Genomic DNA, 72,089 nt, shown 5'->3' with positions numbered 1-72,089 from the left:
TCCTTGCAACTTGGAGATCATACGTTTCTTTTGATGACGTTAGCCTGGTCGGCGTCTGTAGGAGCACTGTCTTCATTCTGCTTAAAGTATCAATTCGAATAGAAGCAATTTTCAAATCGGGCCATAACCTTGCCTCCCTGTCTGGAGAATCGTTCGGGAACAATACTTGTTCACAGCACATGACCTTCCTAGTCACGGTTATGAGATAAGGTATTCCGGGCAGCAAACTACAACATCTGCGATCTACAATTAGAATGTAACTCCCGTTCGAGAGTCTCCTAAAGAATGGTTCTATTTGTGTTGCAGGTGTGCCTAGCTGGTAACATGAAAGGTTATTTGAAGTCCCTTCACAGGCTCCATGCAAGCTAATACCCTGACACAGAAGTGTACCGCTTAGTGATCTTGCACAATTATTGCCACTAAGAAACACTTTCTGGCCTTTATTACTGACACATTCGTGTGTATAGGGCAAGTTCCATGTTGACTTAATGTACTCTTTACCCAACCTTTCATACTGGCCTGCCTGTATATATTTTTGGCAGTATTGAAACTGGAAAGTAGTTATTGGAATATTTATTATTCCATGTATTATCCATTCAATGACAGGTCGTTCTGACATTGTCAATGGTAATCTCTCAAGTTTTTCAATGCTCAGAATTGTATAGTCAGCACCCTTCTGTGCCAAACTGATTTGTTTATCAGTAAGGTTAAAGATATAAAATAATGATGTTGTGTTGATTAAACGCCAAGGCACATAGCCTGAACGCAGATTTTGTAACGTCCAGCCAAGCTGTACAATAGAACGCAATTGGGACTGACCGTGTTGTAACATCAGTCATTAACCCATTGTCCACCACAGAAAGTGTTTTTTCCAAATTAATACGGTCAATTTCCCGTATTTTCTCTGCTGTCTCAATTTGAGTTTCTTTCCAGGCTTCGTTATAAGCTGCATATATAGAGGCCGCTATGAAATGTTTTTGACGCTGTTTGCGTGGTCCCATAATGAAATCACGCAAGTCAGCACCTTCTGTAAGTAAAGTTAGGTGTTGCTTAATTTCTGCCAGTGTGGACGTTTGTAGCCATTGAAGGCAGAGCTTGTCCACGCTGTAAGTGGTTACTATCCCTGGATGTTGTCTTTGGGAATATCTAGGGTCTGGCCTGGTCAATGTGAACCCCTGTATTTTTTTCAGGAATCTGTCTTGACAGTTATTTGTATCTGTGGGCCAGATCAACCATTCTTTCCATTCAGGATGTGTTCTGTTTTGGTTTAATATATGGTTTACGTCTATCTCAACATCTATAGAGCTATTATCATTCACTGTTGGCTCTGGAATAGACGGTTTGTTTAAATCTTTGATTTTGGCTAAGCCAAGACAGGTAGTTTGTTGAATAGTGTCATTCAAAAATATAATTTGTTCTGGGATCATGCAGGCTCTAAACAATGATTCTATACCTTGTACTTGCCAATCTCCTGTACCCCAAACAGTTTTTGCTTCAATATTATTGTTCCAGAAATCAAAACCAAATGTATTCATTTGCTCAAAAAATGAATCTGAATATATCAATTTTGTGTTTGTAAGCATGGTCTTCATACCTGTCTTATTTGACAATTTGAAATAAAATGTTTCTGCATTACTTGTGTTAAACCCTGAAAAGTATGAATATTTATCATAAAATGTTTTCGAGCTACCTTTTGGAGGAGTAGCACAATGTTCCCATTGGTTATAATTTAAAACATTTCTAGGTTGTGCAGACTTATGTAGATAATGGTTACCATAGTGGTTGTAGCAGAACATCTGATCATAATTAGACGAACCCTGCAAATAATCATGCTCTGTAAATTTAGCAGACATCACAAGATCAGACATCATATCATTAATACTTTCAAAGTCCCAATCATCAGCAAATGTACTTGGTTTTACAAAGTCACTCAATGAGATCTTGAATTGGTGTGGATACTTCAGGATTTCAACCGGACCATAGATTTCATAATCAGTTTTGTCCCATGCTACACCGCCTGGTATAGGATTGGCTGTGAAGTTCACTGAAGAAAGTTCTCTTTTCTCGATGTGTGAAGATGTGTGTGGTTTAAGGACCAAGTTGATTTTCTGGCTTGCTGTGTCCATTTTAGCATATTTTCCTTCAACGAAATGTCCCAAGCATAGTACCATGATGAGCCAAAGTATGAGGATAAATGCACCTAAGGCCACCCAAAATTCAATCCATGGAGAAATCAGATAGGTGTCTTTCAGCTGTTGAAAAAGTTCCTTAGCTTTATCTTTAAAATTTTTTGTTGATGGCTGTTTCTTAGATTCACTCAGATCTTCAGATGAATCATTGAAGTTGATGAAGTAGCCGGATGCTGTTCTGTCAATTGTTCCAATGGCTTCTGGATTACTTTTTGTGCTAGAAGTTTCCTTTGTTTTATCAGCATACTCATATGTTACTTCATTGTAGGTTGGTGTGTCTCGACTTAATATTTTTATTTGGGTTTTTAGAGGTTCAAGTTCCATTGCTTTGTTGCATACTCCTTGTTGATGTTCTGTGGGCATTTCAAATGTGATTAGCCTCTTAGTTTGAACCTCTGGATTTGTAGCAAACATCGGTGTTCTGCTACTTCTTGGGAGTCCACTTGGCCTACTGTTTGTTATCGGCCACATGATTGTGGTTTTACCAGGTCGATGGATACAACTCTGTTCTCCTTTTTACCAGCAAGGGGCGGTAGTACTACTGATCTTGTCCCGTTGATAGACAAGACAGGAACTGCTTTCCTGTAAGAAGGCCCAAATTCCTTCTTTACCGCGATCTTCTCTCTGACTAGATTCCCGACTTTTGGAATCCAGACAGGTCTTGCTGGGACAGGTGGTTTCTCTTCAGTGGTTGTTGGCTGTTGTTTCAACTTTATGTTGCTCAGGTCTTTTCTTTTTTCATTTAAGTCCTGTAAAATAGCCAAACGATCTTTGATATCAAAGCATTTATCTTTAACCACTGAAGTCTGACTATCAAGATCTTGGATCATCATTCTAGTCCCGAACAATAGTTCGTACGGACTGAATCCCCTCAGAGAATCTCTTGGCAGGTTATTTAGACTACGTTGGACACTTATTAGATGTTTGACCCACCCAGCTCCCGAACCTAATACCGTTGCTGTTCTAGATTGCTTTATGTCACGGTTTTTTCTTTCTACGATTCCGTTTCCCTCAGGATGAAATGGACAAGAGTACCTCTATGCAATGCCCATGCTGGTCATGGCCTCCTTATAAGCTCGAGAGCTAAAAGCAGGACCCTGGTCAGAATGTAGCATGCCAATTGCGTATGTGCCGATAAAGACTCGCAAATCTTTTATAACAGTTCTGGCGTCAGCCGATCGCTGGGGCCACATCCATATGAATCTCGTACATGAATCCACTGCGACCAAGATATATTTATAGTTACCATCCCTTTGTAAGGGACCACAGTGGTCCAGATAAACACAGGCTAATGGTTTATCTGAGATTAGAAGGGGCGTCTGTGCTGGTCGCCTCACTGTTGATACCTTCATTCTTTGTCATATTTCACATTCTAGAACATAGTTCCTTGTCTGTCTTCTCATTTGTGGCCACCAGTATCTCTGCTTTAATAATGATACTGTGGCTGAAACGCCAGCATGTACAGAAGCAAGCCCTTCGTGTGCCGCTATGATGAGTCCTAACCTATGTTCCATGTTTGGAATTGCCCTATCCCCCACTCCAGGGACTCGAGCAAACGGAACATTATTTGCATCAGTTATGTATGAGTACTTTACTGGAAAGCCTTTCGGGAGTGTTTCTATAGCTTCTTTTACTGTAGCGCTGACAGCCTGTAATATTTCGCTGTCTATTTTTGTTTTTGACCGGGTGATGGCAGCTACGGAAGCCGTTTGCACAGCTGCCTTCGCGGCCTCATCAGCCAATGAATTCCCTGCAACGTGAACGCCATCACGTTGATGACTCAGTGTATGTATCACGTGAGTCTTTGGTAGTTCCTTTTGTAAAAGAACTACTTGTTCCCAAAGCATCTTATGCTTGATTGTGCCACCTTTTGCGTCTTTAAAACCATTCTGAACCCAGATCTGCAAGTATTCATTGTATGATGGAACGCAATAATACGAATCACACACTATGAGTGTGGGGAATTCTCGATCGGTATTTTCAAGCGCCATCTTGAATGCCAGTAGTTCTGCTCGCTGAGCTGTACAATCTCCTAGAGATTGCGTTTTAGTGACCAGTGGTTTAAATTTTCCTTCGTGCCAGCGACCTTTAACAATCGCGCACGCAGCACTGTAAGCTTGTTTACCCCCACTGCGGGTTGTGCTGATCCGTCTGTATATATTATACAGCCGTAATGTTCTAGAGGCAGAATTTCGGTTGGCGGAGGACATTCAAATTCATATTGGAGAAATTCTTGTGTTTTTAAGTTGGGATCAAATTCGTATACCACGTCTGTTGCAGCAAGAGAGTTAGCCCACTGTATCCACCTTGGATGGAGTGCTTTAGCATTCATAATGCTTGCCTTTGTTACCGCCTCCAGGGCTGGTATCGGTGTCACGATGATTATTCGTTTACCTTGTGCTAGGGCCCGTTCCTTTGCCACAGCAGTCTGTACCGCGGTCAGAATTTTTTCCGTTGGGCTAAATTTCATTTCAGCTTTTGTGTACAAGTGTGATTTGTATGCAATTGGTACCTTTTCTCCCTCATTAGAGGTCAGGTATGTGAATCCGCATCTTCCTGGGATGACTCAAATCACATGGTTGCGTGTGTTATCACGTGTTTGTAATTTTGTTTTAACTAACATGTTTTTGAGTCCAGTTGATTCTTTTAAAATCTGGTTTTATTAGATCATAGAGAGGTTTAACTCTCTCTGCATAATTTATAATGTAAGTTCTTCCGAAATTCAGGAAGCCTAGAATTGATTGTAAGTTTTTTAATGTTTTAGGTGCTTGGATTACAGCACATTTCTCTAGGAAATTGTCAGCCAGGCTTTTGCCTTCACTTGATAGTTCATATCCTAAAAATAGGACTGTTAGATGGGCAATTCTTGACTTTTTAAAGTTGAATTTGTAACCCTCTGCTGCGAACCCAAGTATTATGGTGTTCACTCGCTTCAAGTGAGTATCCAAGTCATCATCTGTTAGATAGATGTCGTCGACATAAGATAATGCCTCGTCATCATATGTTTGTAGTAACTCTGTTACTCTCGCTGAGAATAACCCTGGGCTGTTCTTGCGCCTCTGGGGTAAACGACAGAAATTTTTTTTGCGAGCCATTTACTGAGAACGCCATCAAATATCTGCTCTCTGGTGCTATATTTTGACAAAAGAATCCATTAGAGATGTCTAATGTTGTTTTGTATTTTTGGCGCACTTAGTTATTCATTAGTGCAGCACTATGCGAGTTTTGTACTGCAAAGGTTTTGCAACATGAGTTAAGGTGTCTGTAGTCCAAAACAAGACGGTATGAATTGTCTGGTTTGGAGACAGGAAACAAAGGATTATTCATTTGTGAGGTGCAAGTTTCAATCACCCCCTGGTATTCAAGTTGATCTAGGATCTCTTTTAACTGTTTTTTAGCTTCTTGCTTAATTGGGTACTGCCTCTGTGCAGTAGGTTGTGATTTTAACTGGATTTTGTGAGGAGGAGAGTCCTCATCCCATCCCACATGATTTTTATATAAGGCAGGTGCTTGAGCTACTGCCCACTTTCTTGCAAGTGTATATTTTTTATGAATTGGAATATGATTTGAGAAGGCAGGCATAATTATTTCTTCGCCATGTGGGCACTCCCTGACAAACTCGGGTGGCCAGTCTCGTTCAGCTAGAAGGATGTCATAGCCCTCGGAGAGATTATCCCAAAATAGACCCCTTATTTTTCTAGTCTTATCCCCCTCTATACGCAATGTTATTTCATATATTTTATGAGGTTTGCTAACTCTGGTATCTGCAGTTTCCACTTGAATGTACTCATTCGTGTCCACTGTCTCCAGATGATTCATAAGGACTTTGCGAGCTATGCTCACTTCTGCTGCGCTGTCTAGCATTGTCTGAGCCCATTCTCCGTTTTTCAGCTGTGTCCTCAGTATTCTCGGCATTGTTGATTACTTTAATACTGGCTACCTTCTTTTTGGGAAATTGTAATTTTTTATTCAGATGAGCAGGTTTCTTGTCTTTGGACTTGACGTGCTCTTCCCTGTGTTCTGATCGTCCTCTTCTTTCCGATTTCTTCGAGGAAGTCTGAAAAGGTTGAGAGGGACGTGTATCAATATCTTGATATCTATCAGGTTTTTTTATATTATCCCTATTCCTAAGGTTGTATCTTTTCACAGAGGGCTCCCTCTGGGGAGACTTGCGTCCTTGGTCCGGAGATCTTTCTCTCCGCCGAGGAGACCTTCCTCTGGACTGGAATATTTTTTCTTTAGGATTGGATTGTTTATTTCCATCCCAGCTCTTTTTTGAGTGTTTAGATTATTTTTAATAAATATCTTTTCAGGACTTTCAATTAGTTGGGGTTTCACCGGTATTTCACCCAAGCTATCTCTTCCTAGTTCCTCATAGGATTTTTCTATGATTCTGGCAATTTCAGATGGTTGGTCTGCTATATTTGTCTCTTTTAACCTCTGGCGGATCGCCACATTTGCTGCTTCTCCCTTTATATTGGCTAATAGTATTGCCGGGACCTGCTTGAAGTCTTTTAGTAATTTCATACCAAGAGTTAAAGCAGGTTCTGGACCGTATTCATCTTGAATTTGTTTTAGCACATCTGGTATTACTGACATGGATGGAACACCATGTGTTTTTGTGTAAACAGAAGCAAAGACTGTACCCCAAGTGTCACAGTCCTCCAGATGTGGCTCCTGGTCTACCTAGTGGACCGAGCCTGGTGATGTGATTATTATGTTTTAGGGCGCCATTAAACAAGAGCAGGTGCTCTTGGTATTTGAGTGGTATTTCCACCTCCTCGAAAGGAGTGTACTCATTCGGAGGTTCCTCTATTTTGTAATAGCGGAAGTCCTTTGTTACAGCGTTTGCTGCTGGAAAGTTTATCCATGAATAGAATACCTCTGTCTGCCGATATTCATGTGCCTCAATTATGAATATGACTGTACCACCTCTCGGTGTCAGCCCATTTTCTATAAGTTTTAAAGTTATAGTTTTTCTTATGTTGACCGGGATTAGTATTGCGTCCGGGTCTTGCAGTAGGAGACTATTGTCAGCTGCTAGGAGTTCAGCTGCTACTCTAGCTGTCTCCCTTCCTTCTTCACTGTCTGACATTTTACTGACAGGAAGGTTATTTTGTTTATTTGCAGATCAGGTTTCTATGGAAACAAAGATTAGATGCACAATATTTTGGAACAGTGTTATCCTTCAACGTTGAATAAACCAAGAACCATACATAGGAGTCTCCTCCTACGAAGTTTGGCGGATATAACCTTTCACCCACTCCAGACGTCTTTGGAGTATTATGGGGAAAAGGGTCTGAGTGAAAAAGCACGACTGAGTTACTCTAATGTCTTACGTTAGATTTATCGCCTATCCAAACCGTTGGGCACCATGTAGTGTAGTTCCTATTATTATCCCAATAGGCTCTGCGCATTGGAATAATATCTTCAATAGTATAGACCTAGGGCAGAGGTTAACTTGGTCTTCTACCGACGATATTAGACTTAAAGTTTTGTGTTTGCCAGCTAGCTCAGAGTTCACTAGAAACTTTCTCGAATAGGCAAGGAGGATTTTAACCTCCCTGGATAGACAAGAAGGGATTTAGTTTCTGACAACCATAGAACATGACAACTTTGCTCTCCCCTAATCAAGAGTGTATCTCTAGAGTCGTGTGAAAACAAAAGACAACTTATTTTACTCAGTCAGTTCAGTGCATTCTTAGTTTCACCAGATTGTAGAGAAAAGGAAGAGACGGGCGTGTTCAATAAAAGATGGTATTTATTGATCAGTCTCTTTTCTCGTACAAGAGAAATGGATCGCTATTATTGCAATACTTATAGTTAAGTAAAGTGCATACAGTAAAGACAGAATTATAAAATAATACTGTAAAAGCATTGATATGGTTTCTAAGCCATATGATATTTAAAATGGATAAAATATATACATACATACATACATTGACTAATCGTATTCAACTGGTGCTTCTAACCACGCCTACCCCAGTGTACCTGACCTAAGCCTATACAAGGGCGGGAGTAGATAAGTAGCAGTTTAAGTTAAGTTTGTTTTGCCAAGGGACTGACTCAAGAATTCTCTGCAAGGGGTTATTCAGTTCTGTACCTGGGATCTAGAAGGTTTGAGGGCTGGTATCTCTTATCCCAGGTCTTGATATTCCAGCTGCCTGCGAGGGCTGCTTGGAAGCGCCGGAGCTGGATTTCTCGGCAGGAGAAAGGCAGCGTCTCGTTCTCAGCGCGTCAGGAAGGAGGGGCAGCGTCTGTGGGCTTCGCTCTCAGCTGGGCTCCTCGGCAAGTCTCGCTGCTCCAATCTCGTCACCACTGCGTGTGTTTGCTTAAGGCAATGTCGGTAATATTTATACCTGAAAGGTGCCGAGATTGACGTAAGGATGGACATATATACGTCAATAAGGATGTCATACGAACGGGTTCCTTCGCACATTCTTTTACTGAAGTTCTCGGTGAAATCAAAACAATGGCTACGGGAATTTCCCAGGTCGCTGTAGGTTTGATTTGTTTTGAGAACTCCGTATGCCTTATCAGGGGCTGGAGGAATATCGCTTGCCTAATTAGATGGCATGCGTTATGACCTAATCAGATAACGCGCTTCTGTGCCGTGGTGTGGCTTAATCAGATAACGGTTTTAGCACCGTTAGATGGCTGCTAGTTAATTATTAACCAAACCAGGGTCAGGAATAGGGGAATCGATACAGTACCTATAGAAATACATCACATTACCATATCAAAACATGCAGGGGTATTACGTTCTATCCGCGACGGGCTGCACAGGCTGGAGGCCGATATTGCGGATCTAGAGCGATCTCACAGGGAGAGTGAGTCCGAAGAACTATTGGCGCAAATAAGGGCCAAACTAGACGGGTATAACAAATTAGCGCAGAATGAGATAAAGCATCTGGGCAGATATGCCACTGCTAGAGTCTACACAGAGGGTAAGCGACCAAGTGCCACTCTGGCAGCTCTCATCCGGCCTAATTGCAAAGATTCCAAAATACTATCAGTCCTCGATGAGTATGGGATATCTATACATGGCGCGCGCAGGTGGCAGAAAGGTTATCTAACTATTATACTAAGCCGTATACATCTTGCATTAATTATAATGAACAGGCAACTACTGATTATTTGGTGCATATCTCTATGAAGTGGATTTTGGACGCATATAGAGAGTGGCTAATGGCGCCTCTCCATCCTCCTGAAATTGTGGCTGCATTAAAGGACATGCCTGGTGGCAAGGCACCAGGCTCTAATGGCCTCACAGTTGAAGCTGAAGCTGAAGTTGAAGCTGAAAGTATTTGTAAAGCGCTCTGTGACCAAGCGGTTTCCTGGCGCTGGAAGGGTAATAGCGTCCGAGTGGGGAGGCAGCCAGGGAATTAGAGGTTGGTAAAAGCTTGGCCATACAGATGGGTTTTAAGCGCCTTACGAAATTGCAGGTAAGCAGTGATGGACCTAATTGTGGGGGGGAGACTGTTCCAGAAACGGGGGGCAAGAATGGAAAATCTAGTGCCGCCAGTTCTGGATTTTCGAAAACGAGGAATGCAGAGGAGGGCCTGGCTGGAGGAGCGAAGGTTGCGGCAAGGGTGATAATGAGTGATCAAGGAGTTAATGAAAGCGGGGGCAGTTGCTTTTTACATGGCATATCAAGATAAGCTCATACCTCATATGAACAATCTTTTTGAGAAGATGGTGCGTGGTGACACCATGCCTCTGTCCATGCGTGACAAGTTATTGATTACGTTGCTTAAACCTGGCAAGCCGGCCGTTCGTTGTTTTTTTTAATTGGTCGTTGTCACTCTTAAATACGGACACACAATTGTTTGCAAAAGTATTAGCTTATAGACTGGCACCTTTGCTCCCCGGTATTGTGGGCCTTGAACAAGCCGGGTTTATACCTGACAGATCTCTTATATATATATATATATGTTCCATTTTTGGTACAATTTCATATATTGACCCTAATGTGCATGCTGTGGCTGTTTTTAGATGCTGAAAAGGCATTTGACTCTGTTGAGTGGGAATGTATGATTTCTGTGTTGCGACGAGTGGGTTATCGGTGATGTCTTTTTGAAACTGTTACAGGTCCTATATAAGAACCCAAGAGCCTGTGTGAGAGTCAATGGTTTGGTATCTGACCCAATACATATTATAAGGGGCACATGGCAAGGATGCCCCCTGTACCCCTATGCTATACCCTCTGGGGGCAGAGACTCTGGCCTGTGTTCTGTGGGAGTATCACGCTCATCAAGGTCTATGATTCTTGAAATACAACCTAATGTTTTCTGCATATGCAGATGATACACTCTTATATGTCGGTGATCCCGACCGGAACTTATCTCCAGGTCTCGGAGAGGTGGTGAGGTTTGGTGGCCACTTTGGGTTACAGATACATTTGGACAAATCTCTTATGTTTCCTCTTAATGGTAATACAGTTCCAGTAACAGCAGAGTTCTCCCTAAAATGGACTACGGATCTGGTAACCAGGCATAATGATACATGCTGATCCAGAAGTGGTACTACACGAGACTTATGGTAATACAATTCAGAGTCTCACTGAGCCAGTGGGCCAATGGATACATCTTACTCTTTCACTCATTGGCTGTATAGCCATTATGAAAATGGTAGTAACGGGTGCACTATTTCGGACTCTGGGCACTTTGATGCTTCATTTGGCTTGGGCCGGCAAACAGCCCTGTGTACAATGGTCCAGCCTTCCCCTTCCTTACTCGGCAGGGGGCCTCGATGCTCCTGTTTTCTAATTATATTATAGAGTAGCACAAATAATGTTGTTTTTTTGGCTACATGGTCGAATGGAATTACCACATGTTCGCTTAGAACGAGATGGGGTATCTCCTCTATCCCTCCCTTCTGCTTTACTAAGTCGACCTGTGCGCTGTTATAAAGTAATAGATCAAGTGAGTACCACGCAATACCTTTTAAAGGAACAGCAGATGTACAAAATGCGACCTCGCTTTATTCTAAGAAGTTGCCATTGGAATTTTGTGAAGATAAGATGCTTCTTGATTGGGATCAGGTTAAGTTGCAGACTGACACACCAAATTTGGTAACCCAATTTCATTATTATCATTCCCACCAAGCATGGAGAACATTGTTGAACGACGAATTAGTTGGGCCACCTGAGATTCCCTCTCTCAAGTACTTGCTGCAAACACAGACAATGTTGGGCAATATCAGTACTATACACATTTATAAAGGAGGCTGAGCGGCTCAAGACCTCTAAAGCTCCCACTGCATGGCAGGATGAACTAGACTTGAAAATCACTGATAAGCAATGGGCATACTGCTGGTCGTGATCCATACTGTATCCTTGAATGGACGCCATGGCCTAATACATTTTAAGTTTCTTAATTGGATATATTATAACCCTGCCTGCTCACATCGGAATGGTTTTAGGGAGGATTCCAGATGTCCTCGTTGGGACATGGCGGAAGTACACTTTGCGCATATGGCCTGGTTCTGTTCAGTGTGGAATCATGCAGCCTCTGCGCAAAATGTGGTAACCATGTTTAAATTGAAATAAAGGAATACAAAGGACAAACTGGAGTACATTGTACAAATCATTGTAAATGCTACAGCTTGTGTCTGGTTCTAGATGTTGCACCAGCAAGTTTATGATGGTCCTAATCAGTCATTTTTCAATTCTGGATGAGGTATTTAGAGTGTTGGGAGGGGAAACAGCATTTATAACGCTGTCGTTACCACGCGGGTAGGTAACAACGTGGACGTTACATAATCCGCTTTGTTACCACGCATGGCCTTACATCGCAAGTCGTTTCAATGACTTACGCTAGATGGCGCGCAACACCAAGGAATGTGTTGGATTTTAAATACAAGACATTCCCTACTGTTACGCTAACTGGAGTAGGAATAGTAATTTATACTATTCCTAAATCCATCTAGTGCAAGTCGTAGAAACGACTTGCGATGTAAAGCTATGCGTGGTAACAACGCGGACGATGTAACGTCCGCGTTGTAACCTACTGCGTGCTAATGTATGTCATAGTAACGTCATACATTCGTTGGGAGAAATCACTGGTGAACTATTGAGTTGCACTTCTTTGTTGGCCCTACTGGATATGATTGTGACATCTCAAAAACTCATAGGAAACTTGTGGCACTTGGCCTTTTGTTGGCAAGATGCAGGGTAGCAATGCTCTGGATGAAAGGTCCTCTACCGCCTATATCTGAATGGCAGACTGACATGACATATTGTAATACTTACTTTGATGACTACCATGCTCTTATGGCATCTTAATTTCGCCTGAAAGATATATGGGCTTTGTATCAGGCGTATTTGCTTCACACACATTTGAACTCAATGAAGAGGGGAGTCGAGGAGATGTCCCATAAATGTATTGCATTAGTTGTGATTCACCTCCCTTATTTTTTTTAACTATTGCATATCACTGGGGCAATGGGTGTTGCCTTTTGAGTGATGTGATATTATGTATAATCTTGAGTACCTCTGGCATGATATGTTGTACCACGTCAAATGCGTTATTTCTAGTGCTTGACGAAGTGCTTGACGGTCTGACAATAGTAACTTCTTTTCACTGTATGATTTTTGTTTATGCGGCCAATACGAAATGTATCTTCAACTGTTTACTTGACACCATGATGTGTCTGTTTACCACTCAACTTTTAATTACTGTATACTTTATTTAATGCCACCTTGTTAATAAGTATGAAATGAAAAAAAATGTTTTTTTTATAAAATCAAATATGTGTGCTTAATTTCTTTGCACAGAATTTCAGGCAAGCAGCTCACTATGCTACTGTTTCTTTCAGAAAGTGACTTCAGAACTGCTAATCAAGCCCTTGTTTGCTCTCATCTGGTGGTAATGGCTTACTCCTAGGCCTCCCGTACTACTCACTGGCAGCCCTGAGGGGCATCTTACACGCTACAGCACGCCTCACTCCAGGCCTGGAGAAATATGACCACCCCCATCCTGATGGAACTCCATTAGCTCCCCTTGCTCGTAGTTGGGTTAGGCTCGGTGGTATAGGTAATAGGTAGTAGGCGCCAATAGGTTATTGCACAAATTATTCTTACAAGCAAGCCTTATTCGTGACGGTGCTCAAAGGCAGTGGCATAACAAAACTTGAGGGGGCCCCCCTGCAAAGCAGATGGAGGGCCCCCCCCGGCGGCCCGACCCACCACCTACCACTTTGCCCTACCACCCAGAAATCTAGTATATTTTGATTTGAAACCTTCAACATTTACATGAAATTCCTCTATATTGTCTTTCTCTAAGTGCTAATGAGAAAGTGGGAAACACTCTTAACAAACAAGCTATGCCATTTCTAACAATACTATCAAAAGCAGATTATTTAACTGAGGCAGCAATCAGAACAATGCCATGGAGTGACCCTTTTGTCTCAGGAACTGCCTATGGCTGAAGAACAAAGAACAACTATGAAGGGTCTGAAATAGAATTGACAATACTTTGAAACTTTGAAAGACAAACCTGCAATTCCATAAAAACTCGACTGACAATATACATGAGAAGTACACAAGCTATACCTCCGTATCCTGCAAAAGTTAAGATAAATAAACTGGTGAATTATCTGCATGCCACACACTAGTGACTGTCAAGGGTTGTGCATGATAATAAAGTGAACTGAGGCGTGTGAGGTCATCAGCTCGGCAAAGACAATAGCCTCAAGGCCCAGTCTCCACCCACTGATGGCCTGGAGATACAGTTAACCCCGGGCGTTTCAGACTGAAGCGCTGAGGTGCTGGGGCTTCACGTCAATCAGGGAGTGGAGGCATTGTCATCCCACCCCTTCCCCAAACTGTTCACAGGGTGGGGTGTGGCCCCACCCTGTGACCTGTTGAGAAAGGGTGGGGTAGAGGCTGCAGGCAGGAAGCAGAGAAATAGAGTCTGAGCAGTTTTTAATCATGACATTTGAACACACTGCACTGACTCGAGGTATCTGCTTGCTTCCCGCGCTGTATTTGGTGTTAGTCGCCATTCTGCCACGGAGTTTCGGTTAATGCCTGGAAGCTTGTGGAATAAAGTTCTACTCTGCAGGCTGCATATGCATTGGCCTAAAAGAACAAGCTAACATCCCTCGGTTTTGTGCGGTGCCCGGCAGCCCCCAGTCCTGGAGTGGGCCAGCTATTTAAGAAGAATGCAGCAGTTGTTGTTCAAGTATTTAGAGCGCCACTACTGCTAATAGGTGCCCTAGATGAACAGTGCAATATGTGGCTTAGAGTTTTTTTCTTTTCGTCACTCATTTTCTTTACGATATTAATTTTGGCATCCCGCTTATTTCAGCGATAAGAATAGCATAGGACACCCTTGTCACCCAGCTGGCAAGCGTCTAATGCTACACTCAATATATGCTGGTAGATGTGTATACCCTAAACCCAGGTGGTAAACAAGGGATAACTGGGGTGACTCAGGATCGTACACAAAGTGGTGGGAAGAGGAGGTGGTGTAGTTTTCATTCTTATTAAGACCCAGGAGGCGATTGTGGGGGGGGGGAACTCATGCTCCTAATCTACTGTTAACATTTTCAACGTATATTTAAAAGGCACCACATTGCAGCAGCAGGTCATTCATAAAAAGCGCTGCTTATTTTGGCACTGGGGATACAAGTTCGAATCTCGGCATCTGCGCAGCATCCTGTAATTGTCGGCAAATCTTTTAACTTCTCTTTGCTGGTAAAAAAAAAAAGAATATAAACTTGTGTAAGGTAATTGGTGCTCATGTAAAGCACTAATTCAATTCAGGTCCAGTACGTGCCATATGAAACTGCAGGGAAATAAATGGAGCCCAGCATCTGATAACCTTTTTTTAGGTCGAGCAGACCTACCCTCAATGCGTGAGCATTGATGGTGTCTGCTTCAGACCTACTGTCACTCGTATTTAGGAATGTGGACAGCAATGTGCCACACGCTTTTCCTTTCCAGTTTTCACCGCGGGAGCGCGCGTCTGAGCCGCGCTTGCGCAGAGTAACTCACAGCCCTTGCTCACACACAGACACAGGCAGCCCCCACCCCTCTGCATGCACGCACACACACACAGGCGCGCGCATGCACACGCAGGCACACACATACAGGCACACGGCACACAGCACACATACGGGCACACAGCCCCCCCTCCTCCCTCCCTCCTTCCCCTCCCTTTAACTCACCGGAGTCGGACTCGGGCTCGCACCATCTGTTAAGGGAGCCCCGCAAAGCACTCGAGGTCCTCTGGCACTCTCCCAAAAAGCGGAGCTCTCCCCATAGGCATGGGGGCCCCGCAGTCTCCCCGCTGGTCTTCACTCGGGCCCCCTCCTGGGACCCGGGACTTCATGCGGCACTTCTCTTCTCCGGGATCGCGCTCCGACCTGAAAACGAAACTGAAGAGTGGCGCGCATGCGCAGGCAGCCCCCGCCCTCCCACTCCTCACAGGCCGGCGAAAAGCTGATGGTAGCGCAGGACTGGTTTTTATTTTATTATTTTCTGTTACCACATCTATTTGGAAAAGCATCCGTTTCAATGTCCCAAGATGAGATTGTGTTGTTTTGTAGTGTTATAAGGCGTCAGTGGCGTGGTCCCCTCTTTTGTGGTGAGTTTTGCTGTGCAGTGTGCTGTTTTGCTGTGTTGTACCATGTTATGTCCAGCACTCATGCATCAAAAAAAGTGCATTTATTTCACTGTGCAGCCAGACCCCACCCCCCCCTCCCCGCCTCCCTCCATCAACAGGACTCTTGTCCCTGCTGTGGCCTGTAAGGAAGGGCCCGAGGCAGCGTGGCAGATGGGAGTACAGCCGTGCTCTTACAAGAGGAAAACGCTACACAAACAAACGCTTTCGATTTTCAGGACAGTTTAGCACAGAAGAATCAATGACGCTCATTAAAGCGGAAGAAACGAAGAACCTTTTAGGCCCCGACCTATCCTTGGGACTGAAGCAAGGGCGTAGGAATCTCGGGGGAGGAAGCGTCAGCACTGGGTCATTTCGACTGACATTCACTGGAGTGACACATGCAGTTCCTTCCCAGCTATTAGTTTGTGCTCTAGAAATCCCAACTAGGCATCGGTGAAATTTCTGATCTGCCCGCGCATAATTTCGGTCATTTCGTGATATGCTTTTGATGTGAAATTCCTGAAATTAGCCTGTTGATTCATATTGCGTAATTAAGTGCTCTTGGCAAACATTTATCGTGAGTGCCTGGGAACAACGGGAAAGAACAGAATGCAAGAAACTGCTGTTTGCAGTGCTTGTGTTTTTATATTTTAGCACGAAATACATCCACGCATATAGCAGTTCAGTATAGCACCGATTTTGCATTTACAATACAATACAATACAATTTATGAAGCACACGGCTGCCTCCCAAGAGACACATAAGTATGCAAAATTTCAGTAAAATTGTGAATTATTTTTAAAAATGCAAATTACATATATTTTGCATACTCCTAATCGCAATCCAAACAGACAAAAATGTAGAATTAAACATATGGCGAGCAAGATCGCCACTGTATACTATTTTAATGTCAGAGTTATTAGTCTGCCTCACACACACACACACACTGCGCTGCCTCACACACACACTGCGCTGCCTCACACACACACTGCGCTGCCTCACACACACACACTGCACTGCCACACACACTGCGCTGCCTCACACACACTGCGCTGCCTCACACACACACTGCGCTGCCTCGCGCACACACTGCGCTGCCTCACACACACACTGCACTGCCTCACACACACACACATCGCTGCCTCACACACACACACTGCGCTGCCTCACACACATACACTGCGCTGCCTCACACACACTGCGCTGCCTCACATACACACACTGTGCTGCCTCACAAACACACACTGCGCTGCCTCACACACACACACACTGCGCTGCCTCACACAAACACTGCTCTGCCTCACACACACACTGCGCTGCCTCACACACACACACTACGCTGCCTCACACACACACACACTGCGCTGCCTCACACACACACTGCGCTGCCTCACACCCACTGTCGCACACTGCTGTGTGTCACTCACACTGTCCTATCACACACACTGCACTGTGAGACACAAACTGCACTGTGAGACACACACTGCACTGCCTCACACACACACTGCGCTGCATCACACACACACTGCCATGATACACACTGTGCTGCCTCACACACTGCCTTGCCTCACACACACACTGCAAATTACATATATTTTGCATACTCCTAATCGCAATCCAAACAGACAAAAATGTAGAATTAAACATATGGCGAGCAAGATCGCCACTGTACTCTATTTTAATGTCAGAGTTATTAGTCTGCCTCACACACACACACACACTGCGCTGCCTCACACACACACTGCCCTGCCTCACACACACAATGCGCTGCCACACACACATTGCGCTGCCTCACACACACACTGTGCTGCCTCAACACACACACACTGTGCTGCTTCACACACACTGCGCTGCTTCACACACACTGCGCTGCATCACACACACACTGCACTGCCTCACACACACACTGCGCTGCATCACACACACACTGCCATGATACACACTGTGCTGCCTCACACACTGCCTTGCCTCACACAAACACTGCCTTGCCTCACACACACACACTGCCCTGCCTCACACACACAATGCGCTGCCTCACACACACACTGCGCTGCTTCACACACACTGCACTGCTTCACACACACACTGCGCTGCATCATACACACACACTGCAATGCCTCACACCCACACTGTGCTGCCTCACACCCACTGTGATGCATCACACCCACAATGCGCTGCCTCACACACACACTGAGCTGCCTCACACACACACACACACACTGCGCTGCCTCACACACACACACACACACACACTGCGCTGCCTCACACACGCACACACTGCGCTGCCTCACACACACACACACACACACACACACTGCGGTGCCTCACACACACACACACACACACACACACTGCGCTGCCTCACACACACACAGTGCTGCCTCACACACACACACACTGCCTCACACACACACACTGCGCTGCCACACACACTGCGCTGCCTCACACACACCCACACTGCGCTGCCTCACACACACACACACTGGCTGCCTCACACACACTGCACTGCCACATAATTACACAGCTATCAATGCAACATTCACTCCAAATACCACTCAGTGCCACATAGTTATATGCAGCATAATACACTCTACTGAATGCAACACACAATCCACACAATACCACTCAGTGCCACATAATTATATGCTACATAATTACACTGCACTCAATGCAACATACACTCCAAACAATACCACTCAGTGCCACAAAATTACACGCCACACAATTACACTCTACTGAATACAACATACACTCCACACAATACCACTCAGTGCCACATAATTACATGCTAAATAATTACACTGCGCTCAATGCAACATACACTCCAAACAATACCACTCAGTGCCACATAATTACATGCTACATAATTACACTACGCTCAATGCAACATACACTCCAGATACCACTCAGTGCCACATATTTACACGCCGCATAATTACACTGCACTCAATGCAACATACACTCCAAATACCACTCAGTGCCACATAATTACACACCACATATTTACACTGCACTCCATGCAACATACACTCCAAATACCACTGAGTGCCACACAATTACACGCCACATAATTACACTGCACTCAATGCAACATTCACTCCAAATCCCACTCAGTGCCACATAATTACACACCATATAATTACTCTAATGAATGTAACACACACTCCACACAATACCACTCAGTTCCACATTATGATATGCTACATAATTACACTACACTCAATGCAACATACACTCCAAACAATACCACTTAGTGCCATATAATTATATGCTACGTAATTACACTGCACTCAATGCAACATACACTCCAAATACCACTCAGTGCCACATAATTACTCTACTGAATACATCATACACTCCCCATATTACCACTCAGTGCCATATAATTACACACCTCATACTTACACTACTCAATGCAACATAAATACACTCTATCTATCGCACTCACTCTATTTATCGCCATCACTCTATCTGTCCATCTATCTTTTGCCCTCCCTCTATCTATCTATCTATCTATCTATCTATCTATCTATCTATCTATCTATCTATCTATCTATCTATCTATCTATCTATCTATCTATCTATCTATCTATCTATCTATCTATCTATCTATCTATCTATCTATCTATCTATCTATCTCCCTCACTCTATCTATCTATTGCTTCACCACAGCATCACTCAGCACCACCACAGCATCACTCATGGGAAATCCAACATCACTAGGCGCTACCACAGCATCACTGAACGCCACAGCATCTCTCGTCGCCACCACAACATCACTCAGCACCTCCACACAATCAATCTGTGCAACCATTCAACAACTGGTTCAAATATGTTCTCTCAATGTTTCAAGCTTTATTACAAATGTCACAAAAAGATGTTAATATTTCACTTCTGTTCTTGGATTTTTATCACAATAAAATACAATTAACATAATCTTCACAAAAATTATTTACAAAAGTTTAAGCTATTGCCATTATAAATTACAATAACTTTTATTTAAGTATTAATTATTAAAAAATGTAAAAGCCATTGTTCTTTGTAATATCAATACATCTAAATCACGTAAATACAACTCATATTGCATTATAAATGCTATAGGTGTCACATTTGAGAAAGTTAAAACTATTGGCATTGTAAATGACAAAGCTATTAAGTTCGCTATTTTCAAAACCAACACATAAATAAAAAATGTGTCATTTACAATACCAATAGCTCAAACTTTCCTAATGCGAGACCTATTGCATTGCAAATGCTTGTTGTAAACACGTTCCCTTACTGATTAGAGGCACAGGACTAAGTGAAGTCAGCTGCTGCCACTGCCGTTCAAGACACCTCGTATTTGCTGGCCCTAGCACAGAGAATAAGTGCTTCAAAAATGTCCACGTTCAGAGGATCAAGACATTTGAATGTGCCTGCCAGTTCCAATTTCCCCCGTCCTCTTGAACCCGCAACCCACAATGTCAGAGCTTGTATAACAGAAACTACTGTCAATAGATGAGCAGAGCTTCTTCAGAAGAGTGAAAGGATTGAGGTGTGAGGGGGTTTACCTAAGGGTAATGACCTGTGGGGGTCACACCATAAAAGAAATGCTAGATTCGCCAGTCAAGTTCGATTTGTATGTATACCAAAAATTCTGATATTTCATCTAAAAGCCGCTGATACACAACCTCTCACGCCTGCGACCTCCCCCGCCTGCGTGATCCAGTTGCAAAATATGCCATGGTTCCATACATAACAAGTAGCCACAATGTACAAAATATCCCTCTATTCCTCAGTTTGACATGAAACAGGGCTTAAGGTTTGCAGAAAGATAAAAAATGCTAGACATACTTGGAAGTTTCCATAAATAATAGAGATCTGTCCATTAAAGATACTAAAGGAACCAGCAGGGAGAACCATTGTATCAGCTTGTGCTTCTTTATTCTTAAAAATGTCAATTTATGGTGTTCATTTTTGTCTGTAGGTTCATGCTAATTACTTTTGCAAACAATTCTCTTGAGATAAACACAGATACTAGTCCACCGGTTGGTGCTAAAGGCTCGCTGGTGTTTCTCCTTACCCATGGGGTCTCTTTTGTGTGTTTGGTGTTGGGTGTCACATTTTGCGTACTAGCACACACTAGTGAGGTTATTTGTATAGAACCATTGGGTTAGATACCGTAAAGCTGTGTGCTTACTGTGTCTTGTATTTCTATACTTTAGAGCGGGGCCTCATTCCCCCGAGCGGTTGCCGGGTGAGGTGAGGTCGTCACCCACACAAAGCTGGGTGAGTATCACCAAGAGGAAATGCCTCTGAGTGATTGAAGCTAATATGCTTGTTGGATTGCAGAATATAAATTAAATTATTTCTGCAAGTGTGTCTGCATGGTTTCTGCGTGTGCATGGAGGGTGGGCGTGTGGGCTAAGGTGCTGTCTGCCATACTATTATGTGTTTTTTCTTCACTTGACAGGAAGATGACATCTTTTTCCATCCAGTGGACATTCAAGTATACCATTTTCTGGTGTATATGTAATTCTGTAATTATGTATCAACACAAAACATTTTTTTGTCAGTTATACACACCACATGTAGTTGCAGTAGCTATTCATTTTGTTTAAGGTCCTGAAGAAAGCTGAGCCAATGGCTCTTAGAGCTGAAACATGTCGACCACACTTCATAGCGCCTCGGAGTAGTATTACTACTCGGCGTGTTTTTAATATTGACACTTGGCCCTTTATGTTGCGTTTTTCTTGGTGTCCTGGTAGTTAATTTTAATACAAACGATTTTCTGTTGAGCACTGCACTCTGTCTATTCATAATACTTTTTGGTGTCACAATAGGACGACTTCTTTGACAACCTTTTTCCCTTATTGACACTATTGGTCGGATTTGGGAGAGGCTGATCAACAGTTCCCATATGACGTAAACTCCACCACATGGGTGGTCTGATGGGAATTATGCTAGCCCTTTGTGTGACCCTTAGTAACCTGTCTTGACAGACCCTGTGTCTCATACGCGCACCAACAGTGCCGCTCAGTCACTATTGTAGATACACATCATGTGTAGACCTTACCTGCTCTTTGTTGTGTTTTGTATCTAGGCATAGGGGAGCGAGCAGGAAGGTCAGTAAATATTCCCCCTCCGACCCCCCACACACCCGTTGTTTTCAAGTATTAAGTGCAGTTTTTTAGCTGCGGGTCATTTTTCAAGGTGCCAACCATGTTTGCACCTCAGAGCTCACCTCACTTGTGTGTGTGTGTTGTCTGTGTGTGCACCCTCACTGACACCCTTAGATAGCAACCCCTTCTTCCATTCTGGATCACCATAGGATATGGTAACTCTGTTAGCACACTCAAACTTTGGTTGAGATGTGTATTTTGAATTGTATATACAGGCTCTCTCTAGACATTGTCCTTTTCCCTCCTCAGACTCAGCGAACCGAGGACCATCTCACAGATATGTCCAATCGTATTCATTACTGTTTAAGGCTCTGTTTGTTTCAACTCCTGAACCGGGTAGGCTTGTCCCCGTATCAGACACCTTTGAATCTGGGTTAATGGGCTCCCAATCCATATCGAACTCCACATGCTATGGTGGTGATGGTATAACCCCCTCTTAGTGGCTCAATGATTGAATTTGGTAATATACCAAGATAGTGATTTTTCAATGACAGTCGTCGAGATTATGCCACTACTACAGTTTGCCTCCTGCTGGGTTACATTATCCCCCAGGCAGAACGAGTATTTAGTATCAAGACATCGGTTCAACAAACTGATGCCTCTTACTTCCGAGGTTTTTTTCAGTACATCTAAGTGTCCGCGCATGCGCGCAGGAGTAACGTCTTCCTGCCGTCTGCGCATGCGCGAGGGAGCAGTGACTTCCACAACGCCATCTATCAGGATTATATGGAATCCTTACTGCGCGATTAACGTGTCACCTTATCAACGAGGATATATAAGCCGGAAGGGTGTGAGCACTTTTTACCTCCACTTCCGCTCGCGTTTGTCACGAGAGCACCGACGGACAGGTGAGACATAGTGTGCTCGCTACGAGCTGAGGGTCGGTTGATTCTGTGGGGTACTACTTAGTGCAGAAGGACTAGGCAGAGGCTTTACTTTATGTTGTTTGCTCTCTGATCCTCAAGAGGGCTAGGAGATTAGCTCACCAGTCTCTTTAGTCTTACCTAAACATGGCCCTCATATGTATATCTCAGGTAGGGCTAAGATACCGTGTCTGTGGATATGTAGAGAGGACATTGCCCCTGCTTTTCCTCTCCCATACAGTCAAGTTGAGGTCGTGACATATGACATAGTAAGATAAACTGGAATTTTGTCTGTAGGTTCATGCTAATTACTTTTGCAAACAATTCTCTTGAGATAAACACAGATACTAGTCCACCGGTTGGTGCTAAAGGCTCGCTGGTGTTTCTCCTTACCCATGGGGTCTCTTTTGTGTGTTTGGTGTTGGGTGTCACATTTTGCGTACTAGCACACACTAGTGAGGTTATTTGTATAGAACCATTGGGTTAGATACCGTAAAGCTGTGTGCTTACTGTGTCTTGTATTTCTATACTTTAGAGCGGGGCCTCATTCCCCCGAGCGGTTGCCGGGTGAGGTGAGGTCGTCACCCACACAAAGCTGGGTGAGTATCACCAAGAGGAAATGCCTCTGAGTGATTGAAGCTAATATGCTTGTTGGATTGCAGAATATAAATTAAATTATTTCTGCAAGTGTGTCTGCATGGTTTCTGCGTGTGCATGGAGGGTGGGCGTGTGGGCTAAGGTGCTGTCTGCCATACTATTATGTGTTTTTTCTTCACTTGACAGGAAGATGACATCTTTTTCCATCCAGTGGACATTCAAGTATACCATTTTCTGGTGTATATGTAATTCTGTAATTATGTATCAACACAAAACATTTTTTTGTCAGTTATACACACCACATGTAGTTGCAGTAGCTATTCATTTTGTTTAAGGTCCTGAAGAAAGCTGAGCCAATGGCTCTTAGAGCTGAAACATGTCGACCACACTTCATAGCGCCTCGGAGTAGTATTACTACTCGGCGTGTTTTTAATATTGACACTTGGCCCTTTATGTTGCGTTTTTCTTGGTGTCCTGGTAGTTAATTTTAATACAAACGATTTTCTGTTGAGCACTGCACTCTGTCTATTCATAATACTTTTTGGTGTCACAATAGGACGACTTCTTTGACAACCTTTTTCCCTTATTGACACTATTGGTCGGATTTGGGAGAGGCTGATCAACAGTTCCCATATGACGTAAACTCCACCACATGGGTGGTCTGATGGGAATTATGCTAGCCCTTTGTGTGACCCTTAGTAACCTGTCTTGACAGACCCTGTGTCTCATACGCGCACCAACAGTGCCGCTCAGTCACTATTGTAGATACACATCATGTGTAGACCTTACCTGCTCTTTGTTGTGTTTTGTATCTAGGCATAGGGGAGCGAGCAGGAAGGTCAGTAAATATTCCCCCTCCGACCCCCCACACACCTGTTGTTTTCAAGTATTAAGTGCAGTTTTTTAGCTGCGGGTCATTTTTCAAGGTGCCAACCATGTTTGCACCTCAGAGCTCACCTCACTTGTGTGTGTGTGTTGTCTGTGTGTGCACCCTCACTGACACCCTTAGATAGCAACCCCTTCTTCCATTCTGGATCACCATAGGATATGGTAACTCTGTTAGCACACTCAAACTTTGGTTGAGATGTGTATTTTGAATTGTATATACAGGCTCTCTCTAGACATTGTCCTTTTCCCTCCTCAGACTCAGCGAACCGAGGACCATCTCACAGATATGTCCAATCGTATTCATTACTGTTTAAGGCTCTGTTTGTTTCAACTCCTGAACCGGGTAGGCTTGTCCCCGTATCAGACACCTTTGAATCTGGGTTAATGGGCTCCCAATCCATATCGAACTCCACATGCTATGGTGGTGATGGTATAACCCCCTCTTAGTGGCTCAATGATTGAATTTGGTAATATACCAAGATAGTGATTTTTCAATGACAGTCGTCGAGATTATGCCACTACTACAGTTTGCCTCCTGCTGGGTTACATTATCCCCCAGGCAGAACGAGTATTTAGTATCAAGACATCGGTTCAACAAACTGATGCCTCTTACTTCCGAGGTTTTTTTCAGTACATCTGAGTGTCCGCGCATGCGCGCAGGAGTAACGTCTTCCTGCCGTCTGCGCATGCGCGAGGGAGCAGTGACTTCCACAACGCCATCTATCAGGATTATATGGAATCCTTACTGCGCGATTAACGTGTCACCTTATCAACGAGGATATATAAGCCGGAAGGGTGTGAGCACTTTTTACCTCCACTTCCGCTCGCGTTTGTCACGAGAGCACCGACGGACAGGTGAGACATAGTGTGCTCGCTACGAGCTGAGGGTCGGTTGATTCTGTGGGGTACTACTTAGTGCAGAAGGACTAGGCAGAGGCTTTACTTTATGTTTTTTGCTCTCTGATCCTCAAGAGGGCTAGGAGATTAGCTCACCAGTCTCTTTAGTCTTACCTAAACATGGCCCTCATATGTATATCTCAGGTAGGGCTAAGATACCGTGTCTGTGGATATGTAGAGAGGACATTGCCCCTGCTTTTCCTCTCCCATACAGTCAAGTTGAGGTCGTGACATATGACATAGTAAGATAAACTGGAATTTTGTCTGTAGGTTCATGCTAATTACTTTTGCAAACAATTCTCTTGAGATAAACACAGATACTAGTCCACCGGTTGGTGCTAAAGGCTCGCTGGTGTTTCTCCTTACCCATGGGGTCTCTTTTGTGTGTTTGGTGTTGGGTGTCACATTTTGCGTACTAGCACACACTAGTGAGGTTATTTGTATAGAACCATTGGGTTAGATACCGTAAAGCTGTGTGCTTACTGTGTCTTGTATTTCTATACTTTAGAGCGGGGCCTCATTCCCCCGAGCGGTTGCCGGGTGAGGTGAGGTCGTCACCCACACAAAGCTGGGTGAGTATCACCAAGAGGAAATGCCTCTGAGTGATTGAAGCTAATATGCTTGTTGGATTGCAGAATATAAATTAAATTATTTCTGCAAGTGTGTCTGCATGGTTTCTGCGTGTGCATGGAGGGTGGGCGTGTGGGCTAAGGTGCTGTCTGCCATACTATTATGTGTTTTTTCTTCACTTGACAGGAAGATGACATCTTTTTCCATCCAGTGGACATTCAAGTATACCATTTTCTGGTGTATATGTAATTCTGTAATTATGTATCAACACAAAACATTTTTTTGTCAGTTATACACACCACATGTAGTTGCAGTAGCTATTCATTTTGTTTAAGGTCCTGAAGAAAGCTGAGCCAATGGCTCTTAGAGCTGAAACATGTCGACCACACTTCATAGCGCCTCGGAGTAGTATTACTACTCGGCGTGTTTTTAATATTGACACTTGGCCCTTTATGTTGCGTTTTTCTTGGTGTCCTGGTAGTTAATTTTAATACAAACGATTTTCTGTTGAGCACTGCACTCTGTCTATTCATAATACTTTTTGGTGTCACAATAGGACGACTTCTTTGACAACCTTTTTCCCTTATTGACACTATTGGTCGGATTTGGGAGAGGCTGATCAACAGTTCCCATATGACGTAAACTCCACCACATGGGTGGTCTGATGGGAATTATGCTAGCCCTTTGTGTGACCCTTAGTAACCTGTCTTGACAGACCCTGTGTCTCATACGCGCACCAACAGTGCCGCTCAGTCACTATTGTAGATACACATCATGTGTAGACCTTACCTGCTCTTTGTTGTGTTTTGTATCTAGGCATAGGGGAGCGAGCAGGAAGGTCAGTAAATATTCCCCCTCCGACCCCCCACACACCCGTTGTTTTCAAGTATTAAGTGCAGTTTTTTTGCTGCGGGTCATTTTTCAAGGTGCCAACCATGTTTGCACCTCAGAGCTCACCTCACTTGTGTGTGTGTGTTGTCTGTGTGTGCACCCTCACTGACACCCTTAGATAGCAACCCCTTCTTCCATTCTGGATCACCATAGGATATGGTAACTCTGTCAGCACACTCAAACTTTGGTTGAGATGTGTATTTTGAATTGTATATACAGGCTCTCTCTAGACATTGTCCTTTTCCCTCCTCAGACTCAGCGAACCGAGGACCATCTCACAGATATGTCCAATCGTATTCATTACTGTTTAAGGCTCTGTTTGTTTCAACTCCTGAACCGGGTAGGCTTGTCCCCGTATCAGACACCTTTGAATCTGGGTTAATGGGCTCCCAATCCATATCGAACTCCACATGCTATGGTGGTGATGGTATAACCCCCTCTTAGTGGCTCAATGATTGAATTTGGTAATATACCAAGATAGTGATTTTTCAATGACAGTCGTCGAGATTATGCCACTACTACAGTTTGCCTCCTGCTGGGTTACATTATCCCCCAGGCAGAACGAGTATTTAGTATCAAGACATCGGTTCAACAAACTGATGCCTCTTACTTCCGAGGTTTTTTTCAGTACATCTGAGTGTCCGCGCATGCGCGCAGGAGTAACGTCTTCCTGCCGTCTGCGCATGCGCGAGGGAGCAGTGACTTCCACAACGCCATCTATCAGGATTATATGGAATCCTTACTGCGCGATTAACGTGTCACCTTATCAACGAGGATATATAAGCCGGAAGGGTGTGAGCACTTTTTACCTCCACTTCCGCTCGCGTTTGTCACGAGAGCACCGACGGACAGGTGAGACATAGTGTGCTCGCTACGAGCTGAGGGTCGGTTGATTCTGTGGGGTACTACTTAGTGCAGAAGGACTAGGCAGAGGCTTTACTTTATGTTTTTTGCTCTCTGATCCTCAAGAGGGCTAGGAGATTAGCTCACCAGTCTCTTTAGTCTTACCTAAACATGGCCCTCATATGTATATCTCAGGTAGGGCTAAGATACCGTGTCTGTGGATATGTAGAGAGGACATTGCCCCTGCTTTTCCTCTCCCATACAGTCAAGTTGAGGTCGTGACATATGACATAGTAAGATAAACTGGAATTTTGTCTGTAGGTTCATGCTAATTACTTTTGCAAACAATTCTCTTGAGATAAACACAGATACTAGTCCACCGGTTGGTGCTAAAGGCTCTCTGGTGTTTCTCCTTACCCATGGGGTCTCTTTTGTGTGTTTGGTGTTGGGTGTCACATTTTGCGTACTAGCACACACTAGTGAGGTTATTTGTATAGAACCATTGGGTTAGATACCGTAAAGCTGTGTGCTTACTGTGTCTTGTATTTCTATACTTTAGAGCGGGGCCTCATTCCCCCGAGCGGTTGCCGGGTGAGGTGAGGTCGTCACCCACACAAAGCTGGGTGAGTATCACCAAGAGGAAATGCCTCTGAGTGATTGAAGCTAATATGCTTGTTGGATTGCAGAATATAAATTAAATTATTTCTGCAAGTGTGTCTGCATGGTTTCTGCGTGTGCATGGAGGGTGGGCGTGTGGGCTAAGGTGCTGTCTGCCATACTATTATGTGTTTTTTCTTCACTTGACAGGAAGATGACATCTTTTTCCATCCAGTGGACATTCAAGTATACCATTTTCTGGTGTATATGTAATTCTGTAATTATGTATCAACACAAAACATTTTTTTGTCAGTTATACACACCACATGTAGTTGCAGTAGCTATTCATTTTGTTTAAGGTCCTGAAGAAAGCTGAGCCAATGGCTCTTAGAGCTGAAACATGTCGACCACACTTCATAGCGCCTCGGAGTAGTATTACTACTCGGCGTGTTTTTAATATTGACACTTGGCCCTTTATGTTGCGTTTTTCTTGGTGTCCTGGTAGTTAATTTTAATACAAACGATTTTCTGTTGAGCACTGCACTCTGTCTATTCATAATACTTTTTGGTGTCACAATAGGACGACTTCTTTGACAACCTTTTTCCCTTATTGACACTATTGGTCGGATTTGGGAGAGGCTGATCAACAGTTCCCATATGACGTAAACTCCACCACATGGGTGGTCTGATGGGAATTATGCTAGCCCTTTGTGTGACCCTTAGTAACCTGTCTTGACAGACCCTGTGTCTCATACGCGCACCAACAGTGCCGCTCAGTCACTATTGTAGATACACATCATGTGTAGACCTTACCTGCTCTTTGTTGTGTTTTGTATCTAGGCATAGGGGAGCGAGCAGGAAGGTCAGTAAATATTCCCCCTCCGACCCCCCACACACCCGTTGTTTTCAAGTATTAAGTGCAGTTTTTTAGCTGCGGGTCATTTTTCAAGGTGCCAACCATGTTTGCACCTCAGAGCTCACCTCACTTGTGTGTGTGTGTGTTGTCTGTGTGTGCACCCTCACTGACACCCTTAGATAGCAACCCCTTCTTCCATTCTGGATCACCATAGGATATGGTAACTCTGTTAGCACACTCAAACTTTGGTTGAGATGTGTATTTTGAATTGTATATACAGGCTCTCTCTAGACATTGTCCTTTTCCCTCCTCAGACTCAGCGAACCGAGGACCATCTCACAGATATGTCCAATCGTATTCATTACTGTTTAAGGCTCTGTTTGTTTCAACTCCTGAACCGGGTAGGCTTGTCCCCGTATCAGACACCTTTGAATCTGGGTTAATGGGCTCCCAATCCATATCGAACTCCACATGCTATGGTGGTGATGGTATAACCCCCTCTTAGTGGCTCAATGATTGAATTTGGTAATATACCAAGATAGTGATTTTTCAATGACAGTCGTCGAGATTATGCCACTACTACAGTTTGCCTCCTGCTGGGTTACATTATCCCCCAGGCAGAACGAGTATTTAGTATCAAGACATCGGTTCAACAAACTGATGCCTCTTACTTCCGAGGTTTTTTTCAGTACATCTGAGTGTCCGCGCATGCGCGCAGGAGTAACGTCTTCCTGCCGTCTGCGCATGCGCGAGGGAGCAGTGACTTCCACAACGCCATCTATCAGGATTATATGGAATCCTTACTGCGCGATTAACGTGTCACCTTATCAACGAGGATATATAAGCCGGAAGGGTGTGAGCACTTTTTACCTCCACTTCCGCTCGCGTTTGTCACGAGAGCACCGACGGACAGGTGAGACATAGTGTGCTCGCTACGAGCTGAGGGTCGGTTGATTCTGTGGGGTACTACTTAGTGCAGAAGGACTAGGCAGAGGCTTTACTTTATGTTTTTTGCTCTCTGGTCCTCAAGAGGGCTAGGAGATTAGCTCACCAGTCTCTTTAGTCTTACCTAAACATGGCCCTCATATGTATATCTCAGGTAGGGCTAAGATACCGTGTCTGTGGATATGTAGAGAGGACATTGCCCCTGCTTTTCCTCTCCCATACAGTCAAGTTGAGGTCGTGACATATGACATAGTAAGATAAACTGGAATTTTGTCTGTAGGTTCATGCTAATTACTTTTGCAAACAATTCTCTTGAGATAAACACAGATACTAGTCCACCGGTTGGTGCTAAAGGCTCGCTGGTGTTTCTCCTTACCCATGGGGTCTCTTTTGTGTGTTTGGTGTTGGGTGTCACATTTTGCGTACTAGCACACACTAGTGAGGTTATTTGTATAGAACCATTGGGTTAGATACCGTAAAGCTGTGTGCTTACTGTGTCTTGTATTTCTATACTTTAGAGCGGGGCCTCATTCCCCCGAGCGGTTGCCGGGTGAGGTGAGGTCGTCACCCACACAAAGCTGGGTGAGTATCACCAAGAGGAAATGCCTCTGAGTGATTGAAGCTAATATGCTTGTTGGATTGCAGAATATAAATTAAATTATTTCTGCAAGTGTGTCTGCATGGTTTCTGCGTGTGCATGGAGGGTGGGCGTGTGGGCTAAGGTGCTGTCTGCCATACTATTATGTGTTTTTTCTTCACTTGACAGGAAGATGACATCTTTTTCCATCCAGTGGACATTCAAGTATACCATTTTCTGGTGTATATGTAATTCTGTAATTATGTATCAACACAAAACATTTTTTTGTCAGTTATACACACCACATGTAGTTGCAGTAGCTATTCATTTTGTTTAAGGTCCTGAAGAAAGCTGAGCCAATGGCTCTTAGAGCTGAAACATGTCGACCACACTTCATAGCGCCTCGGAGTAGTATTACTACTCGGCGTGTTTTTAATATTGACACTTGGCCCTTTATGTTGCGTTTTTCTTGGTGTCCTGGTAGTTAATTTTAATACAAACGATTTTCTGTTGAGCACTGCACTCTGTCTATTCATAATACTTTTTGGTGTCACAATAGGACGACTTCTTTGACAACCTTTTTCCCTTATTGACACTATTGGTCGGATTTGGGAGAGGCTGATCAACAGTTCCCATATGACGTAAACTCCACCACATGGGTGGTCTGATGGGAATTATGCTAGCCCTTTGTGTGACCCTTAGTAACCTGTCTTGACAGACCCTGTGTCTCATACGCGCACCAACAGTGCCGCTCAGTCACTATTGTAGATACACATCATGTGTAGACCTTACCTGCTCTTTGTTGTGTTTTGTATCTAGGCATAGGGGAGCGAGCAGGAAGGTCAGTAAATATTCCCCCTCCGACCCCCCACACACCCGTTGTTTTCAAGTATTAAGTGCAGTTTTTTAGCTGCGGGTCATTTTTCAAGGTGCCAACCATGTTTGCACCTCAGAGCTCACCTCACTTGTGTGTGTGTGTTGTCTGTGTGTGCACCCTCACTGACACCCTTAGATAGCAACCCCTTCTTCCATTCTGGATCACCATAGGATATGGTAACTCTGTCAGCACACTCAAACTTTGGTTGAGATGTGTATTTTGAATTGTATATACAGGCTCTCTCTAGACATTGTCCTTTTCCCTCCTCAGACTCAGCGAACCGAGGACCATCTCACAGATATGTCCAATCGTATTCATTACTGTTTAAGGCTCTGTTTGTTTCAACTCCTGAACCGGGTAGGCTTGTCCCCGTATCAGACACCTTTGAATCTGGGTTAATGGGCTCCCAATCCATATCGAACTCCACATGCTATGGTGGTGATGGTATAACCCCCTCTTAGTGGCTCAATGATTGAATTTGGTAATATACCAAGATAGTGATTTTTCAATGACAGTCGTCGAGATTATGCCACTACTACAGTTTGCCTCCTGCTGGGTTACATTATCCCCCAGGCAGAACGAGTATTTAGTATCAAGACATCGGTTCAACAAACTGATGCCTCTTACTTCCGAGGTTTTTTTCAGTACATCTGAGTGTCCGCGCATGCGCGCAGGAGTAACGTCTTCCTGCCGTCTGCGCATGCGCGAGGGAGCAGTGACTTCCACAACGCCATCTATCAGGATTATATGGAATCCTTACTGCGCGATTAACGTGTCACCTTATCAACGAGGATATATAAGCCGGAAGGGTGTGAGCACTTTTTACCTCCACTTCCGCTCGCGTTTGTCACGAGAGCACCGACGGACAGGTGAGACATAGTGTGCTCGCTACGAGCTGAGGGTCGGTTGATTCTGTGGGGTACTACTTAGTGCAGAAGGACTAGGCAGAGGCTTTACTTTATGTTTTTTGCTCTCTGATCCTCAAGAGGGCTAGGAGATTAGCTCACCAGTCTCTTTAGTCTTACCTAAACATGGCCCTCATATGTATATCTCAGGTAGGGCTAAGATACCGTGTCTGTGGATATGTAGAGAGGACATTGCCCCTGCTTTTCCTCTCCCATACAGTCAAGTTGAGGTCGTGACATATGACATAGTAAGATAAACTGGAATTTTGTCTGTAGGTTCATGCTAATTACTTTTGCAAACAATTCTCTTGAGATAAACACAGATACTAGTCCACCGGTTGGTGCTAAAGGCTCGCTGGTGTTTCTCCTTACCCATGGGGTCTCTTTTGTGTGTTTGGTGTTGGGTGTCACATTTTGCGTACTAGCACACACTAGTGAGGTTATTTGTATAGAACCATTGGGTTAGATACCGTAAAGCTGTGTGCTTACTGTGTCTTGTATTTCTATACTTTAGAGCGGGGCCTCATTCCCCCGAGCGGTTGCCGGGTGAGGTGAGGTCGTCACCCACACAAAGCTGGGTGAGTATCACCAAGAGGAAATGCCTCTGAGTGATTGAAGCTAATATGCTTGTTGGATTGCAGAATATAAATTAAATTATTTCTGCAAGTGTGTCTGCATGGTTTCTGCGTGTGCATGGAGGGTGGGCGTGTGGGCTAAGGTGCTGTCTGCCATACTATTATGTGTTTTTTCTTCACTTGACAGGAAGATGACATCTTTTTCCATCCAGTGGACATTCAAGTATACCATTTTCTGGTGTATATGTAATTCTGTAATTATGTATCAACACAAAACATTTTTTTGTCAGTTATACACACCACATGTAGTTGCAGTAGCTATTCATTTTGTTTAAGGTCCTGAAGAAAGCTGAGCCAATGGATCTTAGAGCTGAAACATGTCGACCACACTTCATAGCGCCTCGGAGTAGTATTACTACTCGGCGTGTTTTTAATATTGACACTTGGCCCTTTATGTTGCGTTTTTCTTGGTGTCCTGGTAGTTAATTTTAATACAAACGATTTTCTGTTGAGCACTGCACTCTGTCTATTCATAATACTTTTTGGTGTCACAATAGGACGACTTCTTTGACAACCTTTTTCCCTTATTGACACTATTGGTCGGATTTGGGAGAGGCTGATCAACAGTTCCCATATGACGTAAACTCCACCACATGGGTGGTCTGATGGGAATTATGCTAGCCCTTTGTGTGACCCTTAGTAACCTGTCTTGACAGACCCTGTGTCTCATACGCGCACCAACAGTGCCGCTCAGTCACTATTGTAGATACACATCATGTGTAGACCTTACCTGCTCTTTGTTGTGTTTTGTATCTAGGCATAGGGGAGCGAGCAGGAAGGTCAGTAAATATTCCCCCTCCGACCCCCCACACACCCGTTGTTTTCAAGTATTAAGTGCAGTTTTTTAGCTGCGGGTCATTTTTCAAGGTGCCAACCATGTTTGCACCTCAGAGCTCACCTCACTTGTGTGTGTGTGTTGTCTGTGTGTGCACCCTCACTGACACCCTTAGATAGCAACCCCTTCTTCCATTCTGGATCACCATAGGATATGGTAACTCTGTTAGCACACTCAAACTTTGGTTGAGATGTGTATTTTGAATTGTATATACAGGCTCTCTCTAGACATTGTCCTTTTCCCTCCTCAGACTCAGCGAACCGAGGACCATCTCACAGATATGTCCAATCGTATTCATTACTGTTTAAGGCTCTGTTTGTTTCAACTCCTGAACCGGGTAGGCTTGTCCCCGTATCAGACACCTTTGAATCTGGGTTAATGGGCTCCCAATCCATATCGAACTCCACATGCTATGGTGGTGATGGTATAACCCCCTCTTAGTGGCTCAATGATTGAATTTGGTAATATACCAAGATAGTGATTTTTCAATGACAGTCGTCGAGATTATGCCACTACTACAGTTTGCCTCCTGCTGGGTTACATTATCCCCAAAGCAGAACGAGTATTTAGTATCAAGACATCGGTTCAACAAACTGATGCCTCTTACTTCCGAGGTTTTTTTCAGTACATCTGAGTGTCCGCGCATGCGCGCAGGAGTAACGTCTTCCTGCCGTCTGCGCATGCGCGAGGGAGCAGTGACTTCCACAACGCCATCTATCAGGATTATATGGAATCCTTACTGCGCGATTAACGTGTCACCTTATCAACGAGGATATATAAGCCGGAAGGGTGTGAGCACTTTTTACCTCCACTTCCGCTCGCGTTTGTCACGAGAGCACCGACGGACAGGTGAGACATAGTGTGCTCGCTACGAGCTGAGGGTCGGTTGATTCTGTGGGGTACTACTTAGTGCAGAAGGACTAGGCAGAGGCTTTACTTTATGTTTTTTGCTCTCTGATCCTCAAGAGGGCTAGGAGATTAGCTCACCAGTCTCTTTAGTCTTACCTAAACATGGCCCTCATATGTATATCTCAGGTAGGGCTAAGATACCGTGTCTGTGGATATGTAGAGAGGACATTGCCCCTGCTTTTCCTCTCCCATACAGTCAAGTTGAGGTCGTGACATATGACATAGTAAGATAAACTGGAATTTTGTCTGTAGGTTCATGCTAATTACTTTTGCAAACAATTCTCTTGAGATAAACACAGATACTAGTCCACCGGTTGGTGCTAAAGGCTCGCTGGTGTTTCTCCTTACCCATGGGGTCTCTTTTGTGTGTTTGGTGTTGGGTGTCACATTTTGCGTACTAGCACACACTAGTGAGGTTATTTGTATAGAACCATTGGGTTAGATACCGTAAAGCTGTGTGCTTACTGTGTCTTGTATTTCTATACTTTAGAGCGGGGCCTCATTCCCCCGAGCGGTTGCCGGGTGAGGTGAGGTCGTCACCCACACAAAGCTGGGTGAGTATCACCAAGAGGAAATGCCTCTGAGTGATTGAAGCTAATATGCTTGTTGGATTGCAGAATATAAATTAAATTATTTCTGCAAGTGTGTCTGCATGGTTTCTGCGTGTGCATGGAGGGTGGGCGTGTGGGCTAAGGTGCTGCCTGCCATACTATTATGTGTTTTTTCTTCACTTGACAGGAAGATGACATCTTTTTCCATCCAGTGGACATTCAAGTATACCATTTTCTGGTGTATATGTAATTCTGTAATTATGTATCAACACAAAACATTTTTTTGTCAGTTATACACACCACATGTAGTTGCAGTAGCTATTCATTTTGTTTAAGGTCCTGAAGAAAGCTGAGCCAATGGCTCTTAGAGCTGAAACATGTCGACCACACTTCATAGCGCCTCGGAGTAGTATTACTACTCGGCGTGTTTTTAATATTGACACTTGGCCCTTTATGTTGCGTTTTTCTTGGTGTCCTGGTAGTTAATTTTAATACAAACGATTTTCTGTTGAGCACTGCACTCTGTCTATTCATAATACTTTTTGGTGTCACAATAGGACGACTTCTTTGACAACCTTTTTCCCTTATTGACACTATTGGTCGGATTTGGGAGAGGCTGATCAACAGTTCCCATATGACGTAAACTCCACCACATGGGTGGTCTGATGGGAATTATGCTAGCCCTTTGTGTGACCCTTAGTAACCTGTCTTGACAGACCCTGTGTCTCATACGCGCACCAACAGTGCCGCTCAGTCACTATTGTAGATACACATCATGTGTAGACCTTACCTGCTCTTTGTTGTGTTTTGTATCTAGGCATAGGGGAGCGAGCAGGAAGGTCAGTAAATATTCCCCCTCCGACCCCCCACACACCCGTTGTTTTCAAGTATTAAGTGCAGTTTTTTAGCTGCGGGTCATTTTTCAAGGTGCCAACCATGTTTGCACCTCAGAGCTCACCTCACTTGTGTGTGTGTGTTGTCTGTGTGTGCACCCTCACTGACACCCTTAGATAGCAACCCCTTCTTCCATTCTGGATCACCATAGGATATGGTAACTCTGTTAGCACACTCAAACTTTGGTTGAGATGTGTATTTTGAATTGTATATACAGGCTCTCTCTAGACATTGTCCTTTTCCCTCCTCAGACTCAGCGAACCGAGGACCATCTCACAGATATGTCCAATCGTATTCATTACTGTTTAAGGCTCTGTTTGTTTCAACTCCTGAACCGGGTAGGCTTGTCCCCGTATCAGACACCTTTGAATCTGGGTTAATGGGCTCCCAATCCATATCGAACTCCACATGCTATGGTGGTGATGGTATAACCCCCTCTTAGTGGCTCAATGATTGAATTTGGTAATATACCAAGATAGTGATTTTTCAATGACAGTCGTCGAGATTATGCCACTTCTACAGTTTGCCTCCTGCTGGGTTACATTATCCCCCAGGCAGAACGAGTATTTAGTATCAAGACATCGGTTCAACAAACTGATGCCTCTTACTTCCGAGGTTTTTTTCAGTACATCTGAGTGTCCGCGCATGCGCGCAGGAGTAACGTCTTCCTGCCGTCTGCGCATGCGCGAGGGAGCAGTGACTTCCACAACGCCATCTATCAGGATTATATGGAATCCTTACTGCGCGATTAACGTGTCACCTTATCAACGAGGATATATAAGCCGGAAGGGTGTGAGCACTTTTTACCTCCACTTCCGCTCGCGTTTGTCACGAGAGCACCGACGGACAGGTGAGACATAGTGTGCTCGCTACGAGCTGAGGGTCGGTTGATTCTGTGGGGTACTACTTAGTGCAGAAGGACTAGGCAGAGGCTTTACTTTATGTTTTTTGCTCTCTGATCCTCAAGAGGGCTAGGAGATTAGCTCACCAGTCTCTTTAGTCTTACCTAAACATGGCCCTCATATGTATATCTCAGGTAGGGCTAAGATACCGTGTCTGTGGATATGTAGAGAGGACATTGCCCCTGCTTTTCCTCTCCCATACAGTCAAGTTGAGGTCGTGACATATGACATAGTAAGATAAACTGGAATTTTGTCTGTAGGTTCATGCTAATTACTTTTGCAAACAATTCTCTTGAGATAAACACAGATACTAGTCCACCGGTTGGTGCTAAAGGCTCGCTGGTGTTTCTCCTTACCCATGGGGTCTCTTTTGTGTGTTTGGTGTTGGGTGTCACATTTTGCGTACTAGCACACACTAGTGAGGTTATTTGTATAGAACCATTGGGTTAGATACCGTAAAGCTGTGTGCTTACTGTGTCTTGTATTTCTATACTTTAGAGCGGGGCCTCATTCCCCCGAGCGGTTGCCGGGTGAGGTGAGGTCGTCACCCACACAAAGCTGGGTGAGTATCACCAAGAGGAAATGCCTCTGAGTGATTGAAGCTAATATGCTTGTTGGATTGCAGAATATAAATTAAATTATTTCTGCAAGTGTGTCTGCATGGTTTCTGCGTGTGCATGGAGGGTGGGCGTGTGGGCTAAGGTGCTGTCTGCCATACTATTATGTGTTTTTTCTTCACTTGACAGGAAGATGACATCTTTTTCCATCCAGTGGACATTCAAGTATACCATTTTCTGGTGTATATGTAATTCTGTAATTATGTATCAACACAAAACATTTTTTTGTCAGTTATACACACCACATGTAGTTGCAGTAGCTATTCATTTTGTTTAAGGTCCTGAAGAAAGCTGAGCCAATGGCTCTTAGAGCTGAAACATGTCGACCACACTTCATAGCGCCTCGGAGTAGTATTACTACTCGGCGTGTTTTTAATATTGACACTTGGCCCTTTATGTTGCGTTTTTCTTGGTGTCCTGGTAGTTAATTTTAATACAAACGATTTTCTGTTGAGCACTGCACTCTGTCTATTCATAATACTTTTTGGTGTCACAATAGGACGACTTCTTTGACAACCTTTTTCCCTTATTGACACTATTGGTCGGATTTGGGAGAGGCTGATCAACAGTTCCCATATGACGTAAACTCCACCACATGGGTGGTCTGATGGGAATTATGCTAGCCCTTTGTGTGACCCTTAGTAACCTGTCTTGACAGACCCTGTGTCTCATACGCGCACCAACAGTGCCGCTCAGTCACTATTGTAGATACACATCATGTGTAGACCTTACCTGCTCTTTGTTGTGTTTTGTATCTAGGCATAGGGGAGCGAGCAGGAAGGTCAGTAAATATTCCCCCTCCGACCCCCCACACACCCGTTGTTTTCAAGTATTAAGTGCAGTTTTTTAGCTGCGGGTCATTTTTCAAGGTGCCAACCATGTTTGCACCTCAGAGCTCACCTCACTTGTGTGTGTGTGTTGTCTGTGTGTGCACCCTCACTGACACCCTTAGATAGCAACCCCTTCTTCCATTCTGGATCACCATAGGATATGGTAACTCTGTTAGCACACTCAAACTTTGGTTGAGATGTGTATTTTGAATTGTATATACAGGCTCTCTCTAGACATTGTCCTTTTCCCTCCTCAGACTCAGCGAACCGAGGACCATCTCACAGATATGTCCAATCGTATTCATTACTGTTTAAGGCTCTGTTTGTTTCAACTCCTGAACCGGGTAGGCTTGTCCCCGTATCAGACACCTTTGAATCTGGGTTAATGGGCTCCCAATCCATATCGAACTCCACATGCTATGGTGGTGATGGTATAACCCCCTCTTAGTGGCTCAATGATTGAATTTGGTAATATACCAAGATAGTGATTTTTCAATGACAGTCGTCGAGATTATGCCACTACTACAGTTTGCCTCCTGCTGGGTTACATTATCCCCCAGGCAGAACGAGTATTTAGTATCAAGACATCGGTTCAACAAACTGATGCCTCTTACTTCCGAGGTTTTTTTCAGTACATCTGAGTGTCCGCGCATGCGCGCAGGAGTAACGTCTTCCTGCCGTCTGTGCATGCGCGAGGGAGCAGTGACTTCCACAACGCCATCTATCAGGATTATATGGAATCCTTACTGCGCGATTAACGTGTCACCTTATCAACGAGGATATATAAGCCGGAAGGGTGTGAGCACTTTTTACCTCCACTTCCGCTCGCGTTTGTCACGAGAGCACCGACGGACAGGTGAGACATAGTGTGCTCGCTACGAGCTGAGGGTCGGTTGATTCTGTGGGGTACTACTTAGTGCAGAAGGACTAGGCAGAGGCTTTACTTTATGTTTTTTGCTCTCTGATCCTCAAGAGGGCTAGGAGATTAGCTCACCAGTCTCTTTAGTCTTACCTAAACATGGCCCTCATATGTATATCTCAGGTAGGGCTAAGATACCGTGTCTGTGGATATGTAGAGAGGACATTGCCCCTGCTTTTCCTCTCCCATACAGTCAAGTTGAGGTCGTGACATATGACATAGTAAGATAAACTGGAATTTTGTCTGTAGGTTCATGCTAATTACTTTTGCAAACAATTCTCTTGAGATAAACACAGATACTAGTCCACCGGTTGGTGCTAAAGGCTCGCTGGTGTTTCTCCTTACCCATGGGGTCTCTTTTGTGTGTTTGGTGTTGGGTGTCACATTTTGCGTACTAGCACACACTAGTGAGGTTATTTGTATAGAACCATTGGGTTAGATACCGTAAAGCTGTGTGCTTACTGTGTCTTGTATTTCTATACTTTAGAGCGGGGCCTCATTCCCCCGAGCGGTTGCCGGGTGAGGTGAGGTCGTCACCCACACAAAGCTGGGTGAGTATCACCAAGAGGAAATGCCTCTGAGTGATTGAAGCTAATATGCTTGTTGGATTGCAGAATATAAATTAAATTATTTCTGCAAGTGTGTCTGCATGGTTTCTGCGTGTGCATGGAGGGTGGGCGTGTGGGCTAAGGTGCTGTCTGCCATACTATTATGTGTTTTTTCTTCACTTGACAGGAAGATGACATCTTTTTCCATCCAGTGGACATTCAAGTATACCATTTTCTGGTGTATATGTAATTCTGTAATTATGTATCAACACAAAACATTTTTTTGTCAGTTATACACACCACATGTAGTTGCAGTAGCTATTCATTTTGTTTAAGGTCCTGAAGAAAGCTGAGCCAATGGCTCTTAGAGCTGAAACATGTCGACCACACTTCATAGCGCCTCGGAGTAGTATTACTACTCGGCGTGTTTTTAATATTGACACTTGGCCCTTTATGTTGCGTTTTTCTTGGTGTCCTGGTAGTTAATTTTAATACAAACGATTTTCTGTTGAGCACTGCACTCTGTCTATTCATAATACTTTTTGGTGTCACAATAGGACGACTTCTTTGACAACCTTTTTCCCTTATTGACACTATTGGTCGGATTTGGGAGAGGCTGATCAACAGTTCCCATATGACGTAAACTCCACCACATGGGTGGTCTGATGGGAATTATGCTAGCCCTTTGTGTGACCCTTAGTAACCTGTCTTGACAGACCCTGTGTCTCATACGCGCACCAACAGTGCCGCTCAGTCACTATTGTAGATACACATCATGTGTAGACCTTACCTGCTCTTTGTTGTGTTTTGTATCTAGGCATAGGGGAGCGAGCAGGAAGGTCAGTAAATATTCCCCCTCCGACCCCCCACACACCCGTTGTTTTCAAGTATTAAGTGCAGTTTTTTAGCTGCGGGTCATTTTTCAAGGTGCCAACCATGTTTGCACCTCAGAGCTCACCTCACTTGTGTGTGTGTGTTGTCTGTGTGTGCACCCTCACTGACACCCTTAGATAGCAACCCCTTCTTCCATTCTGGATCACCATAGGATATGGTAACTCTGTTAGCACACTCAAACTTTGGTTGAGATGTGTATTTTGAATTGTATATACAGGCTCTCTCTAGACATTGTCCTTTTCCCTCCTCAGACTCAGCGAACCGAGGACCATCTCACAGATATGTCCAATCGTATTCATTACTGTTTAAGGCTCTGTTTGTTTCAACTCCTGAACCGGGTAGGCTTGTCCCCGTATCAGACACCTTTGAATCTGGGTTAATGGGCTCCCAATCCATATCGAACTCCACATGCTATGGTGGTGATGGTATAACCCCCTCTTAGTGGCTCAATGATTGAATTTGGTAATATACCAAGATAGTGATTTTTCAATGACAGTCGTCGAGATTATGCCACTACTACAGTTTGCCTCCTGCTGGGTTACATTATCCCCCAGGCAGAACGAGTATTTAGTATCAAGACATCGGTTCAACAAACTGATGCCTCTTACTTCCGAGGTTTTTTTCAGTACATCTGAGTGTCCGCGCATGCGCGCAGGAGTAACGTCTTCCTGCCGTCTGCGCATGCGCGAGGGAGCAGTGACTTCCACAACGCCATCTATCAGGATTATATGGAATCCTTACTGCGCGATTAACGTGTCACCTTATCAACGAGGATATATAAGCCGGAAGGGTGTGAGCACTTTTTACCTCCACTTCCGCTCGCGTTTGTCACGAGAGCACCGACGGACAGGTGAGACATAGTGTGCTCGCTACGAGCTGAGGGTCGGTTGATTCTGTGGGGTACTACTTAGTGCAGAAGGACTAGGCAGAGGCTTTACTTTATGTTGTTTGCTCTCTGATCCTCAAGAGGGCTAGGAGATTAGCTCACCAGTCTCTTTAGTCTTACCTAAACATGGCCCTCATATGTATATCTCAGGTAGGGCTAAGATACCGTGTCTGTGGATATGTAGAGAGGACATTGCCCCTGCTTTTCCTCTCCCATACAGTCAAGTTGAGGTCGTGACATATGACATAGTAAGATAAACTGGAATTTTGTCTGTAGGTTCATGCTAATTACTTTTGCAAACAATTCTCTTGAGATAAACACAGATACTAGTCCACCGGTTGGTGCTAAAGGCTCGCTGGTGTTTCTCCTTACCCATGGGGTCTCTTTTGTGTGTTTGGTGTTGGGTGTCACATTTTGCGTACTAGCACACACTAGTGAGGTTATTTGTATAGAACCATTGGGTTAGATACCGTAAAGCTGTGTGCTTACTGTGTCTTGTATTTCTATACTTTAGAGCGGGGCCTCATTCCCCCGAGCGGTTGCCGGGTGAGGTGAGGTCGTCACCCACACAAAGCTGGGTGAGTATCACCAAGAGGAAATGCCTCTGAGTGATTGAAGCTAATATGCTTGTTGGATTGCAGAATATAAATTAAATTATTTCTGCAAGTGTGTCTGCATGGTTTCTGCGTGTGCATGGAGGGTGGGCGTGTGGGCTAAGGTGCTGTCTGCCATACTATTATGTGTTTTTTCTTCACTTGACAGGAAGATGACATCTTTTTCCATCCAGTGGACATTCAAGTATACCATTTTCTGGTGTATATGTAATTCTGTAATTATGTATCAACACAAAACATTTTTTTGTCAGTTATACACACCACATGTAGTTGCAGTAGCTATTCATTTTGTTTAAGGTCCTGAAGAAAGCTGAGCCAATGGCTCTTAGAGCTGAAACATGTCGACCACACTTCATAGCGCCTCGGAGTAGTATTACTACTCGGCGTGTTTTTAATATTGACACTTGGCCCTTTATGTTGCGTTTTTCTTGGTGTCCTGGTAGTTAATTTTAATACAAACGATTTTCTGTTGAGCACTGCACTCTGTCTATTCATAATACTTTTTGGTGTCACAATAGGACGACTTCTTTGACAACCTTTTTCCCTTATTGACACTATTGGTCGGATTTGGGAGAGGCTGATCAACAGTTCCCATATGACGTAAACTCCACCACATGGGTGGTCTGATGGGAATTATGCTAGCCCTTTGTGTGACCCTTAGTAACCTGTCTTGACAGACCCTGTGTCTCATACGCGCACCAACAGTGCCGCTCAGTCACTATTGTAGATACACATCATGTGTAGACCTTACCTGCTCTTTGTTGTGTTTTGTATCTAGGCATAGGGGAGCGAGCAGGAAGGTCAGTAAATATTCCCCCTCCGACCCCCCACACACCCGTTGTTTTCAAGTATTAAGTGCAGTTTTTTAGCTGCGGGTCATTTTTCAAGGTGCCAACCATGTTTGCACCTCAGAGCTCACCTCACTTGTGTGTGTGTGTTGTCTGTGTGTGCACCCTCACTGACACCCTTAGATAGCAACCCCTTCTTCCATTCTGGATCACCATAGGATATGGTAACTCTGTTAGCACACTCAAACTTTGGTTGAGATGTGTATTTTGAATTGTATATACAGGCTCTCTCTAGACATTGTCCTTTTCCCTCCTCAGACTCAGCGAACCGAGGACCATCTCACAGATATGTCCAATCGTATTCATTACTGTTTAAGGCTCTGTTTGTTTCAACTCCTGAACCGGGTAGGCTTGTCCCCGTATCAGACACCTTTGAATCTGGGTTAATGGGCTCCCAATCCATATCGAACTCCACATGCTATGGTGGTGATGGTATAACCCCCTCTTAGTGGCTCAATGATTGAATTTGGTAATATACCAAGATAGTGATTTTTCAATGACAGTCGTCGAGATTATGCCACTACTACAGTTTGCCTCCTGCTGGGTTACATTATCCCCCAGGCAGAACGAGTATTTAGTATCAAGACATCGGTTCAACAAACTGATGCCTCTTACTTCCGAGGTTTTTTTCAGTACATCTAAGTGTCCGCGCATGCGCGCAGGAGTAACGTCTTCCTGCCGTCTGCGCATGCGCGAGGGAGCAGTGACTTCCACAACGCCATCTATCAGGATTATATGGAATCCTTACTGCGCGATTAACGTGTCACCTTATCAACGAGGATATATAAGCCGGAAGGGTGTGAGCACTTTTTACCTCCACTTCCGCTCGCGTTTGTCACGAGAGCACCGACGGACAGGTGAGACATAGTGTGCTCGCTACGAGCTGAGGGTCGGTTGATTCTGTGGGGTACTACTTAGTGCAGAAGGACTAGGCAGAGGCTTTACTTTATGTTGTTTGCTCTCTGATCCTCAAGAGGGCTAGGAGATTAGCTCACCAGTCTCTTTAGTCTTACCTAAACATGGCCCTCATATGTATATCTCAGGTAGGGCTAAGATACCGTGTCTGTGGATATGTAGAGAGGACATTGCCCCTGCTTTTCCTCTCCCATACAGTCAAGTTGAGGTCGTGACATATGACATAGTAAGATAAACTGGAATTTTGTCTGTAGGTTCATGCTAATTACTTTTGCAAACAATTCTCTTGAGATAAACACAGATACTAGTCCACCGGTTGGTGCTAAAGGCTCGCTGGTGTTTCTCCTTACCCATGGGGTCTCTTTTGTGTGTTTGGTGTTGGGTGTCACATTTTGCGTACTAGCACACACTAGTGAGGTTATTTGTATAGAACCATTGGGTTAGATACCGTAAAGCTGTGTGCTTACTGTGTCTTGTATTTCTATACTTTAGAGCGGGGCCTCATTCCCCCGAGCGGTTGCCGGGTGAGGTGAGGTCGTCACCCACACAAAGCTGGGTGAGTATCACCAAGAGGAAATGCCTCTGAGTGATTGAAGCTAATATGCTTGTTGGATTGCAGAATATAAATTAAATTATTTCTGCAAGTGTGTCTGCATGGTTTCTGCGTGTGCATGGAGGGTGGGCGTGTGGGCTAAGGTGCTGTCTGCCATACTATTATGTGTTTTTTCTTCACTTGACAGGAAGATGACATCTTTTTCCATCCAGTGGACATTCAAGTATACCATTTTCTGGTGTATATGTAATTCTGTAATTATGTATCAACACAAAACATTTTTTTGTCAGTTATACACACCACATGTAGTTGCAGTAGCTATTCATTTTGTTTAAGGTCCTGAAGAAAGCTGAGCCAATGGCTCTTAGAGCTGAAACATGTCGACCACACTTCATAGCGCCTCGGAGTAGTATTACTACTCGGCGTGTTTTTAATATTGACACTTGGCCCTTTATGTTGCGTTTTTCTTGGTGTCCTGGTAGTTAATTTTAATACAAACGATTTTCTGTTGAGCACTGCACTCTGTCTATTCATAATACTTTTTGGTGTCACAATAGGACGACTTCTTTGACAACCTTTTTCCCTTATTGACACTATTGGTCGGATTTGGGAGAGGCTGATCAACAGTTCCCATATGACGTAAACTCCACCACATGGGTGGTCTGATGGGAATTATGCTAGCCCTTTGTGTGACCCTTAGTAACCTGTCTTGACAGACCCTGTGTCTCATACGCGCACCAACAGTGCCGCTCAGTCACTATTGTAGATACACATCATGTGTAGACCTTACCTGCTCTTTGTTGTGTTTTGTATCTAGGCATAGGGGAGCGAGCAGGAAGGTCAGTAAATATTCCCCCTCCGACCCCCCACACACCTGTTGTTTTCAAGTATTAAGTGCAGTTTTTTAGCTGCGGGTCATTTTTCAAGGTGCCAACCATGTTTGCACCTCAGAGCTCACCTCACTTGTGTGTGTGTGTTGTCTGTGTGTGCACCCTCACTGACACCCTTAGATAGCAACCCCTTCTTCCATTCTGGATCACCATAGGATATGGTAACTCTGTTAGCACACTCAAACTTTGGTTGAGATGTGTATTTTGAATTGTATATACAGGCTCTCTCTAGACATTGTCCTTTTCCCTCCTCAGACTCAGCGAACCGAGGACCATCTCACAGATATGTCCAATCGTATTCATTACTGTTTAAGGCTCTGTTTGTTTCAACTCCTGAACCGGGTAGGCTTGTCCCCGTATCAGACACCTTTGAATCTGGGTTAATGGGCTCCCAATCCATATCGAACTCCACATGCTATGGTGGTGATGGTATAACCCCCTCTTAGTGGCTCAATGATTGAATTTGGTAATATACCAAGATAGTGATTTTTCAATGACAGTCGTCGAGATTATGCCACTACTACAGTTTGCCTCCTGCTGGGTTACATTATCCCCCAGGCAGAACGAGTATTTAGTATCAAGACATCGGTTCAACAAACTGATGCCTCTTACTTCCGAGGTTTTTTTCAGTACATCTGAGTGTCCGCGCATGCGCGCAGGAGTAACGTCTTCCTGCCGTCTGCGCATGCGCGAGGGAGCAGTGACTTCCACAACGCCATCTATCAGGATTATATGGAATCCTTACTGCGCGATTAACGTGTCACCTTATCAACGAGGATATATAAGCCGGAAGGGTGTGAGCACTTTTTACCTCCACTTCCGCTCGCGTTTGTCACGAGAGCACCGACGGACAGGTGAGACATAGTGTGCTCGCTACGAGCTGAGGGTCGGTTGATTCTGTGGGGTACTACTTAGTGCAGAAGGACTAGGCAGAGGCTTTACTTTATGTTTTTTGCTCTCTGATCCTCAAGAGGGCTAGGAGATTAGCTCACCAGTCTCTTTAGTCTTACCTAAACATGGCCCTCATATGTATATCTCAGGTAGGGCTAAGATACCGTGTCTGTGGATATGTAGAGAGGACATTGCCCCTGCTTTTCCTCTCCCATACAGTCAAGTTGAGGTCGTGACATATGACATAGTAAGATAAACTGGAATTTTGTCTGTAGGTTCATGCTAATTACTTTTGCAAACAATTCTCTTGAGATAAACACAGATACTAGTCCACCGGTTGGTGCTAAAGGCTAGCTGGTGTTTCTCCTTACCCATGGGGTCTCTTTTGTGTGTTTGGTGTTGGGTGTCACATTTTGCGTACTAGCACACACTAGTGAGGTTATTTGTATAGAACCATTGGGTTAGATACCGTAAAGCTGTGTGCTTACTGTGTCTTGTATTTCTATACTTTAGAGCGGGGCCTCATTCCCCCGAGCGGTTGCCGGGTGAGGTGAGGTCGTCACCCACACAAAGCTGGGTGAGTATCACCAAGAGGAAATGCCTCTGAGTGATTGAAGCTAATATGCTTGTTGGATTGCAGAATATAAATTAAATTATTTCTGCAAGTGTGTCTGCATGGTTTCTGCGTGTGCATGGAGGGTGGGCGTGTGGGCTAAGGTGCTGTCTGCCATACTATTATGTGTTTTTTCTTCACTTGACAGGAAGATGACATCTTTTTCCATCCAGTGGACATTCAAGTATACCATTTTCTGGTGTATATGTAATTCTGTAATTATGTATCAACACAAAACATTTTTTTGTCAGTTATACACACCACATGTAGTTGCAGTAGCTATTCATTTTGTTTAAGGTCCTGAAGAAAGCTGAGCCAATGGCTCTTAGAGCTGAAACATGTCGACCACACTTCATAGCGCCTCGGAGTAGTATTACTACTCGGCGTGTTTTTAATATTGACACTTGGCCCTTTATGTTGCGTTTTTCTTGGTGTCCTGGTAGTTAATTTTAATACAAACGATTTTCTGTTGAGCACTGCACTCTGTCTATTCATAATACTTTTTGGTGTCACAATAGGACGACTTCTTTGACAACCTTTTTCCCTTATTGACACTATTGGTCGGATTTGGGAGAGGCTGATCAACAGTTCCCATATGACGTAAACTCCACCACATGGGTGGTCTGATGGGAATTATGCTAGCCCTTTGTGTGACCCTTAGTAACCTGTCTTGACAGACCCTGTGTCTCATACGCGCACCAACAGTGCCGCTCAGTCACTATTGTAGATACACATCATGTGTAGACCTTACCTGCTCTTTGTTGTGTTTTGTATCTAGGCATAGGGGAGCGAGCAGGAAGGTCAGTAAATATTCCCCCTCCGACCCCCCACACACCCGTTGTTTTCAAGTATTAAGTGCAGTTTTTTTGCTGCGGGTCATTTTTCAAGGTGCCAACCATGTTTGCACCTCAGAGCTCACCTCACTTGTGTGTGTGTGTTGTCTGTGTGTGCACCCTCACTGACACCCTTAGATAGCAACCCCTTCTTCCATTCTGGATCACCATAGGATATGGTAACTCTGTCAGCACACTCAAACTTTGGTTGAGATGTGTATTTTGAATTGTATATACAGGCTCTCTCTAGACATTGTCCTTTTCCCTCCTCAGACTCAGCGAACCGAGGACCATCTCACAGATATGTCCAATCGTATTCATTACTGTTTAAGGCTCTGTTTGTTTCAACTCCTGAACCGGGTAGGCTTGTCCCCGTATCAGACACCTTTGAATCTGGGTTAATGGGCTCCCAATCCATATCGAACTCCACATGCTATGGTGGTGATGGTATAACCCCCTCTTAGTGGCTCAATGATTGAATTTGGTAATATACCAAGATAGTGATTTTTCAATGACAGTCGTCGAGATTATGCCACTACTACAGTTTGCCTCCTGCTGGGTTACATTATCCCCCAGGCAGAACGAGTATTTAGTATCAAGACATCGGTTCAACAAACTGATGCCTCTTACTTCCGAGGTTTTTTTCAGTACATCTGAGTGTCCGCGCATGCGCGCAGGAGTAACGTCTTCCTGCCGTCTGCGCATGCGCGAGGGAGCAGTGACTTCCACAACGCCATCTATCAGGATTATATGGAATCCTTACTGCGCGATTAACGTGTCACCTTATCAACGAGGATATATAAGCCGGAAGGGTGTGAGCACTTTTTACCTCCACTTCCGCTCGCGTTTGTCACGAGAGCACCGACGGACAGGTGAGACATAGTGTGCTCGCTACGAGCTGAGGGTCGGTTGATTCTGTGGGGTACTACTTAGTGCAGAAGGACTAGGCAGAGGCTTTACTTTATGTTTTTTGCTCTCTGATCCTCAAGAGGGCTAGGAGATTAGCTCACCAGTCTCTTTAGTCTTACCTAAACATGGCCCTCATATGTATATCTCAGGTAGGGCTAAGATACCGTGTCTGTGGATATGTAGAGAGGACATTGCCCCTGCTTTTCCTCTCCCATACAGTCAAGTTGAGGTCGTGACATATGACATAGTAAGATAAACTGGAATTTTGTCTGTAGGTTCATGCTAATTACTTTTGCAAACAATTCTCTTGAGATAAACACAGATACTAGTCCACCGGTTGGTGCTAAAGGCTCTCTGGTGTTTCTCCTTACCCATGGGGTCTCTTTTGTGTGTTTGGTGTTGGGTGTCACATTTTGCGTACTAGCACACACTAGTGAGGTTATTTGTATAGAACCATTGGGTTAGATACCGTAAAGCTGTGTGCTTACTGTGTCTTGTATTTCTATACTTTAGAGCGGGGCCTCATTCCCCCGAGCGGTTGCCGGGTGAGGTGAGGTCGTCACCCACACAAAGCTGGGTGAGTATCACCAAGAGGAAATGCCTCTGAGTGATTGAAGCTAATATGCTTGTTGGATTGCAGAATATAAATTAAATTATTTCTGCAAGTGTGTCTGCATGGTTTCTGCGTGTGCATGGAGGGTGGGCGTGTGGGCTAAGGTGCTGTCTGCCATACTATTATGTGTTTTTTCTTCACTTGACAGGAAGATGACATCTTTTTCCATCCAGTGGACATTCAAGTATACCATTTTCTGGTGTATATGTAATTCTGTAATTATGTATCAACACAAAACATTTTTTTGTCAGTTATACACACCACATGTAGTTGCAGTAGCTATTCATTTTGTTTAAGGTCCTGAAGAAAGCTGAGCCAATGGCTCTTAGAGCTGAAACATGTCGACCACACTTCATAGCGCCTCGGAGTAGTATTACTACTCGGCGTGTTTTTAATATTGACACTTGGCCCTTTATGTTGCGTTTTTCTTGGTGTCCTGGTAGTTAATTTTAATACAAACGATTTTCTGTTGAGCACTGCACTCTGTCTATTCATAATACTTTTTGGTGTCACAATAGGACGACTTCTTTGACAACCTTTTTCCCTTATTGACACTATTGGTCGGATTTGGGAGAGGCTGATCAACAGTTCCCATATGACGTAAACTCCACCACATGGGTGGTCTGATGGGAATTATGCTAGCCCTTTGTGTGACCCTTAGTAACCTGTCTTGACAGACCCTGTGTCTCATACGCGCACCAACAGTGCCGCTCAGTCACTATTGTAGATACACATCATGTGTAGACCTTACCTGCTCTTTGTTGTGTTTTGTATCTAGGCATAGGGGAGCGAGCAGGAAGGTCAGTAAATATTCCCCCTCCGACCCCCCACACACCCGTTGTTTTCAAGTATTAAGTGCAGTTTTTTAGCTGCGGGTCATTTTTCAAGGTGCCAACCATGTTTGCACCTCAGAGCTCACCTCACTTGTGTGTGTGTGTGTTGTCTGTGTGTGCACCCTCACTGACACCCTTAGATAGCAACCCCTTCTTCCATTCTGGATCACCATAGGATATGGTAACTCTGTTAGCACACTCAAACTTTGGTTGAGATGTGTATTTTGAATTGTATATACAGGCTCTCTCTAGACATTGTCCTTTTCCCTCCTCAGACTCAGCGAACCGAGGACCATCTCACAGATATGTCCAATCGTATTCATTACTGTTTAAGGCTCTGTTTGTTTCAACTCCTGAACCGGGTAGGCTTGTCCCCGTATCAGACACCTTTGAATCTGGGTTAATGGGCTCCCAATCCATATCGAACTCCACATGCTATGGTGGTGATGGTATAACCCCCTCTTAGTGGCTCAATGATTGAATTTGGTAATATACCAAGATAGTGATTTTTCAATGACAGTCGTCGAGATTATGCCACTACTACAGTTTGCCTCCTGCTGGGTTACATTATCCCCCAGGCAGAACGAGTATTTAGTATCAAGACATCGGTTCAACAAACTGATGCCTCTTACTTCCGAGGTTTTTTTCAGTACATCTGAGTGTCCGCGCATGCGCGCAGGAGTAACGTCTTCCTGCCGTCTGCGCATGCGCGAGGGAGCAGTGACTTCCACAACGCCATCTATCAGGATTATATGGAATCCTTACTGCGCGATTAACGTGTCACCTTATCAACGAGGATATATAAGCCGGAAGGGTGTGAGCACTTTTTACCTCCACTTCCGCTCGCGTTTGTCACGAGAGCACCGACGGACAGGTGAGACATAGTGTGCTCGCTACGAGCTGAGGGTCGGTTGATTCTGTGGGGTACTACTTAGTGCAGAAGGACTAGGCAGAGGCTTTACTTTATGTTTTTTGCTCTCTGGTCCTCAAGAGGGCTAGGAGATTAGCTCACCAGTCTCTTTAGTCTTACCTAAACATGGCCCTCATATGTATATCTCAGGTAGGGCTAAGATACCGTGTCTGTGGATATGTAGAGAGGACATTGCCCCTGCTTTTCCTCTCCCATACAGTCAAGTTGAGGTCGTGACATATGACATAGTAAGATAAACTGGAATTTTGTCTGTAGGTTCATGCTAATTACTTTTGCAAACAATTCTCTTGAGATAAACACAGATACTAGTCCACCGGTTGGTGCTAAAGGCTCGCTGGTGTTTCTCCTTACCCATGGGGTCTCTTTTGTGTGTTTGGTGTTGGGTGTCACATTTTGCGTACTAGCACACACTAGTGAGGTTATTTGTATAGAACCATTGGGTTAGATACCGTAAAGCTGTGTGCTTACTGTGTCTTGTATTTCTATACTTTAGAGCGGGGCCTCATTCCCCCGAGCGGTTGCCGGGTGAGGTGAGGTCGTCACCCACACAAAGCTGGGTGAGTATCACCAAGAGGAAATGCCTCTGAGTGATTGAAGCTAATATGCTTGTTGGATTGCAGAATATAAATTAAATTATTTCTGCAAGTGTGTCTGCATGGTTTCTGCGTGTGCATGGAGGGTGGGCGTGTGGGCTAAGGTGCTGTCTGCCATACTATTATGTGTTTTTTCTTCACTTGACAGGAAGATGACATCTTTTTCCATCCAGTGGACATTCAAGTATACCATTTTCTGGTGTATATGTAATTCTGTAATTATGTATCAACACAAAACATTTTTTTGTCAGTTATACACACCACATGTAGTTGCAGTAGCTATTCATTTTGTTTAAGGTCCTGAAGAAAGCTGAGCCAATGGCTCTTAGAGCTGAAACATGTCGACCACACTTCATAGCGCCTCGGAGTAGTATTACTACTCGGCGTGTTTTTAATATTGACACTTGGCCCTTTATGTTGCGTTTTTCTTGGTGTCCTGGTAGTTAATTTTAATACAAACGATTTTCTGTTGAGCACTGCACTCTGTCTATTCATAATACTTTTTGGTGTCACAATAGGACGACTTCTTTGACAACCTTTTTCCCTTATTGACACTATTAGTCGGATTTGGGAGAGGCTGATCAACAGTTCCCATATGACGTAAACTCCACCACATGGGTGGTCTGATGGGAATTATGCTAGCCCTTTGTGTGACCCTTAGTAACCTGTCTTGACAGACCCTGTGTCTCATACGCGCACCAACAGTGCCGCTCAGTCACTATTGTAGATACACATCATGTGTAGACCTTACCTGCTCTTTGTTGTGTTTTGTATCTAGGCATAGGGGAGCGAGCAGGAAGGTCAGTAAATATTCCCCCTCCGACCCCCCACACACCCGTTGTTTTCAAGTATTAAGTGCAGTTTTTTAGCTGCGGGTCATTTTTCAAGGTGCCAACCATGTTTGCACCTCAGAGCTCACCTCACTTGTGTGTGTGTGTTGTCTGTGTGTGCACCCTCACTGACACCCTTAGATAGCAACCCCTTCTTCCATTCTGGATCACCATAGGATATGGTAACTCTGTCAGCACACTCAAACTTTGGTTGAGATGTGTATTTTGAATTGTATATACAGGCTCTCTCTAGACATTGTCCTTTTCCCTCCTCAGACTCAGCGAACCGAGGACCATCTCACAGATATGTCCAATCGTATTCATTACTGTTTAAGGCTCTGTTTGTTTCAACTCCTGAACCGGGTAGGCTTGTCCCCGTATCAGACACCTTTGAATCTGGGTTAATGGGCTCCCAATCCATATCGAACTCCACATGCTATGGTGGTGATGGTATAACCCCCTCTTAGTGGCTCAATGATTGAATTTGGTAATATACCAAGATAGTGATTTTTCAATGACAGTCGTCGAGATTATGCCACTACTACAGTTTGCCTCCTGCTGGGTTACATTATCCCCCAGGCAGAACGAGTATTTAGTATCAAGACATCGGTTCAACAAACTGATGCCTCTTACTTCCGAGGTTTTTTTCAGTACATCTGAGTGTCCGCGCATGCGCGCAGGAGTAACGTCTTCCTGCCGTCTGCGCATGCGCGAGGGAGCAGTGACTTCCACAACGCCATCTATCAGGATTATATGGAATCCTTACTGCGCGATTAACGTGTCACCTTATCAACGAGGATATATAAGCCGGAAGGGTGTGAGCACTTTTTACCTCCACTTCCGCTCGCGTTTGTCACGAGAGCACCGACGGACAGGTGAGACATAGTGTGCTCGCTACGAGCTGAGGGTCGGTTGATTCTGTGGGGTACTACTTAGTGCAGAAGGACTAGGCAGAGGCTTTACTTTATGTTTTTTGCTCTCTGATCCTCAAGAGGGCTAGGAGATTAGCTCACCAGTCTCTTTAGTCTTACCTAAACATGGCCCTCATATGTATATCTCAGGTAGGGCTAAGATACCGTGTCTGTGGATATGTAGAGAGGACATTGCCCCTGCTTTTCCTCTCCCATACAGTCAAGTTGAGGTCGTGACATATGACATAGTAAGATAAACTGGAATTTTGTCTGTAGGTTCATGCTAATTACTTTTGCAAACAATTCTCTTGAGATAAACACAGATACTAGTCCACCGGTTGGTGCTAAAGGCTCGCTGGTGTTTCTCCTTACCCATGGGGTCTCTTTTGTGTGTTTGGTGTTGGGTGTCACATTTTGCGTACTAGCACACACTAGTGAGGTTATTTGTATAGAACCATTGGGTTAGATACCGTAAAGCTGTGTGCTTACTGTGTCTTGTATTTCTATACTTTAGAGCGGGGCCTCATTCCCCCGAGCGGTTGCCGGGTGAGGTGAGGTCGTCACCCACACAAAGCTGGGTGAGTATCACCAAGAGGAAATGCCTCTGAGTGATTGAAGCTAATATGCTTGTTGGATTGCAGAATATAAATTAAATTATTTCTGCAAGTGTGTCTGCATGGTTTCTGCGTGTGCATGGAGGGTGGGCGTGTGGGCTAAGGTGCTGTCTGCCATACTATTATGTGTTTTTTCTTCACTTGACAGGAAGATGACATCTTTTTCCATCCAGTGGACATTCAAGTATACCATTTTCTGGTGTATATGTAATTCTGTAATTATGTATCAACACAAAACATTTTTTTGTCAGTTATACACACCACATGTAGTTGCAGTAGCTATTCATTTTGTTTAAGGTCCTGAAGAAAGCTGAGCCAATGGATCTTAGAGCTGAAACATGTCGACCACACTTCATAGCGCCTCGGAGTAGTATTACTACTCGGCGTGTTTTTAATATTGACACTTGGCCCTTTATGTTGCGTTTTTCTTGGTGTCCTGGTAGTTAATTTTAATACAAACGATTTTCTGTTGAGCACTGCACTCTGTCTATTCATAATACTTTTTGGTGTCACAATAGGACGACTTCTTTGACAACCTTTTTCCCTTATTGACACTATTGGTCGGATTTGGGAGAGGCTGATCAACAGTTCCCATATGACGTAAACTCCACCACATGGGTGGTCTGATGGGAATTATGCTAGCCCTTTGTGTGACCCTTAGTAACCTGTCTTGACAGACCCTGTGTCTCATACGCGCACCAACAGTGCCGCTCAGTCACTATTGTAGATACACATCATGTGTAGACCTTACCTGCTCTTTGTTGTGTTTTGTATCTAGGCATAGGGGAGCGAGCAGGAAGGTCAGTAAATATTCCCCCTCCGACCCCCCACACACCCGTTGTTTTCAAGTATTAAGTGCAGTTTTTTAGCTGCGGGTCATTTTTCAAGGTGCCAACCATGTTTGCACCTCAGAGCTCACCTCACTTGTGTGTGTGTGTTGTCTGTGTGTGCACCCTCACTGACACCCTTAGATAGCAACCCCTTCTTCCATTCTGGATCACCATAGGATATGGTAACTCTGTTAGCACACTCAAACTTTGGTTGAGATGTGTATTTTGAATTGTATATACAGGCTCTCTCTAGACATTGTCCTTTTCCCTCCTCAGACTCAGCGAACCGAGGACCATCTCACAGATATGTCCAATCGTATTCATTACTGTTTAAGGCTCTGTTTGTTTCAACTCCTGAACCGGGTAGGCTTGTCCCCGTATCAGACACCTTTGAATCTGGGTTAATGGGCTCCCAATCCATATCGAACTCCACATGCTATGGTGGTGATGGTATAACCCCCTCTTAGTGGCTCAATGATTGAATTTGGTAATATACCAAGATAGTGATTTTTCAATGACAGTCGTCGAGATTATGCCACTACTACAGTTTGCCTCCTGCTGGGTTACATTATCCCCAAAGCAGAACGAGTATTTAGTATCAAGACATCGGTTCAACAAACTGATGCCTCTTACTTCCGAGGTTTTTTTCAGTACATCTGAGTGTCCGCGCATGCGCGCAGGAGTAACGTCTTCCTGCCGTCTGCGCATGCGCGAGGGAGCAGTGACTTCCACAACGCCATCTATCAGGATTATATGGAATCCTTACTGCGCGATTAACGTGTCACCTTATCAACGAGGATATATAAGCCGGAAGGGTGTGAGCACTTTTTACCTCCACTTCCGCTCGCGTTTGTCACGAGAGCACCGACGGACAGGTGAGACATAGTGTGCTCGCTACGAGCTGAGGGTCGGTTGATTCTGTGGGGTACTACTTAGTGCAGAAGGACTAGGCAGAGGCTTTACTTTATGTTTTTTGCTCTCTGATCCTCAAGAGGGCTAGGAGATTAGCTCACCAGTCTCTTTAGTCTTACCTAAACATGGCCCTCATATGTATATCTCAGGTAGGGCTAAGATACCGTGTCTGTGGATATGTAGAGAGGACATTGCCCCTGCTTTTCCTCTCCCATACAGTCAAGTTGAGGTCGTGACATATGACATAGTAAGATAAACTGGAATTTTGTCTGTAGGTTCATGCTAATTACTTTTGCAAACAATTCTCTTGAGATAAACACAGATACTAGTCCACCGGTTGGTGCTAAAGGCTCGCTGGTGTTTCTCCTTACCCATGGGGTCTCTTTTGTGTGTTTGGTGTTGGGTGTCACATTTTGCGTACTAGCACACACTAGTGAGGTTATTTGTATAGAACCATTGGGTTAGATACCGTAAAGCTGTGTGCTTACTGTGTCTTGTATTTCTATACTTTAGAGCGGGGCCTCATTCCCCCGAGCGGTTGCCGGGTGAGGTGAGGTCGTCACCCACACAAAGCTGGGTGAGTATCACCAAGAGGAAATGCCTCTGAGTGATTGAAGCTAATATGCTTGTTGGATTGCAGAATATAAATTAAATTATTTCTGCAAGTGTGTCTGCATGGTTTCTGCGTGTGCATGGAGGGTGGGCGTGTGGGCTAAGGTGCTGCCTGCCATACTATTATGTGTTTTTTCTTCACTTGACAGGAAGATGACATCTTTTTCCATCCAGTGGACATTCAAGTATACCATTTTCTGGTGTATATGTAATTCTGTAATTATGTATCAACACAAAACATTTTTTTGTCAGTTATACACACCACATGTAGTTGCAGTAGCTATTCATTTTGTTTAAGGTCCTGAAGAAAGCTGAGCCAATGGCTCTTAGAGCTGAAACATGTCGACCACACTTCATAGCGCCTCGGAGTAGTATTACTACTCGGCGTGTTTTTAATATTGACACTTGGCCCTTTATGTTGCGTTTTTCTTGGTGTCCTGGTAGTTAATTTTAATACAAACGATTTTCTGTTGAGCACTGCACTCTGTCTATTCATAATACTTTTTGGTGTCACAATAGGACGACTTCTTTGACAACCTTTTTCCCTTATTGACACTATTGGTCGGATTTGGGAGAGGCTGATCAACAGTTCCCATATGACGTAAACTCCACCACATGGGTGGTCTGATGGGAATTATGCTAGCCCTTTGTGTGACCCTTAGTAACCTGTCTTGACAGACCCTGTGTCTCATACGCGCACCAACAGTGCCGCTCAGTCACTATTGTAGATACACATCATGTGTAGACCTTACCTGCTCTTTGTTGTGTTTTGTATCTAGGCATAGGGGAGCGAGCAGGAAGGTCAGTAAATATTCCCCCTCCGACCCCCCACACACCCGTTGTTTTCAAGTATTAAGTGCAGTTTTTTAGCTGCGGGTCATTTTTCAAGGTGCCAACCATGTTTGCACCTCAGAGCTCACCTCACTTGTGTGTGTGTGTTGTCTGTGTGTGCACCCTCACTGACACCCTTAGATAGCAACCCCTTCTTCCATTCTGGATCACCATAGGATATGGTAACTCTGTTAGCACACTCAAACTTTGGTTGAGATGTGTATTTTGAATTGTATATACAGGCTCTCTCTAGACATTGTCCTTTTCCCTCCTCAGACTCAGCGAACCGAGGACCATCTCACAGATATGTCCAATCGTATTCATTACTGTTTAAGGCTCTGTTTGTTTCAACTCCTGAACCGGGTAGGCTTGTCCCCGTATCAGACACCTTTGAATCTGGGTTAATGGGCTCCCAATCCATATCGAACTCCACATGCTATGGTGGTGATGGTATAACCCCCTCTTAGTGGCTCAATGATTGAATTTGGTAATATACCAAGATAGTGATTTTTCAATGACAGTCGTCGAGATTATGCCACTTCTACAGTTTGCCTCCTGCTGGGTTACATTATCCCCCAGGCAGAACGAGTATTTAGTATCAAGACATCGGTTCAACAAACTGATGCCTCTTACTTCCGAGGTTTTTTTCAGTACATCTGAGTGTCCGCGCATGCGCGCAGGAGTAACGTCTTCCTGCCGTCTGCGCATGCGCGAGGGAGCAGTGACTTCCACAACGCCATCTATCAGGATTATATGGAATCCTTACTGCGCGATTAACGTGTCACCTTATCAACGAGGATATATAAGCCGGAAGGGTGTGAGCACTTTTTACCTCCACTTCCGCTCGCGTTTGTCACGAGAGCACCGACGGACAGGTGAGACATAGTGTGCTCGCTACGAGCTGAGGGTCGGTTGATTCTGTGGGGTACTACTTAGTGCAGAAGGACTAGGCAGAGGCTTTACTTTATGTTTTTTGCTCTCTGATCCTCAAGAGGGCTAGGAGATTAGCTCACCAGTCTCTTTAGTCTTACCTAAACATGGCCCTCATATGTATATCTCAGGTAGGGCTAAGATACCGTGTCTGTGGATATGTAGAGAGGACATTGCCCCTGCTTTTCCTCTCCCATACAGTCAAGTTGAGGTCGTGACATATGACATAGTAAGATAAACTGGAATTTTGTCTGTAGGTTCATGCTAATTACTTTTGCAAACAATTCTCTTGAGATAAACACAGATACTAGTCCACCGGTTGGTGCTAAAGGCTCGCTGGTGTTTCTCCTTACCCATGGGGTCTCTTTTGTGTGTTTGGTGTTGGGTGTCACATTTTGCGTACTAGCACACACTAGTGAGGTTATTTGTATAGAACCATTGGGTTAGATACCGTAAAGCTGTGTGCTTACTGTGTCTTGTATTTCTATACTTTAGAGCGGGGCCTCATTCCCCCGAGCGGTTGCCGGGTGAGGTGAGGTCGTCACCCACACAAAGCTGGGTGAGTATCACCAAGAGGAAATGCCTCTGAGTGATTGAAGCTAATATGCTTGTTGGATTGCAGAATATAAATTAAATTATTTCTGCAAGTGTGTCTGCATGGTTTCTGCGTGTGCATGGAGGGTGGGCGTGTGGGCTAAGGTGCTGTCTGCCATACTATTATGTGTTTTTTCTTCACTTGACAGGAAGATGACATCTTTTTCCATCCAGTGGACATTCAAGTATACCATTTTCTGGTGTATATGTAATTCTGTAATTATGTATCAACACAAAACATTTTTTTGTCAGTTATACACACCACATGTAGTTGCAGTAGCTATTCATTTTGTTTAAGGTCCTGAAGAAAGCTGAGCCAATGGCTCTTAGAGCTGAAACATGTCGACCACACTTCATAGCGCCTCGGAGTAGTATTACTACTCGGCGTGTTTTTAATATTGACACTTGGCCCTTTATGTTGCGTTTTTCTTGGTGTCCTGGTAGTTAATTTTAATACAAACGATTTTCTGTTGAGCACTGCACTCTGTCTATTCATAATACTTTTTGGTGTCACAATAGGACGACTTCTTTGACAACCTTTTTCCCTTATTGACACTATTGGTCGGATTTGGGAGAGGCTGATCAACAGTTCCCATATGACGTAAACTCCACCACATGGGTGGTCTGATGGGAATTATGCTAGCCCTTTGTGTGACCCTTAGTAACCTGTCTTGACAGACCCTGTGTCTCATACGCGCACCAACAGTGCCGCTCAGTCACTATTGTAGATACACATCATGTGTAGACCTTACCTGCTCTTTGTTGTGTTTTGTATCTAGGCATAGGGGAGCGAGCAGGAAGGTCAGTAAATATTCCCCCTCCGACCCCCCACACACCCGTTGTTTTCAAGTATTAAGTGCAGTTTTTTAGCTGCGGGTCATTTTTCAAGGTGCCAACCATGTTTGCACCTCAGAGCTCACCTCACTTGTGTGTGTGTGTTGTCTGTGTGTGCACCCTCACTGACACCCTTAGATAGCAACCCCTTCTTCCATTCTGGATCACCATAGGATATGGTAACTCTGTTAGCACACTCAAACTTTGGTTGAGATGTGTATTTTGAATTGTATATACAGGCTCTCTCTAGACATTGTCCTTTTCCCTCCTCAGACTCAGCGAACCGAGGACCATCTCACAGATATGTCCAATCGTATTCATTACTGTTTAAGGCTCTGTTTGTTTCAACTCCTGAACCGGGTAGGCTTGTCCCCGTATCAGACACCTTTGAATCTGGGTTAATGGGCTCCCAATCCATATCGAACTCCACATGCTATGGTGGTGATGGTATAACCCCCTCTTAGTGGCTCAATGATTGAATTTGGTAATATACCAAGATAGTGATTTTTCAATGACAGTCGTCGAGATTATGCCACTACTACAGTTTGCCTCCTGCTGGGTTACATTATCCCCCAGGCAGAACGAGTATTTAGTATCAAGACATCGGTTCAACAAACTGATGCCTCTTACTTCCGAGGTTTTTTTCAGTACATCTGAGTGTCCGCGCATGCGCGCAGGAGTAACGTCTTCCTGCCGTCTGTGCATGCGCGAGGGAGCAGTGACTTCCACAACGCCATCTATCAGGATTATATGGAATCCTTACTGCGCGATTAACGTGTCACCTTATCAACGAGGATATATAAGCCGGAAGGGTGTGAGCACTTTTTACCTCCACTTCCGCTCGCGTTTGTCACGAGAGCACCGACGGACAGGTGAGACATAGTGTGCTCGCTACGAGCTGAGGGTCGGTTGATTCTGTGGGGTACTACTTAGTGCAGAAGGACTAGGCAGAGGCTTTACTTTATGTTTTTTGCTCTCTGATCCTCAAGAGGGCTAGGAGATTAGCTCACCAGTCTCTTTAGTCTTACCTAAACATGGCCCTCATATGTATATCTCAGGTAGGGCTAAGATACCGTGTCTGTGGATATGTAGAGAGGACATTGCCCCTGCTTTTCCTCTCCCATACAGTCAAGTTGAGGTCGTGACATATGACATAGTAAGATAAACTGGAATTTTGTCTGTAGGTTCATGCTAATTACTTTTGCAAACAATTCTCTTGAGATAAACACAGATACTAGTCCACCGGTTGGTGCTAAAGGCTCGCTGGTGTTTCTCCTTACCCATGGGGTCTCTTTTGTGTGTTTGGTGTTGGGTGTCACATTTTGCGTACTAGCACACACTAGTGAGGTTATTTGTATAGAACCATTGGGTTAGATACCGTAAAGCTGTGTGCTTACTGTGTCTTGTATTTCTATACTTTAGAGCGGGGCCTCATTCCCCCGAGCGGTTGCCGGGTGAGGTGAGGTCGTCACCCACACAAAGCTGGGTGAGTATCACCAAGAGGAAATGCCTCTGAGTGATTGAAGCTAATATGCTTGTTGGATTGCAGAATATAAATTAAATTATTTCTGCAAGTGTGTCTGCATGGTTTCTGCGTGTGCATGGAGGGTGGGCGTGTGGGCTAAGGTGCTGTCTGCCATACTATTATGTGTTTTTTCTTCACTTGACAGGAAGATGACATCTTTTTCCATCCAGTGGACATTCAAGTATACCATTTTCTGGTGTATATGTAATTCTGTAATTATGTATCAACACAAAACATTTTTTTGTCAGTTATACACACCACATGTAGTTGCAGTAGCTATTCATTTTGTTTAAGGTCCTGAAGAAAGCTGAGCCAATGGCTCTTAGAGCTGAAACATGTCGACCACACTTCATAGCGCCTCGGAGTAGTATTACTACTCGGCGTGTTTTTAATATTGACACTTGGCCCTTTATGTTGCGTTTTTCTTGGTGTCCTGGTAGTTAATTTTAATACAAACGATTTTCTGTTGAGCACTGCACTCTGTCTATTCATAATACTTTTTGGTGTCACAATAGGACGACTTCTTTGACAACCTTTTTCCCTTATTGACACTATTGGTCGGATTTGGGAGAGGCTGATCAACAGTTCCCATATGACGTAAACTCCACCACATGGGTGGTCTGATGGGAATTATGCTAGCCCTTTGTGTGACCCTTAGTAACCTGTCTTGACAGACCCTGTGTCTCATACGCGCACCAACAGTGCCGCTCAGTCACTATTGTAGATACACATCATGTGTAGACCTTACCTGCTCTTTGTTGTGTTTTGTATCTAGGCATAGGGGAGCGAGCAGGAAGGTCAGTAAATATTCCCCCTCCGACCCCCCACACACCCGTTGTTTTCAAGTATTAAGTGCAGTTTTTTAGCTGCGGGTCATTTTTCAAGGTGCCAACCATGTTTGCACCTCAGAGCTCACCTCACTTGTGTGTGTGTGTTGTCTGTGTGTGCACCCTCACTGACACCCTTAGATAGCAACCCCTTCTTCCATTCTGGATCACCATAGGATATGGTAACTCTGTTAGCACACTCAAACTTTGGTTGAGATGTGTATTTTGAATTGTATATACAGGCTCTCTCTAGACATTGTCCTTTTCCCTCCTCAGACTCAGCGAACCGAGGACCATCTCACAGATATGTCCAATCGTATTCATTACTGTTTAAGGCTCTGTTTGTTTCAACTCCTGAACCGGGTAGGCTTGTCCCCGTATCAGACACCTTTGAATCTGGGTTAATGGGCTCCCAATCCATATCGAACTCCACATGCTATGGTGGTGATGGTATAACCCCCTCTTAGTGGCTCAATGATTGAATTTGGTAATATACCAAGATAGTGATTTTTCAATGACAGTCGTCGAGATTATGCCACTACTACAGTTTGCCTCCTGCTGGGTTACATTATCCCCCAGGCAGAACGAGTATTTAGTATCAAGACATCGGTTCAACAAACTGATGCCTCTTACTTCCGAGGTTTTTTTCAGTACATCTGAGTGTCCGCGCATGCGCGCAGGAGTAACGTCTTCCTGCCGTCTGCGCATGCGCGAGGGAGCAGTGACTTCCACAACGCCATCTATCAGGATTATATGGAATCCTTACTGCGCGATTAACGTGTCACCTTATCAACGAGGATATATAAGCCGGAAGGGTGTGAGCACTTTTTACCTCCACTTCCGCTCGCGTTTGTCACGAGAGCACCGACGGACAGGTGAGACATAGTGTGCTCGCTACGAGCTGAGGGTCGGTTGATTCTGTGGGGTACTACTTAGTGCAGAAGGACTAGGCAGAGGCTTTACTTTATGTTTTTTGCTCTCTGATCCTCAAGAGGGCTAGGAGATTAGCTCACCAGTCTCTTTAGTCTTACCTAAACATGGCCCTCATATGTATATCTCAGGTAGGGCTAAGATACCGTGTCTGTGGATATGTAGAGAGGACATTGCCCCTGCTTTTCCTCTCCCATACAGTCAAGTTGAGGTCGTGACATATGACATAGTAAGATAAACTGGAATTTTGTCTGTAGGTTCATGCTAATTACTTTTGCAAACAATTCTCTTGAGATAAACACAGATACTAGTCCACCGGTTGGTGCTAAAGGCTCGCTGGTGTTTCTCCTTACCCATGGGGTCTCTTTTGTGTGTTTGGTGTTGGGTGTCACATTTTGCGTACTAGCACACACTAGTGAGGTTATTTGTATAGAACCATTGGGTTAGATACCGTAAAGCTGTGTGCTTACTGTGTCTTGTATTTCTATACTTTAGAGCGGGGCCTCATTCACCCGAGCGGTTGCCGGGTGAGGTGAGGTCGTCACCCACACAAAGCTGGGTGAGTATCACCAAGAGGAAATGCCTCTGAGTGATTGAAGCTAATATGCTTGTTGGATTGCAGAATATAAATTAAATTATTTCTGCAAGTGTGTCTGCATGGTTTCTGCGTGTGCATGGAGGGTGGGCGTGTGGGCTAAGGTGCTGTCTGCCATACTATTATGTGTTTTTTCTTCACTTGACAGGAAGATGACATCTTTTTCCATCCAGTGGACATTCAAGTATACCATTTTCTGGTGTATATGTAATTCTGTAATTATGTATCAACACAAAACATTTTTTTGTCAGTTATACACACCACATGTAGTTGCAGTAGCTATTCATTTTGTTTAAGGTCCTGAAGAAAGCTGAGCCAATGGCTCTTAGAGCTGAAACATGTCGACCACACTTCATAGCGCCTCGGAGTAGTATTACTACTCGGCGTGTTTTTAATATTGACACTTGGCCCTTTATGTTGCGTTTTTCTTGGTGTCCTGGTAGTTAATTTTAATACAAACGATTTTCTGTTGAGCACTGCACTCTGTCTATTCATAATACTTTTTGGTGTCACAATAGGACGACTTCTTTGACAACCTTTTTCCCTTATTGACACTATTGGTCGGATTTGGGAGAGGCTGATCAACAGTTCCCATATGACGTAAACTCCACCACATGGGTGGTCTGATGGGAATTATGCTAGCCCTTTGTGTGACCCTTAGTAACCTGTCTTGACAGACCCTGTGTCTCATACGCGCACCAACAGTGCCGCTCAGTCACTATTGTAGATACACATCATGTGTAGACCTTACCTGCTCTTTGTTGTGTTTTGTATCTAGGCATAGGGGAGCGAGCAGGAAGGTCAGTAAATATTCCCCCTCCGACCCCCCACACACCCGTTGTTTTCAAGTATTAAGTGCAGTTTTTTAGCTGCGGGTCATTTTTCAAGGTGCCAACCATGTTTGCACCTCAGAGCTCACCTCACTTGTGTGTGTGTGTTGTCTGTGTGTGCACCCTCACTGACACCCTTAGATAGCAACCCCTTCTTCCATTCTGGATCACCATAGGATATGGTAACTCTGTTAGCACACTCAAACTTTGGTTGAGATGTGTATTTTGAATTGTATATACAGGCTCTCTCTAGACATTGTCCTTTTCCCTCCTCAGACTCAGCGAACCGAGGACCATCTCACAGATATGTCCAATCGTATTCATTACTGTTTAAGGCTCTGTTTGTTTCAACTCCTGAACCGGGTAGGCTTGTCCCCGTATCAGACACCTTTGAATCTGGGTTAATGGGCTCCCAATCCATATCGAACTCCACATGCTATGGTGGTGATGGTATAACCCCCTCTTAGTGGCTCAATGATTGAATTTGGTAATATACCAAGATAGTGATTTTTCAATGACAGTCGTCGAGATTATGCCACTACTACAGTTTGCCTCCTGCTGGGTTACATTATCCCCCAGGCAGAACGAGTATTTAGTATCAAGACATCGGTTCAACAAACTGATGCCTCTTACTTCCGAGGTTTTTTTCAGTACATCTGAGTGTCCGCGCATGCGCGCAGGAGTAACGTCTTCCTGCCGTCTGCGCATGCGCGAGGGAGCAGTGACTTCCACAACGCCATCTATCAGGATTATATGGAATCCTTACTGCGCGATTAACGTGTCACCTTATCAACGAGGATATATAAGCCGGAAGGGTGTGAGCACTTTTTACCTCCACTTCCGCTCGCGTTTGTCACGAGAGCACCGACGGACAGGTGAGACATAGTGTGCTCGCTACGAGCTGAGGGTCGGTTGATTCTGTGGGGTACTACTTAGTGCAGAAGGACTAGGCAGAGGCTTTACTTTATGTTTTTTGCTCTCTGATCCTCAAGAGGGCTAGGAGATTAGCTCACCAGTCTCTTTAGTCTTACCTAAACATGGCCCTCATATGTATATCTCAGGTAGGGCTAAGATACCGTGTCTGTGGATATGTAGAGAGGACATTGCCCCTGCTTTTCCTCTCCCATACAGTCAAGTTGAGGTCGTGACATATGACATAGTAAGATAAACTGGAATTTTGTCTGTAGGTTCATGCTAATTACTTTTGCAAACAATTCTCTTGAGATAAACACAGATACTAGTCCACCGGTTGGTGCTAAAGGCTCGCTGGTGTTTCTCCTTACCCATGGGGTCTCTTTTGTGTGTTTGGTGTTGGGTGTCACATTTTGCGTACTAGCACACACTAGTGAGGTTATTTGTATAGAACCATTGGGTTAGATACCGTAAAGCTGTGTGCTTACTGTGTCTTGTATTTCTATACTTTAGAGCGGGGCCTCATTCCCCCGAGCGGTTGCCGGGTGAGGTGAGGTCGTCACCCACACAAAGCTGGGTGAGTATCACCAAGAGGAAATGCCTCTGAGTGATTGAAGCTAATATGCTTGTTGGATTGCAGAATATAAATTAAATTATTTCTGCAAGTGTGTCTGCATGGTTTCTGCGTGTGCATGGAGGGTGGGCGTGTGGGCTAAGGTGCTGTCTGCCATACTATTATGTGTTTTTTCTTCACTTGACAGGAAGATGACATCTTTTTCCATCCAGTGGACATTCAAGTATACCATTTTCTGGTGTATATGTAATTCTGTAATTATGTATCAACACAAAACATTTTTTTGTCAGTTATACACACCACATGTAGTTGCAGTAGCTATTCAATTTGTTTAAGGTCCTGAAGAAAGCTGAGCCAATGGCTCTTAGAGCTGAAACATGTCGACCACACTTCATAGCGCCTCGGAGTAGTATTACTACTCGGCGTGTTTTTAATATTGACACTTGGCCCTTTATGTTGCGTTTTTCTTGGTGTCCTGGTAGTTAATTTTAATACAAACGATTTTCTGTTGAGCACTGCACTCTGTCTATTCATAATACTTTTTGGTGTCACAATAGGACGACTTCTTTGACAACCTTTTTCCCTTATTGACACTATTGGTCGGATTTGGGAGAGGCTGATCAACAGTTCCCATATGACGTAAACTCCACCACATGGGTGGTCTGATGGGAATTATGCTAGCCCTTTGTGTGACCCTTAGTAACCTGTCTTGACAGACCCTGTGTCTCATACGCGCACCAACAGTGCCGCTCAGTCACTATTGTAGATACACATCATGTGTAGACCTTACCTGCTCTTTGTTGTGTTTTGGATCGTTTTCTATCCCCAATGGCTGAAACTTTCAGTTCATATGTAGAAGATACTAGTGACTTTCTGAGACAGTTGCAAAATATGCCATGGTTCCATACATAACAAGTAGCCACAATGTACAAAATATCCCTCTATTCCTCAGTTTGACATGAAACAGGGCTTAAGGTTTGCAGAAAGATAAAAAATGCTAGACATACTTGGAAGTTTCCATAAATAATAGAGATCTGTCCATTAAAGATACTAAAGGAACCAGCAGGGAGAACCATTGTATCAGCTTGTGCTTCTTTATTCTTAAAAATGTCAATTTATGGTGTTCATTTTCCATCCCCAATAATTAAACATTTTGGTTCATATGTAGGAGATACTGGGGATCTTTGCGGAAAATTCAAGATAGACCATGTTGAAATATATAACTATTAATAACAATGATTGTAATATCTCTCTATTTATTTATAAAGTTAGTTAATGAAAGCGGATTTGAGGCTTGTGGATAAGTTTTGTCTCAGATTGACAAAAATGATGATACACAGTTGGATTTTATGAAAATGGGAGTGATCTGATTCAACTTCAAATTCAGACAGAAATGCAATATATTTGTGCCATCTCCTTCTCTCCCAGCTATGTGTATTTGACAATGAACTTAAGGGAGAAAGATATAGCCAGGGCGTAAAAATGAAGACTTGATGGGCCTTTGTTGTCGTTATGCTACATAGATTAGCTGCTCACAATCTGGAAAAGCACCAAAGAAGTTGAACGATAGCTCTGTGAGAAGTTGATTTGTTGGTTGACAGGAATGTGAGCCATGGTCAAGCAGCAACCACAATCCTTGTCTGTCTGAGGCACAAGCCAATACTAACTTAACCTGTTCTAAACCCCATTGTAACATGGCACAGATCAGTTAGGCTTAACTTAGAGATAATGTGTAAAGTATTTGTGCAATGCTTCAAGCAGAAAATAAGTGAAAACACCACACAAAAAGATTTCACACCAAGTCTTAAAAATAGAAGTTCTTTAATAAATAAAGCAAGACCAAAATATCAAAAATCCAATTAGTTGAACCGGAGATATGCAATTTTAAAAATTTTTGTGAAAATAGCTTCAAAAAGCACAAAGCACGAACTGTGGATATCTGGTTGAGCCGTACCGGGACAAAGTCACAAGTTCAGGCCCACTGCTATGGAGCGCGGGCCGGCTACAGGCACCCAGCCTTCTGAATACATGCTTTAAATCCTGGTTTGCAAAAAGTTGCTAGGATCTTCGGCAAAGATGTGTTGCGCAGCTAAAGTGATGCATCATTTCCAAGATGAGGCGAGTCTGTGATGCGAGGACATGAGTCATTGTCGAGGATCTCGTTGAAGGGCTTGTGATGCAAAGTCGGGTATCGAGGATGCGGCACGCAGTCGAGGCAATGCATCAATTCTGACGAGCTTTGAACAGAATCCTTTGTCGTCGTCGAGGCTGCTGTTAAAAAGAGTTGCAAGTGCCTGGTTTGTGCAGAGGGGGTTCCAAAGGCGTTGCGGGCTGTTGCTGGAATGCAGGTCTTTGCAATGGGTCCAATGCATGCAGCAACGGAGATGAGTTTGTTCTGCTCGGGTTGTGCCATGCAGCAGAGGAGATGCATTGGTTCCATTAGATCCACGGAGGCTGGCGGAGTACCTCAAGCCCATTTCCAAGGGTCCAAGACAGGGTTGGCACCAATTGGCAGGATAGGCTCACAGATGCCAGAGTCCAGGTACAGATGCAAGGTTGTTGAAAGTCTGTTATTGCCCTGAGACTTCAGATCAGGAGGACAGCCAACTAGCCCTTGGATTCACTCTGGGTTCTAGGTTCAAGAGATGCAGGCCCAGTCCTTCTCACCGAGGCAAGAATGCAGCAGGTCAGCACAGCAGGGCAGCAGTTCATTCAGATTAGCAGTCCAGCAGAGTTGCAGTACTTGCAGCAGCACAGAAGTCCTTCTTCCTGGCAAAGTGTACACAGGTCAGTAAGGCCACTGAAGTGGTGGTGTCTGAGGTCCAGTATATACACCCAGTTGTGCCTGTGAAGTGGGGAGAAGCTTCTAGAGGCATGCCGTTAAAGTGCACAGGTACCCTACCCTCCTAGACTTGTCTCTAGATTAACTACAGGAGGTGTACCTCCCTTTGTGTGGAGACAGGAAACAGCCTAATTAGGTGTAAGTGGGGCTGGGTCCAGCTCCCCACCATCCTGCCACTGGTGGCACATCCAGTCACACCTAAGCTTCCCATTGTGTGTGGCTGTCTAGGAGTAACACAAAAAAGCCTAACTATCAACTACACCCAGTTATGCGAACCAGAGATAGGATGCAGGTACAAAATGGCTAAGGCAAGAAAATGCCACCCTGCTCCACTACATTAACCAGGATGCCACATTAAGAGGCATTCATCACAAAGTCATAGTGGAGCAGCAAACAAAACCCTGTAATTAAGTAATAATCCACACTTGTAAAGCGCACAATCACCCGTAAGGGTCTTTAGGCGCTGGGGGTCGTCGGGAAGTTTAAGCAAGCTATTGCCCAGAGTCACATGGTGCTGGGACAATCTGCCGCCGGTGCCGGGGATCGAACCGTGATCGCCAGATTCCGGAGCCAGTCGCCCTAGCCGCGGCGCCACACCTCTTCCAGTAGAAGGTATCTCTTATACCTCTGCCAGCACTGGTCTCTCGAATGAAGTTCAGACCCTATGGGAGACCCAGACACAATACAAACCATGGAGAACTACATTGCCCATGAGCCAGTATGACTGGATTACATAAACTTCAGGCAGCCAGCATTTAATACGCCAGTTACCAGATGCCCAACTCACAAGTGCATCTTTTGAGCACTGAATACACCCTTGTTTGAAGGAAATGCCAAAAATTGAGGTATGTGAGTCAGCACAGCAACCTGCACTACAGCGCTCACACGTGTACCCTGTCCATCAAGGGCGATACTTAAATAGTCTATCATTTTTCCCTCCCTGCGCAGAGGCTAAATGAAAGCCCCTCACCAAACACTGCAAGCCCTAAAGCCCAGCATTGAATGCCACAGCATATCTACAAGGTAGGACACATAGATAGACTTAATTCAGTGTGTGCACTGTGTTCCTGAATGAAGAAAAAGCGATTCAAAGTAATGCCACCTTGCACCATATAAACATTATTTGCCTCACAAAAGGAGAGGCACCAAACTAATCTGTGTCCTTATGTTCGCTACTTTGTCTTTTTCCAAAAGCTAGCCACACATGGCGGAGCACCCCACCTGCTATTTACTCCTTCGCCTGGTGCGAGGGGGGCTGGGCTGGGTGTGGCGCTCCAGTACTTATGACGGCTCACGACCATCATAAATCACGGTGGGCATGTGCTCATGTCGGCCGGGGGCTGTCAGAACGCCGCCCACTAATTCATTTTTCCGGACAGGTGGGGAATTAACCGCGTGTGGGCAGTGCGGCAACGCTCGGACGGCACCCAGCCGTCATGAGCAGACGTCTACTGTGACTCATGACGACCGGGAGCCGTTATGAGCACCGAAGTGGTTAAACACTACTGAGCTCACTGTAAGAGGCTATTTGTATAACCGATTGTGGTTGGCTGCACATCACACAGCACCAAATCAAAAGGTACGTACACAGTTAGGGCTACCCGACTCATCCAAAAGTTTTCTATAATTAAGAGGTTTATTCTCTAAGGCTCGACGTATAGTTTTTGTGTTTTGTCTAATGTGTAGTGTCTGCTAAGAAAGCCTGTAAGCCCTGATGATGACCTTGGCAACTAATATTAGGCCCAGAGAAGGTTGAAATGCGTCTGGATAAAAACTTTTGTTGAGGGCACACCCCCACAAAGGCCAATGAAAGCCAGAGACATTAACCTGGAGAACTGAAGCCTCGTACACAATCAAGTAAGGGTGGAACATTTTGCCCAATCCACACAGGGTCCCTTAGTTGTACTTATGATCCAACATAATGAGGACACTTATGTATTTCCCATCTTTATGCATGTTATGCTCAACACTTTTTTCTCTTATATGGGTATATGTTGACTATGTGAAATGTCATTAATGTGTTTGATTGTTGAGTGGTTTGTCTCACTGTGTTGAATATTAATTAAATAAATCTTTTTTTTAACATACTATATGTTTTAAAGAAAGAACATTCCTTGTTTGCTTATAATATTTGTGTTTCGATCACATCTGATTGGCCATGGTTGGGATGAAATGTATTCAGTATATGTTCCAGTACAGGTGCAAATGTGTGATGATCATTTAAATAAGTTTCTAAATAATATGAAATGTTGCTTTGCAAGAGCAGGTGTTGAATGATAACGCAGCCCAAGTAAGTCTTGAACAATTCATGTCTAGGGGGGTCTCCTTTTGTGTATTTACTATTTACTGATCCGCCCCCTACTTCCTTAACAGGATCACTCCTCTTCCATGTTTGACATTGTAAGTGTGGGCTCTAGCTCAGGAGGGAGTCCCATTTGTTTGGGATTAACTTCCTTCCTCAGCATTATTCTTAGGGGGAAGTACTAGGTGTTTCCATGCAGATCCCAACACACCTGGCAGTACCTGCACATGTTGTATGCTTGTAGCAAAAGCCACACACTAGCATGTCAAACCCCAAAACCCTTAGCTTCAGAGAAGAATACATAGAAGAACTACTAAAATGACCTACTACCCTAAATATAGGTACACACACAGGCCCACATGCATCAAGCATTTTTGTAGTCGCAAACGGTGCGATTCCTTAAAATCGGCCGTTTGCGAATGCAAAAGTGCTTTTTGGGATGCATGAAGCAATTTTAGAATTCGTAACATTTTTGCGAGTTCTAAAATTGCGGGTGCTTTTAAGAAGTCGCAGATGTGCGATTTCTTAAAAGCAATGCATCATTACTTTTAAAAGTGTAAATTCGCAATTAGGGTGCCAAATTTACCGAGTGGTTGAACCACTCGGTAAATTTGGAAAAAGTGTTTAAAATGCTGAAAATGTTTTTTTTTCAACATTCATGTTTCACACACACATGTCCTTAGGACATGTGTGTGTGAAACATGATGCGAAAAATACATTTCAGGGGTGCATGGGGGGGTCCTTTGGACCCCCCCCTGCACCCATGAAATTTTCAAAGTGCCACTCGCAATTTGCTAATGCCTTCCCATTGACTCCTATGGGCCTTTTGGCCCATAGGAATCAATGGGAATTGCGAAAATTTACTTAAGAATTCGGTATTCATTTGGGATTCGGTAAAAATTGCGATTTTTACCGAATCACAAATGAATACCGAAAATAATGATGCATAGCATTTTGCACTTCTTAATTTGCGATTCCTTATTTTTCGCAAATTAGGAAGTGCAAAATGTCACAATGATGCATGTGGGCCACAGAGTATTGCCCAACAATCTAAGGTAGAACCAATCACAAGACTAAAGAAAAAACAAATTAGAACATCATTACATGGTGAGGTCCTACTAGAACGTATAAG

Source organism: Lissotriton helveticus, chromosome 2_2 (genome assembly GCF_964261635.1).
Source record: "Lissotriton helveticus chromosome 2_2, aLisHel1.1, whole genome shotgun sequence".
In the NCBI taxonomy this organism is placed as follows: Eukaryota; Metazoa; Chordata; class Amphibia; order Caudata; family Salamandridae; genus Lissotriton; species Lissotriton helveticus.
The sequence above is the reverse complement of the archived record's forward strand: the minus strand, read 5'-3'. Positions refer to the sequence as shown.